The sequence below is a fragment of the Epinephelus moara genome, chromosome 14 (assembly GCF_006386435.1).
Source record: "Epinephelus moara isolate mb chromosome 14, YSFRI_EMoa_1.0, whole genome shotgun sequence".
Taxonomy (NCBI): Eukaryota; Metazoa; Chordata; class Actinopteri; order Perciformes; family Serranidae; genus Epinephelus; species Epinephelus moara.
Window position 1 is genome coordinate 17484501 of NC_065519.1, and position 72089 is coordinate 17556589.

Genomic DNA, 72089 nt, shown 5'->3' on the forward strand with positions numbered 1-72089 from the left:
CTGTAGGGGCTGTACCATCACTTCCAGGACCCTGAAGATAGTTCCCTAATGACATTGGCTGTGTGTTTGGGGTCATTGTCCTGCTGACACCTCCCTGAAGGTACTGCATGACGGATAAGTATCTGCCTGTATCTGTCAGCAATGAAGACACCATTAATTCTGACCAAATCCCCAACTCCATTTGCAGAAAGGCAGCCCCAAACTTGCAGGGAACCTCCACCATGCTTCACTGACACTCATTATTGTCCGCTCTCCAGCCTTCTGTTGCAGCCAGATATTTCAAATTGTGACTAATCAGTCCAGGGCACCTGCAGTTTTCATGCATAGCTGAGTAGCTTGACCTTGTTCCACATTGGAGGTATGGCTTTTCTTCCATGAACACCACTTCTGGTCTACTTATGTAAGTATTCTAAAAAAAAAATTAAAGCAAGGACAGTGTCTGCAGTCAAAGACTTTTCTTCCTGCTCCGGCCACACCCTCTATCCCCATCCATCCACAGCCACTAGATGGGGTCAACTCAGAAAACAGACATGGGTTGGAGTTTGCAAACAATAATTGTGGCTCCCACAAAAGGAAAAGCTGCATGTCCTAATATTTGAGAAGCTGGACCCATGAAATGTTTTTGCGTGAAACAAGACTTAATTCTAGTTTCTGCCACCTAAACAATCAACTAGTTGTTTTGCCTGAAAATGTCAAGAAACTGATAACTTAAAATATCAAATATGGTTGAGTAAACAGTGGCATGAGATTAAAATACTCAAGTAAAGTAAAGAAGTACCTCACATTTGTACTCAAGCACAGCCCTTGAGTAAATGTACTTAGTTATATTCCACCACTGTCGAAGGGCTGGAAGTTTTCCTTCTAGTAGAACGATCAATACCTTATCACACAGTTTATGACTGTACTCTGATACTGCAGTGTGTTAGCCTATTATACTGCAGTGTCAGGGTACATTGTTAGGACTCTCTTGTTTATGATTATCATTAAAGAAATAAGCAGTTAGGACAGATTTGGCGAGTGACATCAGTGTGATTTAACCCTGACAAAACACAGATTGACCACCAAATCTCAACACCAGTCGTGTTGCAAACCTTGTGCACCTTTCTGCAAACAGGCCTCTCACACAGCAGACATCTTGACTTGTCACAAAGGTAAAAGTGTTAATGATAACACTAACGATGGCGAAGTGTTCCAGGTGAGAGTGAGCCAGCTGATACGGTATCAGGAACCTGAAATCAAAGCAGCTAAATGGAATTCAGCCGTAGATATAGATCATATCACTCCTCTTCTCCAGCAGCTTCACTGACTTCCTGTTGAATATCACATCGATTTTAAGATTCTGCTTCTCACCTTTAAGCCCCTTCATACCTGTCTGAACTCCTTCATAGCTACACACCGTCCTGTACTCTTAGATCCTCTTCTGCAGTCCAACTCACATCACCATCTGCCCGCTTGACTACCATGGGTTCTGGAGCCTTCAGCCGTTCTACCCGTCACGACACTCGCAGTATTGACTCCCTTTCCAACTTTAAATCCTGTCTGAAAACACACCTTTTCAAGCTGGCATATTCGGTCTGATTTAATTGAGACACACATATTAGGGCCTGTTGCAACCAATCAAATACACCAGAACTAGGTTACATTATTAAGTTTATATGACACAACATTGCAATAAAATTTAAAGTGAAAAAACCTTTGCAGCATCAGTGAACTCTTTTGCTTTCATTAGATGGCAGTTTTATTAACAAGACAGGCTTCAGTTGGTTTACATGATGATGTCATGATGAGTTTGTACACACATACACACAAGAAACCACAGATGATAAAACCAAAATAACATATACGTACTGAATACTGTGGAAAGAATCTGCGTCATTAACACTGTAGAAATGCACTGCCACATGTGTAGACATGGAGAGTATCCAATATACACAGCCCTTCATTCATTTGAAAGTATTAAATTAAACTTAATTATGAAACAGTTATTGCTGGATTATCGTTCAGCTTGTAAAACACTGAGGGATCACCACATGTTAATTTTGCAACAGTAAGTGCGTACTTTCAGTTTTATTTCTTGATTTGTCTGTCATCATAAACTTCAAGGCATCAGGTTAAAAGGGGAACCAAATTATTTTAGCTAAAAACTAAATTCAGACATATGCTTCCAAAGGTAGATTACCTTTTTATACTCACAGTGCACATTTAAATAATTTATCAGTATGTCAATATGCAAGCATGATTCACTTTGATTCATCTTCACCTTTCTTTTCAAGGGTTTCATCATAACTGAACAGCTACAGTGATGCGTCACTCACCTACCTGGGTCTATGTACCATGTTACAGTAATCTATCCAGTGTACAGCTACTAATTAAGGCACGCTAAAAGCTAACTTGAAAATTAATAAATACATCACAATAAATTACAACATTTGCACCCGTTGTTTGGTCACGTCAGGAGAACAAACTTGTGGAGTGAAACCGCTTATGTATAAGAGAGTTAGAGGCAGATATTAAAGGTCAAAATGTTCATTGGCAAGTGTGCAGCTACATTATACAACTCTGAGGAGTGACATCACAGCCCTCAATGGAAGAACGGATCCCTGTATGTTCCCGCTAATGTGCGAAAGTTTGCTTAACAGTCGTGTAAGTGAGTCCTTAACATCGTAAAGCTGACGCAGAGTGAAGGCAGTGAGCTTCAAGGCACAACGCCGTCTCTGCTGTCATATTTAGCCCTCTTTGTGCGTCCGCTACAACGTCCAGCAGCTTCAGGTTTCCTCCCTTCAGTTTTGGAATGAATGCAGCTGACATCTTAAAAAAAGGAATGCTACTCGAGGTTTTTTTGTTTAGAGGTTTCAGAAAAGAAAGCGTGTAGAGAGGAGTGTAAGGCAGAGAAAGAGAACATTAAAAAGACCCAGTGGACCCTCCTACTGGGCTGGAGGTTGGTCTTGTGCATATGTGAAGAGCTGAACGTATTCATCTTGGCCTTTCAAGGTCCATGAATGTTCTTTACAGTTGAATGATGTAAAAGAGAAAAGTTAAAAATCAGTTTCAATCTTGCTTCAGGTCATGAAGGCCCCAAGATGCACCACTGGATGTGGAGTCGACTGATGGTTGATCCAGGTTGACTGGCACAGGAGCAGGAGCCACTCCATCGTTGTTGACCAGAGCGCCGTAGGAGAACGCACCGTTGGAGTCTGGCTGAATCACCGTGCCTTTGTCGTGAATGATTGGGACACCTGATGATGGAGAGGACAGGTAAGGAACTTTTGCTTTTTTTGCCCTCGATCCGAGTCATTTAATACTAAGAATCTGTTAATACTGAGTTCCGATCCAATACTTCTATTTTCTTAGATAATACAGCTGCACAGTGCACACTTCAAGGACATTAAAGTTATTAAAATCAATCCAGTGTAGGCCTATTTGCTTGACAACTAAAAAGCTCTGCAATGCATTAAGAAAAAAATCCTTACATCCAAGCTGTTTCTTAATGGTTATTTTTATTTATTTAAGAAAAAAAAAAGTATATCGGTCAAAAATAACAAACACTCCCTCAAATCTTTTTGTCCTTGTTGCTGCCTCGAGGAAGTGTCTCTGTCCCTTTAAGAGAGCAGCCCATTCTCCAGTGTTCATGCGTCAGTGCAGCTTGAATGAATGTTATTTCATTCAGTGTTTATTTTTTATTTTATCTTTTGCAAGATAAAACTCTATATGCTTTTTGCCTCTAGGGCTTTTGTTGCATTTGCAGTGTTGTGGTGAGTGTGGTTGTCGTCAGTTGTGCACTGCTGTCTAGCTCTACTCCGCCTGTGGATGAACACGCTCCATAAATGCACGAGACTTTCACACTGAGCGGAAATTAAACAAGCGCTAATAATAATGGAAAAATAGATAAACAGTCTCATACTGCATTTTACTGTCGGTTGTGTTTTGCCGCAGGCGGGGCTCAGCCCCTGCTCTTACACACAAAACAGAAGCTCAGCTGAGTGGAGGAGAGTAGAGAGTTGGAGACAGCTGCACACTGTGTCTCTGCATGAAAGCTTCGTGGGTAAAAGAAAACTGTGTGACAGCTGACGTTTAACAAAGGATTGGATCCTTTATGTAGCTCAATTTACCCAGTCCTGATCCGTTAAAAAATGTCTTGATCAGCCGCGATCCTGATCTTTGAGATCGAACTGGGACATCACTACTGATAAGCTATTTGAGGCTTTAGAACAGGGGCTGAGACACTAAGCAGATAGTATTCAAAATGTGTTTACTCTGACATTGTCTCGATTAAAAAAAAAAAAATACAGTGCATGTCTGACAGAGTAACATTTACAACCTACAAAACTCATAAGACCGAAGACCCTTAAAACTAAACTACCTTAACCCTAAAGTCTAAATGGTCCTGAGACATTTATTCCATCAGTCTAAACATTGGTTAAATAGGAATGATAGAATAGACAAACACACATGGCGAGTGGAGAATATAAATGGATTTGAGAGTAAAGTAGTTTAAAAGATATTAAAAGCTCTAACATATATTTGTAATAACCGCTGCCTGAAGCTCTTTTTGAAAACAGACTCAGATAATGAGATTTTTACAGTGTTATCCAGTTATACAGTGTTCGGTTTTCCACCCTTTATATGAAGCTTTCTCCTTGTCTTGTATGTATGTGAGGGAAAGTAAATCCCTCTAAAAAACTTAAACCCACCGTTAGACATATCCATGGTGACATACGGCTCAAAGGCCTGGATCCTTTTCCTGGTTTTGGTGATGAGAAACACTCCAAGGAAACAGAACGCAGATCTGTACAAAGCACAAAATAATCAGTCACAACCTTTACTTAAAAAAATTATGCAAAGCTCAACTGTTTTTTACAAGATATCAAAATCTCTGTTTTCTATGTTTATATGTGTTTGGTTGCAGCATTACAATGGCATTTTGACTTGTTGTAGGAAAAGCACAGACATACAGTAACTTAAATGTCCCAATAAGCCATGAAAATGACTATGTTCACATGCACATTAATATTCTACTATTACTCCAAATATGACAAAATATGAATTTGATACAGGCTTTTTTCCAAGTGTAGTGTTTTCCAATTAAGACATGTGGGATATGCTAATAATATTTAGGGTTTGAATAGCATTGTTTGGACATGTATACAATGTTAGTACAATATTAGTGGTATATTCATTTTTATTAGCCATATAGCTAAGGATGTAGCTTAGTAGGAATGTTCTCTTTTTCAGAATAAGTGCAAAAACTGGGATATTTTGTGCATGTAAACATAGTCAGCGTGACAGTGAGTCAGCCTGCACAATACCAGGATCCTAAAACTGAAGTAGCCAAATAAAACTCAGCCATCATTAATGTCCTTATATAGTGTGCTCCTCCTACTGCGACATGCCATGTCTTTTTCAGAAAGGCCCACGACAGACGATCACTCACCCCAACAAATACAGGCAGATGTGAAGCACGTCTTCTTTCTTAAACTCTAAGTAAAAAACAGCGCCTGAAAACCAGAGAAGGAGAAATCTTTGATGACACTTTAGGTGCGCAGCAGGAGCAAAGCAGAGGTTTCCAACTCTGAAAGCTACTTCTCAAACTGAAAATCAACAGCAAAGAATCACGTTACTCACCAGCTACCATGGCAAAGATGGTGGAGAGGATGTAGTTGAGACAAGCAATTAGAGAGGAGTCATACAGCTTACAAGCTTGGGAGAGAAATCTAAAAAAAAAAAAAAGGTAGACAGCAACCACTTAAAACATTTTGTTCACCTATAAAGAATAAGAAATTAAATCGCTTTTCAGTCTTTGACGTTGCTGTCACTCACCTGGCCTGGAAGATCACTGAAGCCACCATACACACAAACATGGCACTGAAGATCGGGTAGTCGAGCTGCATGTTGCCCTCGATGGTGAGAACCAGCATGCCTGACACCGCCTTCACTGTGATAACTGTGACGGAGCCTGTGCACCAAAGTAAAAAAAAAAAAAAAAAAAAAGATACTAACAAGATAACAGTGTAGGCAGATTTTGAATATGAAGAAAAAACTGGCAATGGCATCACAATTCAATGCATGAAATACATAAATAAAATAAAGTCATTTTCATGTTTTGCGATACAATTTTTTAAAAGTGGCGATGTATTCTACTAAACTTTGGCAGTATGACATTGACTGGCTTTAACATTAACGCCAAAGACTCACCCAGTAGAGCGACCAGCATCAGAATAACAACGAGGTAGTTAGCACTGCGCTGTTTATAGAAGTATAAAAGCAGGCAGAATGTGATGATCTCCAGGAGCTGTCAATAAAAGTAGTACCAACAACAAATACCAAATTAATGTCAAATAACCACAACAGGAAGTACTGCAGTTGTTGCCAGATCACAGGCAGTGACAAATATCTTTTCCTCATAACAACACAGGTGGAGGAGGCTGAGTTCAGTGCAAGTTTGTCGAACATCATGTGCACCAGAAGAGCAAAAGATTATAATGTATAATTAAATACAGCAACAGAAACATGAGATACGATACATCAGCCCTGCAGAAGATACCAGTTTAGTAATGTTTGGTTGTGGTTGAGACTGACATGATTTGATGGGTTCTTTTTTTAACTGCTGCAGCTTGTAGTGTAAAGGAAATGCCCCTACCCTTCCTAGTCGGCACCAGACATACTAGCTGATTAAACCCATTATAAGGATACCCAGAGGAAAAACAGGAGGAGTTTGGATCAGCATGCGAGACTAACCAGGAGCTCTGTTCATCAACGTCTCTCTCTTTTACACACACATGCAAGAACACGTCACCACAGACTGTATGGGTTGCAGCTGTTACAGTAGTGGGCCGATCACACGTCGCATTAAATCGACAAACACTTGCTGTAATTGGCTGTGAGCAAAGCCATACAAGTAGTCATTTTTTTCTGATCTGTACACAAAATGATGATCAATGAAGGTGTCTTTTGACTGGAGAGGCTCTGATATTACTTGATGCAGGGTTATTTTGTTCGATACCTCAGGTATCAAGTCCTGTAGTAGCCCTAATGATGCTGGACTACTTCTAACCACTGTCCCTCTTGGCTAAAGCAGCTGTCCTGTGTTTGGAATACTGTATTTATTTATGTATTTGGAGACGTTAACCCCTGTCCACATTTAACAATGACGCAATGTTTGTGACTGTTACACCAGCAAGCCAGGGAGTAGCTACCTATCCTCTCATTACCTCTGTGCGACATCTTTAAATGTTATATAAACATGGTGACTCTCAGACCTCGATTATAGATGACACATACTGGTAATTGGTATTCCACCTAATATGACTCACTTGTGCAGATACCTTTGTTTACTGCCTGCATTCCTGGTGTGTCAATTACAGCCACAATTACGGGAGATACAAAGACACGTACGCCAAACAGTGGAGAGATTAACCAGTGAAGAGGAACAGTGGTAACAAATAGACTTTCACCAACACTGAGTCAATGACGCAGCATACTGTCTTATCAAGCTGTTTAAAAGGCTTTGACAGCTAAAATAGAGCATGAGTCACCAAACCTGTACCACAGGGCTGTTGAATTGCTTTTAAAGGGGTTGTATTGACAGAACAGAAATGATGGGTGCAGCAAGTAAAGCAACTGTTGTATATGTGTCAGTTTAAAAGCAGAAACAAATTGAGTCAACTGTGTGTGGAGCCTTGTGCTTCAGAACTTACTCAGTAAATGAAAATGCCTTACCAGATACAAGAGAACAGGCCATCCTACAAGGTGCTTCACAATGTTCTCGGCTTTGAGCTTTTCATGAGAGTTTGGTCCAAATGCTACAAAGAGGTACGTTCCTCCTATGGTGAGGATACAGCCCAGGAAGGCCAGCCCATATTGCTCTGAAATAACACACAGAATAAAAATGACATGTGTTCAGTTTCAGGAAGCAGGAAATGATTTAGGACATTTGCTTTAATGTGATTTCGTGAGACACTACTGAACATAACAGCGAAACTCAAGATACATTTACAGTGTATCTATTTAAAGATTATTTTTGAGGGTTTTTATGCCTTTATTAGATAGGATAGGGAATGAATCTGGAATCCTTGTTGCTGCGGCAAGGACGGTGCCTTTGTACATGGGACACCCGACTTTTTTAGTTCTTACAAAATTAATTTGTCAACAAAATATGGCCTGTATATGAACAAAACTTTCTGACTGTGTTACTTCAGTCATAAACTGCAGCAGCTGAGCAGGCAGTGTGTAGTTTGTCAAGTTAAGCTGATTAAAAATCTGCATACATTTGCACAAATCCCATAACATTTGCATCTGAGTGTCTCCAGTTACACACACACACACACATGCTGAACTTACTTGCAAACTCCTTTGGCTTCGATTTCTCGCGCAGAAAAATGAGACCCAAAATTGCGCTTGCTGGGGGAAAAAAAGAGAAAGGCAAGACAATCATCACATCAATAGAGCATTTACTTCTAAAACAGTTTACAATGAAATGAAATGTCTGTTTAAAATCCAGAGATTGGGGAACAAATACTCACTGACGATAGACACAGCGTTCAGAGGTGCTACGAGAGCGAGGGGGGCGAAGGCATAGGACACAAAGTTGGCTCCCTCCCCAATACATGCCAGCACAAACCCGCACCACCAGGTCTTAGTGCGGTAGAAGGCACGCTGATCCTTGGTGTCCCCTAACGTCACATGGCTGTATTTCTGCGAGTGAAAGGCGTGCAGGTAACAGAAAGTGACATGAGTAAACACAAAGCCTACTGCAGTATACTCAGCTTAAACAAAGCAAACATACAGAGTAGGCAAAGCAAACAAACAAGGCCAAATGGTTTAGAAGTAGAGATACTGTAAATTAGAAGTACAGGCAAGACAGTGAATCAGTGACAATGATATCTGTATGTTATTCCATTCATTTCAGTTTCTATTGACAGCTGGTAATACAGTATGGCAGCCTGGCTTTAAAGGGAAGTGCTATGTTGACACAAAGCATTACAGGACATGATACACAGAGGTTAGAGACACAAAACCAGGCCACGTAGGAGACATATTAACTTTACTTTTAAAGCCGTGTACGCTTGGATGGCACAGCAGACATTAATATAAGCACATATTTCAGGAAGTTGTGTGTGTGTGTGTGTGTGTGTGTGTGTGTGTGTGTACCTGAACACTTAGAGAGATGCTGACAAGCACATTTCCAAAAATAGCGAGTAAAGTCCCAATGAGATTATCCTGAAGAAGAAAGACAGATATATTAATGTATTTAAGTTATGTTAAGTAAAATCAAACAAACCATACGGCAAACGTGTAGCTTTAGAGATACATCGGCATCTTAAACACAGTAACGTTACTGTTATCTTCACAGTTTTGCGACAATATAAAGTTTTAGACGTCAAAATACACATAAGACAGATAAATAAAAAAACCATACAGGTGTTTTAACATTTGCTGTGTAAACAAAAGTAAAAATAAAGTATTGACAGACGGTTAAAAACTACCGTATGTCAAGTGTCTCACCGTGTACGAGCCTCCGTCGGCTCTCCTGATAGCCAACATTTTCGCCCCCAGAGGCAATTTATAAATCATAAACAGTCGCTACACATTCAGTTACCAGATATTTCATCTCCTCGTCGCGACATTATTTGTTTAACACCATTTTTTCTGGTGTGTTTATCCTCTATTGTATTGAAGAAGACACCATCTTTGGGACGCGGAGCATCTCACTTCCGGGTTTGATTCCACCTGTCTCAGACTACGCTGTGACGTACGGCGGTGACGCTCCAATCACGTGACCGCGACAGTGACGAGTATTTATTTACACATAGATAATTCAGATAACAAAACGGTTTGTGTTTCTCTTTTTGTGAGACTGAAAAACGGACAAATTGCCACACAAATGTATTCCTAGAATTTACTACAGGGCAGCCTGTATTTGGACAGCACATCCTATCACTCATTTAGGCAAGTGTAAGCATATTTATTGCACAATTTATTTCATACTCTGATATAATTGAACATGCATATTTCTTTAAACTAAACTTTAAACTTTATTTAATATAAAGCTGTCTTTCCTCACTGTCACAAAGGTTCAACTATGAGTGCATGCAATTTTGGGCTTCCTCCCACAATTGTCCGTAGGTGTGAATGTGAGTGTGAATGGTTGTCTGTCTCTATGTGTCAGCCCTGTGATAGTCTGGTGACCTGTCCAGGGTGTACCCTGCCTCTTGCCCAGTGTCTGCTGGGATAGGCTCCAGCCCCCCTGCGACCCTTAACAGGGTAAGCGGTTACAGAAAATGAATGAATGAATAGACATAAGTACATATAACGTACAACAGATGTCACCATATTATGAATTGCAATGGGATGCAGTGTTCAGAGTCCAATGCAACTTAATTTAAAAAAAACAACTGCTGATGGGAGAAAAGACCTCAGATATCTGTTTGATTTTTTCCCTCCTGTTTGATCGCAGGAGATGGAACTCTACATGAATGAGGGTGATGAGGGCCTGCCAGGATGGCCTTTGACCTCTGGGTAGCTCTAACCTGGTTTAAGTTTAAGTTTAACCATAAATAATATAATATTTCCCAGCCTGTTTTTATTAGCCATGCTAAGGTTGCCAAACCAGCAGATCATGGCAAATATTAAAACTGTCTCAATAAAAGAGGAGTAGAACATTTTTAAAAGCAGTGTGTCCACATTAAACCCCTCCACCTCCTCAAGAATAATAATCTCCGATTGGCCTTTTTGCAAATGGAGTCAGTGTTGGCATTGAAACCCAGTTTGTCATCCAGTATGATGCCCAGCAGCTGTCTTGTATTGTATTGTATTGTGTTGAAGGCTTTCGGCAAAAGTCAATAAGCATCACTTTTGTTTTAAAGACGTTGAGGTGCAAGGTGCAAATTTCTTGTATGACGAATGTTGTACACGTCTTTGCTATTGGTTTTTATAAGATTTTCTTTTTTTTTTCTTTTTTTTTTGGAGAAAAAAAAAAGAGAATCGGGATGCACCCCATCTGAGGGGAGCAAGATGATCATTTAAAACAAACAAACAATCAAATAAAATAAAACTAAAGTCTTCCCCAGTGGTTTTCAAATGGTGCAAATACAGGTGATAACCACACGTTATTACTGAAATATTTAACTGGGCCTATACAAAAAGTTATGAATGAATTTTTAAATGACTGTATCAGCATGTTGTGCGCACCCTTTTCCTAACAAAGAGAAGAGAAAATATCATTTAATTTAATTTAATTCAATTCAGTTCAATTCAATTCAATTCAATTCAGTTCAATTTAATTCAATTTAATTCAATTCAATTTGATCAAATTGAATTTAATTTAATCAAATTGAATTAAATTAAATTATTTATTAAATTTTAAATGACTGTATCAGCATGTTGTGCACACCCTTTTCCTAACAAAGAGAAGAGAAGAGAAGAGAAAATATCATTTAATTTAATTTTATTCAATTCAGTTCAGTTCAATTCAATTCAATTCAATTCAATTCAATTTAATTCAATTTAATTCAATTCAATTTGATAAAATTGAATTTAATTTAATCAAATTGAATTAAATTATTTATTAAATTTTAAATGACTGTATCAGCATGTTGTGCACACCCTTTTCCTAACAAAGAGGCAAACTCTGCCTAAAAAATATAATTTAATTTAATTTAATTTAATATAATTCAATTTTATCAAATTGAATTAAATTAAATTAAATTAAATTAAATCAAATTGAATTAAATTTAATTTTTAGGCAGAGTTTGCCTGTTTTTTGCTCCCCTTAATTTAATTTTAAAAAACCTTCACAGTGAACCTATTTGTTGCAAGTGGCAATTATAAGTGTGTGACACATCATATTATCTTACATTATCTTACATTATTTCCTGTTTAAATGGATGTGTTATTGGTGCTTTGATGTGATTTTAAAACGTTTAAAATGGATTCTTGAATCATTTGGTTAATAAGTATTTCATGAGTAATAGTTGGTTGTCAATTGTTATTTGATATTAGTGAATACAAACAAACATTCATGTCGTGATAAGAGTGAGAACACATGTTATAAAGGCTATTGTGCACAGATACAAATACAGGTGTGCCTCATGACTTTAGCCTGCACTCTGCAGTACCACTTCACGACAAGCTGTGCCCTGGAGCTGGGCCCTGGAGCTGGCACTGAGACAGTCAGTGATATTGATCCAAGAGCATTTACCGCTGAGGAAGAGGATATTGATCACTTTAATGAGTTCTCAAATGACAGTAAATTCTCTCATTTAAAGCACTGCCTGGCGTCATTAGCCAGACACCCAGGACTCATCCAAACCTAATTACATATGTTTTAAAGTCTTAATATCCATTACATCCAGACTACATGTCGGTGACACACAGGGCATTTCCTCACATCTTTAAAAGATCTTTATCTGACTGTATGAATAAAAGGAATAATAATGTATCAATAGCATCATATGATAATCCTGACTAACACTGATGGCATGTGTTGTGTCCTCTTTGTGTCACTGCAGCAGTGAAGGAGGGACACGGCAGCACAGTACGTCAGCAGCAGTGTTTCTATAACAGGAGCTGTGGAAAAAACAAAGGTAGGTCAATGAAGGGTGTGAGCGGCGAAGGGTGCAGGGTGTTTTTTTTCTTTCATATTTCTTATACAGAGAGAAATCATGGGGCCAACTGATGAGTCATTGCTTCCATGCGAAATATTGGCAAGAAATATGGCAAAGTGCAGAAGCTGTGGTGACACCAGTGAGAAGTGGTTCAAGGTTTCCATGTGTCACTGCTGTCTAATAGGCACGACTGAACCTAAACTAAAGCTGGCAACAAAAAAAAACATGTTTATGACAGTAGTCAAGCCTCAGATGTTAACTTGACTTCTGAATTGGAGGCAAAACGACAAAATGAGCTCTTCAATTTTTAACCCAAACTCTGAAATAACACTCTCGCCCCACATTTCATTTGCTAACCAGCAGAGGGAGTGAAACACCACAGCTGGGAGGACACTGTCAGTTTGTCCCATTGTGCTCAAATCGAAAGCCAACACATTCTCCGTTGTTGTTTGATGTTTGATTGGCATTTAAATTTCACTTCTTGCCTGCAACGATTTGACACAGTGAATACCTGAATGCTTCACATGAAAGTGAAATGAGGCATTAGGTATGTTTTTTTGGCAAGCTGCTCCAGGTGTGCATGTTTTACAGGTGGATTGCAGTTAGATTTTGCATGTATAATACACGTTATACAGATCTATAATTCATAAGTGCATGACAGAGCTGGTTTAATTATATAGAAGTGTGCTTATGTGAATTAAGGCAAGGCATGGATAGCATTTTTCAATGACACAAAGTGCTTTCTGTGCGACATAAAAAGCACAAGGCAATGTGAAAAGATGCTCCTGATTTTCAAAGAGTAAAATAAAAAAATACAAGTAAGTTAGCATGGAATAAAATAGGCTGAACAGTGGGATACAAATGACAGAACACCTACAGTGTAGTGCAAGATGTGATTTCATGGAAGGCAGGTGCAAACTGAAAAGTCTTAAACTCTACTAGAGCAGATCTCAAGTTTGTTCCAAGCACATGATGCATAAAAACATCCCTGTGTTTAATCTTGACTCTGTGACACAAAGCAGATGTGTCCCAGATGATCCGAGAGATCTGGATGTTTCATAACGGAGCAGCAGCTCAGACATGTGCTTTGTCCCTAAACCATTAAGTGCCTTATAAAGCAACAGCACAAGTCGACTCTTTGCGGCACAGGAAGCCAGTGTGTCATCAAAACATCCCCCTGTTAAAACTTTAATGTCCTTCACAACTTGTCGGAATGAGACGTGGTGTTGTTGGCTGCAGATATTTATCGCACAGACACTGATTACAGTTCATAGATGTTTGGTTTGAGCAGCGGAAGGGAAGGGAGGGGAGAAGGGGGGGTTAAATAGAGGCAGCGAACAGGTGCTTCTTCCTCAGGGTGTTAACAGGTGTGTGTGCAGGTATGCAGGTGAATGTGTTTTTCCACTGCATTGCCTCACATAATGTACAGATCATGCTATTCAAGGTGAATACACCTCTCAATTATCTTCATTATGAAAGCGTGGAGAACATGATGACAGCAGACAAAGAAATGATTCATTAACGCCGCGCGCATGAGGCTATAAATTTTAATTCGTAGTTTGTTTTCAGTTGACACAAAACTTGAGAAATTGGTTTCAGTTTTAACACTCGCACATCCGTTTGTTTTTCTTGTGTTTTCTCTTTCTGTTTATTACATTTAGTTGTTTCAGTTTAATTAGTTAAGCTGTAATTAAGCAGTTCGGTTTAATTGCAGAGTGATTACACACATACATGTGACAAATAAATCTATAATCATCTTCTACAGCAGTCAGATTATACAAAACAGAGCTGAATAAAACACGAGATAGATAGCTGCAGTTTTTGGGGGTAATTTTGGTGTTGCATATTGTTGCTTTTATGACATTTAGCATGGTTTTATGTAAGTGTATGATGCATGGTATATCTGAATATGAATGTATGAGTGCATGTGTGTGTATAGATATGTATAGTTTTTATATTTATATAATTTAAAATCATGTACAGATACATTAATACTTTTCTTGATTTAAATTCTGCATCTATCCAGCTGTTAATTGTGAGCATGGATGTAAGAAAAATTCAAACTCAAATTAAAAAAAAATCTTAAAATATATAAAAGAAAAATTAAGTGATACTTTGGGGAAAAAAATGAAAGTAAAAAAAATCAAAATAATATTCTAAGTACAACATGTTGAAAACAACGTTGAAAACAAAAGAACAGAAAAATAGATAAATAAAAATAAAAAAATCCCAGTGAAGTAATACAGTCAGGCTAATTGTGCACACACACACACACACACACACACACACACAACACTTCACTTCAGAATAATTTCTAATGTTTATTAAAAAAAGAAGAAACTTGTTTATGATGGATTCAATGCAATGCAGTGATTGATTGCTTCATTACAATCATTTGCAATTAGGAACATCAAAAGCCTCTGTCATGTTTTCTCTAATGTCATCGACAGACAAACATCATCACAGAAACATCAAGAAAACACATTTAATGTGCTTTTATGTCATTAAATATGCAAATGCTCCACAATTATCATGCCCTCACACTGCTGCCATCACACAATTATGACTATTTATCACGCCTCATGATGCTAACGGTCGACTGTTGGGAGATTTTTAATCATAAGTTGCGGGAGTGTTGTTATTGTCTTGAGTTCCTGTCGGGTCAGAAGTCGTGGTGAGTGAAGGTGTGTCCCTTCCTCAGGGCATCCGGTCATCCTGCATAGTAGACAGACCTGTTCACTACCACCTGTGTGTGTGTGTGTGTGTGTGTGTGTGTGTGCCTGGGAGGCCCTGAGGATAAATGAATGGATGAGGCTGATGTGTAGATGAATGTGTGGATAAATCAGTGGAAGAAGCACATTTGACAGTAAGAGCTGACACAATTTTAGCAGGGGAGCAATCGAAAAAGAACCTGTGATAGATTAAACATGATAAAGCGTCCTCTATGGTGGCCCAGTGCGCAAGAAAATAAGATAAAGTGCCCTACGTGTCATGTGCAGCTGATGCAGATTTCTTTTTTGCCCCTGCCCCTCAGAAAGCCTGAGTCTGACACCATCTTGTTTTGACATATCAATGGCCCAAACCCAATCATGTGTCATTTTACAGTTATATATAACGATGTAGAGCAGCAAATCCCAGAGGTGGCACCAAGTTTTCTTTGCACTCAAATTTAAACTTTGCATTTTGAGTCCTAAACAAGTCATAATGTGCTCTTGAAAAAAAAAGTACTGCCATTTAAACAACAGAGTCCATACTGTAAAGAGAAACTATTTGTTTTAACTTAAAAAAGTGAGTGTCCAGGCTGCCTTAAAATTTTAAGTTGACTGAATTTGAAAAAACAAGTTGAGGTAATTTGTAATGATTCTTTGATTTTTCTTTTTAAGTTCAGTTTTTTTAAGTTAAAACAAATTGTTTATTTTTACAGAGCATAATATATCCATAAAAAAAAGAATATTTTTAGCTGCAGTTCTTTTTTTGTTGTTGACCACTGCACAGTTGTGTAGGCAAATGAAATTATCTTTGGTATAATTTTTTCCAGCTGGTAATGTAACTTCTGCAGCTTGACTGGATGCTGTCGGATTGGTTCTGGGAAGTTAAATGTCAGCTTGCTGTGAATGAACCATGTTGACAATTTTTTTCCCCCAAGTTTTCAATTTTAATAGCAGTACCTGACAAACAAACAAAAAAAACCACATGACAGCAGCAGAGATAGAAATCAACACATCACGGACCTTACAGTATCAGAGGGCAGCAGCATTGCAGAAAGGCATTCACATTACATGGGCAATCACTGTATAAAGATCACAGAGCCTAGATAAGAATCACAGTTCAGGGGGTACATAACTAATTCAGAGAAGCAAAATATAAAGGAGAGAGATTCAGACATTCACAGGGGAACTCAAAGGGTGCCAATGTGTGTGCCATGTCCCCTATGTACTAGGTCTGCGGTGCTATTTGGAGGGTAATTCAGGAAAAGTGCCCACAGCTTATCAAATCTCTCTCGTGCACCTTTAAAACTGAGCTCAGTTGCTCCATTGGCAAAACTTTAAAGATTTCTCCATGCCACTGGTAGTGTTAACATTTGTTGATTCAGGAAATGAAGTGAAATAACCTGACTTGTGGCACACTTTGTAGATAACATGCCTTTTAATCTTTGGGCTTGGGGGAAGGTGTCAAGTATTTTCAAGTCAAAAGACTTAAGTCCAAGTGAGCTCACGAGTCATTGGTGTAAAAGTCCAAGTCAGGTTGCAAGGTTGGCAGTTTTTGTTGTTGTTGTTTTTTTATTTAGTCTAAAATCGTCAAATTTGTGACTCGATTCCAAGTCACGTGACTTGAGTCCACACCTTTGGTAAATCCCTCTTTTTTTCCCGTACTGGTGCAAAATGAACACAGTGGTGATTTTACAGGTACAAAACAAACAAAAAAATGTGTATATACACAAACACCAGGACAGAAAAAGAAAATAGGGTGACATATAGAACTTGACTGGGTATAAATGTAAAAGACAAACCGAATAAGGATAATTCTAAAGAAAGAAATACTAGAAATGATAATAATACACATGAATATTGAAAAATAAAATGTCCTCATAAAATCCTCACATGAGAGATTGAAAGCAGCAAATGTTTGGCAAAAATCCCTGATAGCTCGTTATTTTTTTGTCAATGAATGAAGTAATATTTGATTAATCTACTGTTATCTTGACTAATCAATGAATTATTATTCATTTGAGAAGTTGGGACTAGTGAATTTGCTTTAAAAAAAGTTGTAAAATCAAAATTGTAGCTGCTAAAACTTCTGTTGAATTCCTGAATCATTTAACTCACTAATTGATTCAGCTGCAAGCAATATGAGCCACCTTCCCTCTGTGTCTGTTGCAAAGCAGAGGTCATAGAGAGAACAGGTCACAGCTTCAGGTCACAAAGAAGTTTCCATTGACATCTTTTGAATTTCTTAAACTTTTACACCTCTGGCGCCAAGTTGAAGTGCTTTAGTGCCCTCTAATTTACAACAGACTGGGAGCTTTTACAGCTGATGCATAACTTACATTTCTCACCTTCAACTCTTTTTGTTGAATCACAAAAAGGTTTTTCTCGACGCCCTACTGTAAAAGACAATATATTTCAGAACTTGTCTCTCTTTAACAAAATATTCTTTGGGTCCTGTCTCTCCCACCAGTCGCTTGTGATGCGTGGGCGCCGTCCACCATCTCCAGAGGAATGCACGAACGTTAGCGACAAGCATGGCAGTGTGTGTTTAATAACTGCCAGGCCAGTTTTAGAAACCAAACAGACCAGCATGCATTTGTAATGACTGAAGAATGCGAGTACGTTAGGTAGGAACAGGGAATGAAGGGGATGTATTCATTATCATATGGCACCATGCAACAGGAAGTACTCTCTCCAGTGAGGTGATACTCCTACCCGTGGCGTGCAGGAATGTTAACACGTTATGAAGTGGTGGTGGAAGAGCCGGATTTTCCTAAATCCTCTGCGAGTCCAGGCTTGTCGGGAACATTTCTGGCGATGGCGACTCCTGAGTGACAGTGACAACATTATGAATAAAGGCTGAATTGAATATTTGCGTATAATTGAGCACAGCTTGTAACTGGTGACTGTGGGCGTAATGCGGATTGTGGTAACAAATCAACTTGCTATTGTGGTTTTTGGGCATCCCTCCAGAACTCTGGTTTCGATGGCATTGTGTGCTCTTCTTCACCAGCAGCCAAACAGGATGAAGGGAATTGTGCGACAAAAGACACACTCACAATCTGTTTTTAGTCGCAGTAATAACACGGATATCACGAACAGGTAAAATTAAATATCCAACAATGAGAAAAGGTTTCTTTATTGTTATCGCTGTTTGCTTTGATGAATATCTGGTGTCCAAACGCTGGGAAGCAAATTGAATTATTGTAAAATTTCACCAGAGGAATCACACTGTGAGCGTAATTCTTTGACGAGGAGCATCTCACACACAATTTCTTTAACTCGTTTAAAATATTTCTGTGTTATTATCACCCTCTTTCAAACCAGCACACAGCCTCTTCATGAAAACTATCAACTAACTAACTGAATCAGCCCAAACTCTGTCGAATATTCAAACAAATTGGTGATAAAAGCATGCGCCAGAACATGTGACTGTTAAGATAATGATTACAATGACCGCACTGTGTCCATCTTACCTCCCGTTGGCCCTTTGCATGCCCAGCTCAGCCGTTTGTTGTTGTCAGTGTCATACCTGGCTATTATGTGTGAGAGAAGAATTACAGTGTGCTAATGTCTGTAATTATGGATCTCTTTTGCATGAACGCAGACGAAAGGTCACAAAGGCTGTAAAAGGACGCTTTTTCCTCGGCTCCATTAAAGAGCGTGTCAGATGGAGTGGAATTCATGAATAGGCTAATTAGGATACGAATATAGATCATATATGGCAAGATGAGGCAAGAAAATTGTACTGTTTTACACACACACACACACACACACACACCTTATTTCTTATTTTAAGTCAAATTTAAGATTTTATTTTCATTTCAGATATACAAAAAACAAGCTAATTATTCCCTCATAGTAAATTTATAATTATCCTTATTTTTTCGAAAATTACGTACTATATGAGAAAAATATTTTTCTAATATTGTCATTCTCCATTCTCCAATTTTCAATTGAGCACAGCGTTAGTTCAGACAGGACACAATGTCAAGCTCAGCTCACATCCCAGCTACATCAGCTGATCTCAAACAGCCAATCAACTGATGGAGCAGCTGATTGATGGAAGAGAGTCAGCTGATAGATCACATGATGACTGTCTATGCAACCAGTTGGTAAATGTCATTCAGGACGCCCTATTTAAACTGCTCTGGCCTGCCTACTGTTGCTGCTTCCTCTGCAAGCTGCTTTGCAACCCGCCTCCACCCCAGCTCCTCCTTTTCATGCTGTGTCTGACTTATCAGTGTCATTTCTGTTTCTCATTGATGCTGCTCTGTTCTGATTCCGGGGGGGTCTTTACTGCTGCTCTCCCTGCCATAGGCTTTCCATGTAGGCACATGGAAGGGCAGGGAGGTTTGTCCTCTCTGCCTCAGGCTTTCCACGTAGGCGTGAGGAAAGGCAGAGAGGCCCCAGAACAGAGCCATGCCGCCAAATGTAATCCAGACTGAAGTAGTCTTTTGTTGTCCTTATCCCTCTCCAAAGCCCTCTGAGGCAAACCTGTGATTTCTGGCTGTATAAATAAAATTGAAGGACAAGGCGTTATTTTTAATACTATGCAGGATTTTCCTTAAAACATATGAGCTCATTCACAAGTAATTTCTCTCAATCATCACTTAAAGCCCACTATAAGTGTGTGGTGGTGAGAGATGAGAACGGGACTTTATACAAAGGTACAAAGATTTATTAAACAGTGCGTAGGCTCCACACTAAAAATGCATGTACTGACAAAAGCCGAAAATGGTGTGCGCCAAAAGATATTGGACCTTTTCTACAGTTAGGCTTCCACCTCACCTGTAGTTTCTAAACTACAAAATGTCCATAGGCATGGGTCAAAGTTTCTCCCATCAAGTCTGTTTTTAAAGATTACAATTTTCACGTGAGAAGTGGCATATATGCCTCTTTCAGGCCTCCTTTTGTGTGTATGCAGTGTTTATAAATGAGACCCCAGGTGCCAGACTGTAAGCAGAGCACGTATCCAAGAGATAGCTACAAAAATCGCAGACACAGCAGCCAAAACAGGCAAATATACACACTCTAGGATTTTGCAAGCTGTTTTTGGGATTGTTGCAGCCTAAAATGTCTGATTTTACAGCAGCTTTTCTGAAACATTGAGGGGTTTTTTTGCAATGAAAATTGCAGGCTCAGGTAAAAATTGCTGTCATGGATTTGGAGTTTATTGTTGTTAGCATTCAGTTACTTAAACTTAATTTTTATATAACTCACCTGTTTACATTTTATTAAGGCTTACAGTTATGGATAATTAAGGGCAGGCCTCTTTGAGTGACAGGCTGTCTGTGGCTAGTGCCCTCGGCTTCTCAGATCCACCCCTTGCTCCTCTACAGCGCTAGTCTCTCATCCAAATATGATCACCTCTGGCTCCAAAAAACACAAGATGGCAACAGCCAAAATTCCAAACTTGAGGTTTCAAAAGTCCACAAACCAGTGGGTGATGTCATGGTATCCACATCCACTATTTTAACAGTCAGTTTCCAAACAGTAGCAAACAGTTCCTGCATATAGCATACCTTTAATAGCCACATCATCAATGACATCAAATTGTAATAAATCTTGAATCATCTGACACAAAACTGTGAGCTGTCTTGAGTAATTTGTGCATCAGATTATCAGTTCTTTCATGACATATTGAAGTATTTCTGTCAAAGGAAGAATTGACAGCATATTTGTGTCATGACTCATTATTATGACTCAGTGGAAGCTGCACGACCTGAAACAATCTCTTGACAGTCTTGAACCAGAGTCATAATCCTTCATGAAACGTCATGACAACACATTCTCTGATTCTAGTGGCACATGCAGTGACACATGATTGAGCAACATTTAAACTGACAATTTTCCCCTCTGTTTCTATTGAGCGTAAAATCTTACACATGACACATATAGGTCACAAATGTGAAACTACAGTACTGCTATTACACATTTGGTTTAAGTATTGTTGGACAGTAAAGTTAAACAATGTGACTCTTCATGCAGTTGACCCAAACCCCGGATACAAAGCTCTGACACAATGACATATAGAGAGACAGTGTTGTGAGAACCCACATTCAACACTGCTCACAGTTTGTGGCCTTTTCCTTTTTCTCACCCGCAGTTGTGAGAAGAGTAAGATAACACTTTGTCAACTCTTGACCCTGACGCACTGTATACGTTACACATCTCAGAGTGCGTGTGGGTGTGTGTGAGACAAGGTGACTCTTTTTTCCCCGATCTTTGGTTCTCGACTGTAGACTTTTTGTATTACAATAAGAAATGACTTTAATTTCTGTCGCACTCAGTGGGTGCACATGATTAAGTTAACTGATTTAGTTCAGTGTGCAATTATATGTTTAGTGTTAGGCTGTTTCTCTGGCACATTTGCAATTATTAGACCAGCAGAGAGGCAACATTAAAACTCTGCTTGATACATTAGTCATAGTAATCCAATAATATAACACTGTGAAAAGAGTCATTCTGCATATTTTCACTTTTCCTTTAGTGCGGGATTTTTACTTGCAAAAGAATATTTTCACTCTGTCACTGCTACTTTTATCTTATCTTACTATATAATNGCTTATATTAGATTTTCCGCCATTTTGAATTTTTGAAAACCACTTGGAATCAATCTCTTCCTAGGAAGTTTGACCGATCTGCATGAAACTCGGTGAACATAATCTAGGGACCAATATTTAAAGTTCCCTCTTGGCAAAAGTTGGAAAACGTACTTAAACTGAGCTTCTATAAGGCAATGAATACTGAGGAGGGCATGGCTCATCACATAAAGGTGTAGAACATCTCAAGGGTTTCACCGATCACCACGCAACTTTGTAGGCATATNTCCCTCTTGGCAAAAGTTGGAAAACTTACTAAAACTGAGCTTCTATAAGGCAATGAATACTGAGGAGGGCGTGGCTCATCACATAAAGGTGTAGAACATTTCAAGGGTTTCACCGATCACCACGCAACTTTGTAGGCATATGACCACACATAATCTGAGGGGACCCCTCCATTATTGACCCCATCAAACAAAATGGGGGCGCTAGAAAGCTAATTTCTTACCTAGGCCTAACCGCCATATTGATTTTTACTAAACTTGGTAGATATGTAGAACAGGACGCCTCAAGGTGACTGGATAAATTTAATTCTAATTGGCAACTGGGTGGCGCTATAACAACAGAAAAATGCTTAAAAATGGCTAAAATGCGACCGATCGCTGTGGCTCCCCCTGTGGCCCAATGTTTTTGGGGGGTTTTCTAATTTTTGGTATGACTAAGTCATGGTATGGTATGCTGTACTCATTGGGTATGGACTAGTTTAACTAAATGATCTAAATAACTCTCCCAACATTCCAACAAGACGGCGCAGTGGTGCACAGTGTGTAATATGTGTTTCCTCAACTGTTCTGAGGCATGAGCTTTGCACAGGGTTGCAGGATTGTGTGTGTGTGTTGGATTGGTGGCTCTTGGTGGGTTTTTTTTACATTGTGGTGATGAGTGTGCAACTATCTTCCTTCACAAATGTGCTTTCATCGAGGTCAGCACCTCTCCAACATTGGAGTGTGTTCCTCCTCTCCCATATCCCCATAGGACTGGTGGTTTTTGTCTTCTTCTTTGGTGCAGTAGTAAAGTAAAGAGCAGCATGGAGGACTTGCACAAATAGAGATTCAGGCTAGTGTCTGGATTTTAAATATTTCTGTTTGGTGTTTTGCAGGGTTGTAGCTCCAGACAGAAAACATGCAGAAGTCCATATCACATTTTCCTCAGTGCAAAATGAGGCATGCATGATGAGACACCCTGCATGTGGGTTACTCTACTCCTACTCAATCATGCAGGGCTTGATTGAACACACATGAAGCCAATTGCCAGCAGGTCAAGTCATTACAAACACCACTGTGAGACTGACCTTACAGATGCAGCCTGCATTCTTCCTAACTGCCTGGCATTGCAGTGTGACACATGGGCGTCTTGCTTAACTTAATCCTCTCTGCCTCTCTCCAAGCCTAAATAAACTGGCTTTTTTGGAAGTGAGGGTTTGTCTATTTGTGTGTGTGTGTGTGTGTGTGTGTGTGTGTGTGTGTCAGAGAGCACTCTTGTCTGTCTGAAACCTGAGCAGAGAAAGACGAGCAAAACGAACAAAAGCCTGTGTTTAATTTTCTTTTTTCTTTTTTTTTTCTCCCTCTCCGTCTGTTGTCTTTGGTTGTTCTTCATATTTTCAGCACCCTGCAATCACGGCATCTTGTTAGCTTTGGATTCAGGTTAGACTTGTTGCAGGAGACGACAACTCCCTCCCTCCCTTCCTCCGTCCTTCTTCTCCTCCTCCCCCCCCCCCCCTCCTCTACTTTCTGTGTCCTCCACCCTCCTCATCTCCTCCTCACATCTTCTCCACTCCTCCATTCACACTTCTGCCTCGATTTGCGTTTTTCTTTTTAAACGGGTGACAAGCTGCATTTGTCTCGAAGGCATGACCATCTCTCCCGGCCTCGTCTATTCATTCTGTCCTTCCCTTTCTCCCTCCTCCCCTCCTCTCCTCCCCCCTTTGCACCAGCAGGTGAATTCTCTTTCAGGAGGGACTGTAGTCTTACAATAATAGGTGCATGTCTGACGGATATGACTCAAAAAGACAGTTTAAAGATTGTGAAATACCCCAACTATTGACCCTTGTCTAATTGAAACAATATTTAATTTAAGCTGTTCATCTCTGCGTGCAATGTTCCCATTAATATATTGTTGATGACTAAACATTCAGCAATGTTAGAGTGAAAGTAGCAGTGTGAGACCGTGCCTTTTTCAGTCTGTTAAATAATTAAGTGTTCAGATACCCAACAGCTACCTTTCTGCATCTGAACTTTTCACTTCTGTTAAATATTCTACCTTGAGCCCTGTTCTGCTTTTTGACTGGACTGAATGTTTCAGAAAATGTTGTTTATGTGATCATTTCATATTCAAATACAATCCCAAATCTTCAAATCCATTTAAACATACTTAGAAGATGGTGTTTCCAGCTGTCTGTTGCTGCTGCAAATAACTTCAGTTTGCTTGATCCCTAAAAATGTACTGACAGGTCTCAGTATTTGTGAGTGTTTCTGTTGTTGTTGGTACACTTCCTGCTCTAGCTGTCGCATCACTCATAATATCTGTCATTTCCTTCTTTGAGCAGTTGACACTTTCCATGGAGTAATTTATCCGGTTTGCGGCAATAATTGCAATGTAAATGTCCAATCAATATGACATGCAGCTTTTTTACAGATTAAATATCATAATGGTGGAAAGTCTGTTGAAATATATCATTATATCATTATCCATTTCAAAGATAATTTCTACTCTTTTGAAGCCTAAACAACGGAGAACACCCAGCTCAGTGTGTGATGCCAAACAGATGGAAGAGAGAAAGTATCTTCACACTTGGGCTTGAGCTTGTTGCATCAAACACAGAGTCAAAATAACCATATTGTAGTTTGGATTAATAAGCCGGCGGCACGGTGCTTCAGTGGTTAGCATTAGGGCCTCACAGCAAGAGGGTTCCTGGTTTGAACCCGGGGTAAGGGAGCCCCTCCATGCAGAGTTTGCATGTTCTATGGGTACTCCAGCTTCCTCCTACAATCCAAGACATCTATAGGTAACCTGGTGACTCTTAATTGCCCGTAGGTGTGAGTGTGAACGCGAATGGTTGTCTGTCTCTAAAGCCCCTTTTACACTGCCAGATTTTTCGCAAATGTTGGGCCGTTTTGCCAGCAAGCTGTGGGCGTTTAGACACACAGAGCCGGATTGGCGAGTTGATCCGAGGCGCCCAATTTTCCGCCTCGTAGGGTAGTCATATTGGCGGAACCCTTTTGGTTTTAAAAGAACGAGGCGGCCTTCCGCAACAGGAGGGGTTGTTGAAGACTTGTGGGAGGAGCTGTTGATGACGCCGCATGTGCGACCCACTGGCGGTGGATAAACAGGAAACAGCTGATTAGCGAGCAGCTAGTAGCAAGAGGGAAACACAAACCTGACAGACACTGTAAAGATGAGCAACTGGGGAGACAAGGAATTGCGCGCCCTCCTTGTCCTCGCAAACGAAGAGGCCATTAACCGTCAGATGACGGGGACGGTGAAGAACGGGCCGACTTACGAGAGAATCGCCGAAGGACTGACCAGCCGCGGCTTCCCTCCCACGTCACTGTTTACGTCACACGCTGAGCTACACGTTTTGTTACTTGCTCACGCCCCCCATTGCCCCGAAAAAGGCGCATTCTGTATAAACAAAAGTAGGTAGGCGGCATTTTGCCGCACTCCCCGATTTTGTTTTTATACCGCCAATGCTGAAAAAGACTGATTGGGCTTTCCTGCAAATTTGCACAATTCCTGTTTAAAAAGGGCTTATGTGTCAGCCCTGTGATAGTCTGTACCCCACCTCTCGCCCAATGTCAGCTTGGATAGACTCCAGACCCCCACGACCCTGAACAGGTTAAAGCTGTTACAGAAAAATGAATTAATAACCCAACAGTAGCAAAAAAATAACACTAACACTGGGTCCAAACAACAATAGGTGTAGATTTCAGGGGGGAAGCAGAGGACACGTCCTCTTCGATATTTCGACCGTGTGCACTTGTCAACCTCAATAACAACATGACAGTAGCAGAGGAGTTTTATTCTGACAAAATTAAAGACATTTACACCGTAAACTGATGCATAACAATTCACCAGAATGCAGAAAATTCAGTGTTTGATACTCGAATTTTCTATCAGACGACCCTCAAACACCCCCCTTTCATAGGTATCCCCCCCAGATGTTGAAACAAGACCTACACCCTTGCAAACAACCCATTTGTATTGGATAACCCAGCATCAGTGCCATATTGGCTGTAACTGGTTGGATATTTAGTATGCAAGAATTCTATTGCACAAACTTTCAAAATCTTTAGAAGCAATATCTATTTGAGTTATAGCTTTACATAAAAATAATTAAAAAAGGTTAAAAAAAAATCAATTTTAGACTCTAAAGATGTGAACTTTTGACTTAAGAAAGAAAATCCCTGTAATGAGCCTCTATTGGATCATATAACAGACAAACAGATTAATTTATCTCCATGGCAGCAGACTTGTGGACCAAGCCTAAAGGTCACAGGGATCGTGCGCCAACACAGTACGTCAATCTTCCTTGTTCCCTGTTCTGCCATGGGGCGCACCCTGCGGCCGCGCTTGCGCAGGGCACGTTGTGATTGTTCCAGAGGATTGAGGAGAAAAGGAGTGCGTGGTTCCTCTAAAACTCCGACAGGCCGAGACATGTAGAGCGAAACTGGGTGCGAGGCGAAGAAAGGAAAAGGGAGGGAGAGATAGAGAAATAGATTATGGGGAAGTATCGCAGGTGAACATGGAAATTTTCTTCTTCCCTGTAATCAGAGGAGGAATGTAGTGGGTGAAAGTCAATGTAAACTTTATTCAGACGGTGTATTTAGCTACTTTTTTTTCTTTTTTCGGATTATGAAATATGGAGAGGAACATTTACAGAAGCAATGCTTCACATTAAGTGTTAATATTTACACCCATATTTTTAGTTTGTGTTGCAAATTACAGCTCTAGACTGAATAAAACTGATATTAAAAAGAAGGGAATGATGCCTGAAGAGAGACAGTGAACAAGTGTATGACAGCTTATATATAAAATAGGTAATGTGTGTACAGGGAGGGCAGGACTGCAAAAAAAATGAGTTTCTGTTTGAGGGTTTGAACCCAGGGCGAGGTGGTCTGAACATGTTCACTGCTTTATTTGGGATGATGAAGCAACAGGCCCTGGAAAGCTCTCCTCCTCCACTATCCCACGGGAATATCACCACTCATCCATAGAGGAAGAGGGACAGAGAGGGATGATGGGTGGACTGGGAAAAGAAGGAAGAGGAGGAGGGAAGGAAAGGGGTGATGGGAGGGTGGAGGAGGGAGCGAGATGTTTATCGTGAGGGAAAGGAAAGGTGGAGAAGAGTTGCCTGCTTCGTTTAAGAGTGATAATTGATCGAACCTGCACACATGCCTGATTGGGTGTCATCTCCATGCATCTCCATGCTGCTGCCCTCATCTTCTACAGTTTCCACTTGACTTTGACCCGCCAGTGAACATCCATGCCTGTATATACACTCTGACACTGCATGGTACACACAACTACAGGCGCACACCCAAAAAAGAAAAAATCTGACTCATACAAACAATTGAAACCCTGAGGAACATCTTGTCTTTTAATTGCATCAGAGTCTTGTTCTGTGGAAGATAAAGCAGATTGGTGCGACGCCAGAAACAATACTGCGTCTCTTTGTGGAGAATATGAGCTGTACTGTATCTGCTGTGAACCCGCAGCACCTGCGTGTAGTGTTACTGCCTGCAGGAAATTTTTGCCAGAATATCTTTCTCCGCTTTCCTCCGGGGTGTCGATGGCCTGAGGCTACGGGGACGGAGTGAGCTCACCTGGCAGATATTTATTCTGCGTTAAAGTGACAAACGCTGTGATGTTTGATGCTTTGCTGATTCTTGGTGATCAAATTCCCCTCTCTTTCATAAAGTCGCTCAAGCTGGCAGAGATATAGACCAAGAAGTTATAGCACAGCGCAGGCAACTCTGCATGGGCATATATGCAATATCTATTTTATTAACAGCATAGCTAACTTTCTGTCACATGGCTTGTGTGTTAGTGCACAATAATGACTATTTTAGCAATATTTAATTTCTATTGCTGCTCTGCATGTCTGAATGTAGTGCTAATCTGTGTGTTGGTGCTTCGTTGCTGCTGCTATTGCTTGTTGCTTTGCATGGCTTCTGCTCTACCTTGACAATTTCTAATTGCTGTAGTTAATGCTGTCTTTATGTCTTCATGCTGTCTTTGTCCTGTGAATTTGATCCTTTTATTGGTTTCAAAACACCTTGCCATAGGACTGCAGTTGAAAATTAGCCAGCTGGCTAACACTGATTAGTGTGCATTGTCCCTATGAATAAAATAAATCTAAATCTAGTCTGAGAGCCCATTTCTCCCACAGCCCATTATCCCAAAAACAAATGCCTATTGCTCTGAAGTCCCGTTTCTCCGAAAATACACACTCTCTGCAGTTAGACAACCCAATCGCCAGGAGAAAAAAAAATGCATTGTATGTTTCTGTACACATGGATACGTTCGTTTGTCAGTAACACTGTGGTGAAGGTGTGGTTAGGTTTAGGCACAAAATCCACTTAGTTATGTTTAGAAAAAGATCATGTTTTGGCTTGAAACACCCATGTTTGGTGGCACAGAAGTCGCTATAAAAGCAGGTTGATGAAAAAACACCTGAGTCTGGTGGCTCAACCACTGCTGGGAAGCTGAACCTAACTGCAGGGAGGACTTTGGAGTAATCTCGGTTTGTTTTGGGGACAATGGGCTGTTGGAGAAATGGGCTTTGGGTCCAATTTTGGGCCACTGGAACAATGGCATGGTGCGCTTTTACTTGGTGGGGTACTGTCACGTCCTGAGTCTCTGCTGGCTCTACTGGTCCACACAAGAAATTGTATGGCACATAAGCCGTTGTAAAATCACAAATTGTTGTTTCTACGCTTTTTATTTTCAAATAAATTAAACAATTAAGATTTAGCATGTTAATTTGTGAGCTTTACAGGTGCTGTTAGGTGGATTTTGTTCCCTTTGGACAGAGCCAGTTTCCCATCTTTATGCTAAGCTAAGCTAACCAGCTGCTTACTATAGCTGCATATAATGTACATACACGAAAGTGGTATCAACTTTCTCATCTAAAGCTCTGTTTGCATGAGATTGGTATCACCTGGGGACCTCTAGTAATTTGTAATAATTGTGGAGGTTGTCTGTGATCTTTATCCCGTGCGAATCTGCCATGTCCATAATGTGACCTATCATATTTCACCAAACACAGAGGTCGTGTGATGATATTAGTCCCAAGCAAGTCAGCATCTCGTGATGAGGGGTTCATTTTCTTTTTAATTTATTCATTTAATTTTCATTTTTACAAGGTTTTTTTATTTTCTCTGTGCGTTTCTTCTGCCTCTTTCCCAGTCATGCAACCTGCTTTGGCAATTACAAATGAAATTTATGACTGAATTTTGGATGCAAATTCTGGAGGCTCATTTCGCAACCCAACCTTCAGACCCATTTGCAGAAAAAGCAAACACAAATCCATCAGATGAACAAACTTTCAAAAGATGATGAGATTGATGACTTGTGACAATGTGTGGCAGAATCAGTTCTGTTTGTTTAACCCACATTTAAATGAAAAACCAGAATTACCGCCCTGCAGTTATACACCTGCGTGCACCAGTCACGTTGCACTTACAGTTTACATCCATGTCTGTTAAAACATGGAAGCTTCACACACATCTTCCCCCCCAGCAGCACAGATGATCTATACAATCAGCACAGCACAGAGATTAATGGAAGTAATGGCCAGAAAAGTGTTTTATGCAGAGCATCATGGTGTCACAGTGAAGTTTGTGTGTGATTTTATCATAAATAGTTCTTGAGTTATAGCCAAAAACATGTTTTGTGTTTTGTCACACTGACCTTTGAACATCTAATCAGTTTATTGCTGAATCCAAGTGGATGTTTGTGCCAAATCTGAAGAAATTCCTTCAAGGTGTTCTTGAGACATCGCGTTCACAAGAGTTAGACAGACAAAGTTACAGTCACCTATACCTTTTGACCTATGATTGCCAAAATCTACTCAGTTCATCGTTTTTGCCAAATTTGCTAGAGCGTTCATGAGATATTGCGTTCAGGAGAATGAAACAGATACAAGGTCATACTGACCTCGACCATAGACCACCAAAATCTAATGAGTTCATCGCTGAGTCCAAGGGGAAAATTGTGCCAAATTTGAAGAAATTCACTCAAGGCATTCTTGAGATTTTGCGTTCACGAGAACCTGACAGGTTGACATTCGTATGTACTTACGTATGTATACGTATTGATGGACAGACAGATGGACAACCCGAAAACATACAGTAATGCCTCCATTCACGGCTGTTACCAGTGCAGAGGCATAAAAATGAGGTCAACCCTGTACATTACAGCTGGTGGTGCTGTGTAGTGTTTCTTTGCTGTGTAGAGTTGAGTTACAAGTAACTGTATGCATCATATCTGAGGGATAATTTAAGTATATTTTTTATCATGTGGGACTGCTCTGAATGAAATGGGGTAATTTCTGAGAGTGTTTTCACACCTGCCCTGTTTGGTTTGGTTCAATTGAGCTCAAGTTCGTTTGCCCCCTCAGCGTGGTTCGTTTGGGCAGGTGGGAACACAACAATCGCACTCGGGTGTGCACCAAAACATCTGGGCCGAGACCTTCTTGAAGAGGTGGTCTCAGTCCGGTGTTCCAACCTGGATCTGAACCAACTGCAGTCACATGACACATTGTTTGGGTTAAACATGAGCATGTTACAGTCCTGGAGGATTATTAATGTGCACCTCCTCCTGTACTGCCTTAATATGCACATTCAGCACATCCAATGCATCAAAACATTGTTTTCTAGTTGGAGCCGCGCCTCGTTTTCAAACTGTATGGTTTGACTAAAATGAACAATGACAGCAATATAGTCCACGATGAGCAGCGCTAAAATCAACCTGCGTAGTTGTCCCTCCATTGTGACATTAGAAAGTGTCACATTTATCCTGCAAGTGTACTCTTCTTCAACGTTTTGTTTACTTCCTGGATTTTTCCCACATGGAAATTCTGTGCAAATCAAGAGCAGCTTTCTCGCACAAGGCATTTGATCTGGTCCGCTTGTAAATGCTGCTGTGAGAACACGAACCAACTCTAGGCAATATGCACCTTTGGAACAAAATTAGTCCCTGATTCGGACCAAAGCAAGACAAGTCTAGGTCTGAAAGCACCCTAAATCACTGAGGGTCCCTGGAAATATTGATCCCATGTGATTAGGGCATGGAAGCAGTTAAGCAAATTGTACAAAATTTTCTGCTGATTATTCTTTTAATGGGCCAAAACTTGCTAAACCCTTGATAAAGCCTTTTAACTATTCGACCAGCTTTCTGAGCTGCCCTAAGTTTCGTACACAACAACTAGACAGTAAGGTTATAAATGTCACCCGTGAAGCATGCTATTACTTGGGAATGTTTTGAGAATTCCCATCAGCTCAGGTCAGAGTGCAATTATGCGCATTTCTTTGTAGTTGTTACTGCAGATAAGAGTGCAGTCCTCCAGAAGCTAAAAAGAAGTGAAGTTGTATCTGCCTGGAGCCTGAGGGGTCCAGCATGAAACCTGATATGGAGATGAGCCCAATACCTGCTCTCTGCTTGGGTGGGACCACAATCAGTGGCCTTAACACCATAAAGTGTGTGCGTTTGTGTGTGTGTGCATGCATTTAGTTTCACTTTTTTTTTTAAAAAAATCCTGATATTTAAACACCCTAACCCTAATTTTCACTCCACTACAGTGTGTGTGTTTTTGTTTCATCTTATCTCCGAACCCTGACATAATGGATGTTGGATCTCACATGTTAACCTGCCGCAGTGTTCGTTAAATATGTAAACACACTCACACAGCTCTAAGATTTCAATTTACCTATTTGAATATCAAATATCAGTCTCCATTACTAAATCAATATTGTATCAGAGATGATGTTTCTTTAAATCTCGGCACTCCTTGAGTTTCTTGGCGGATGTTTCCCTCTGACTGGCATTGCCTCATTAATTTGTCTGTCAGTTGATACGGCAGGTCAGAGAGAATGCAGCCTGTGTGACAGCCGAGATTATCATCTGTCTGTATCTACCATTTTTGTTTGTGTATGTCTGTTGCTGTGCATGCACGTATGCTCGCAGACTTTATGTTTGTATGTAAGAGACGGAAAGTTTGCATGCTTAATTATGTGTGTGAGTGTGTCATTCCACTGTGTTTGTTATCATACCAGTTGTGTTCATACCAATCCTCCAAAAACAAAAGCGCAGTCTGAGACAGAAATGAATGAGGAATGACAGACTATAAATACCAACAGGCTTTCCTCTACCTTAAACAAACGGTTCATCTCTGAGTGTTTGGATTGGCCCGTACATACCAAACTTACTGTAGAGAAAACACCCCAGTTTGAAAGGACAGCGGGTACTGATGCACAAGTAATAGAGAATTAATGAAAGCTTGTGAAATGTCCTCTGAGTTCTGTCTTTTTCTGTCTTTTTTCCGTTTTCAAAGAAGAAATCTTCAAAAGACCTTGTGAACTTTACTTTTAATCCACCTGAGTCACTCCGTTGAACTTTGCGTCGTCCTTGGTGAGAATTCAAATTATTTCACAGAGGCTAAAATGTTTGCAGTTGCTCAGAGGCTCCTTTCAGAAAGAAGATTAAAAAGCACAGGCTTCATACATTTCTGGACAAAATACCCTAATGCATTTCTGCAGGCATCAATCTTTTCTTGAAAAGTTGTGCAACCTGGGAATGCTTTCGCACGTGTTACATAAGAAGCTACGGTAATTTTAGGCAAGCTAAGAACTTATGTCAGAGTTTTATTAAGTTTGGGTAACTCAAAGTTTGGGATTTTGGCTAACCTTTATTTAAAGATGTGCAAATGTTATTATATTCACACCTGGATTATCATTTAAAGGTCCAGCATGTAGGATTTAGGGGATATATTAAGAGCAATGGAATATAATATAAAAAGTACATTTTCTTTCGTGTATAATCACCTGAAAATAAGAATTGTGTTTTCAGTGGAAATGTGTCTGTCCTCATCCTCCTCGACCTCAGTGCCGCATTTGACACTATCGATTGCAATTTTTTCCTGAACCATCTCGAGGAATGGGCTGGCTTATCTGGTACAGTTCTAAACTGGTTTCACTCTTATATTTCTGAAAGGAAATTTCATGTCAGATGTGGGAACACATATTGTAAACAATTAATGTTGACTATGGTGTGACCCAAGGCAGTGTCCTAGGACCTTTGCTGTTTCCAGTTTACATTTTAACTTTGGGATTCATCATCCGTCAGTTTGACGTGTGTTTCCACAGTTATGCTGATGACAGAGCTGTATGTATCTGTGAAGCCAGAACTAAATGACGATGAGACTGAGATCCTCCTAGTTGGTCCAAAAAATGAGAGAGATCTGGTTCTTACTAAACTGGGTCATCGGAGTCCATCATGTTGCACCATGTTTCTACAGTGGCCCAGAATGGACAAACCAAACCCTGGCTCTAGATAAGACCATTCGCATTTTCATGTCAGCCACCATAGTAGCAGCCACTCCTCAACGAGCTGAACAGTGTTGGAAAATCACAGATTTTTTTAACATTAAACTGCTTTATTCAGTGTTTTTACTGGTTTTAATCACCTGTTTCATTTGATCTGGAGAGGAAGAGACCTCCGCAGATGATTCAGCTCCCTGTAAAAACCTCTTGACCAATGAGCACTGAAGGAATCCTAAAGAGAAAAGTTTCAGCTGGTTGCAATCTGCAGTCCTCATCATCAGATTCCACTAAATCCAACACACTGCTCCTTTAAAGGCAATATATATCTGGTATGCTATCCCTTACACCCTATGTGCTACTTTGCTTTAATGTCAGACACATACAGTAATTGTTTATAGTCAGTTTCCCTTCATACAGTCCTTTAATTTTCATGCACGAGGCATGCATGTGTCTTTATAACATCATGCTCATTTAATGAGAATGCAGGAATATACTCCTTATTTCGTTCCTGTAAAATCCCCTCATTACCTCTTTGTAAACACATTTGCCCTTAAGCAACGCTCAGAAAAATGCATTGAGCAACCCAACCACCATATTCTCCTCCGCAGCTCCCCATTGCCCCAGGTGTGGAGTGTCCTAACCTCTAATAGCCAGCATGCAAGTGTCAAAGTGCTGAAACTTTGAAGTGGCTGCAGAGCTCCAAAACTCTGTCGTTCCCTCCTGTTATCTCCCCGTTTTCTCTCCTGTCCTACCCTTACTAACATTACCATCAGTTTGCTTTTTTTTTCTTATTCTCACTGACACCTCCTCGCCTCTCAGTTCTACCTTCTTGCCCTATTCGTACACCCCAAACCCCCCTCCTCTCCTCTCCCCAGCCCTGATCCCTCACCCAGGGCAATGTGGAGTTTCTGGGAGTGGCTGCCGCTGGCTGCTGTCAGGATTATTAAAAAGGAGTGGGGCTGAAGAGGGGGGGGGGGGGGGGGTAGAGAGCCTGTCCAGACTGTTGGAGCCTCTCTAGTCCAGGCCAAACAAAGTGACAGCAGGATTCTGCTAAAGAGGTCTCACCATTCAGCGCAGTGTATCACAGCTCCGAGGAGGTCAGAGCTCCTGGCAGAGGTCAACGAATCATGCAAACACTCACATCGGTAAACCAGCTGCACACAGAGCCCCGAGACAAAAACAGTGGGCTGATGTCAGTGTCAAACACAGATGCACACACACTCTTAAGAAGATAGCTCCTCACAGAAATGGTCTCAATGGCATCCTTTAGTTTAGCAAACCACAGCCTGGGATGCTAAAGACTTATCTGAGCATGATGTCGCTTGACTGAATAAAAATTAAAGGCATAGGTTCTGTTTCAGCATTGTATATACATGTATAAAACACAGGGTTTGGTGGTCCTCTGTCGGACACTTGAATACCTGCATTCTGGTGAATTTTTAAACAACATTTTTTTGCATTTGGTGTTAACATCTTTAATTTTTTCAAAATAAAAGTCCTCTGCAACTGTCATGTTTTTACTAGGACTGAGAAAGCATGTGTTCTAAATATTGAGGGTGACGTCCCCCCTCCATTTCCCCTGAAATCTACGACCATGATCTAGATGATACCAAATAGTATCACAACAAAAAGCTGTAAACAGCAATGAACGTATTTAGATCATTATTTAAGTGAAAATACCCATACCTTGATGTTAAAATGTCCTGCACAAGCAAAACTCCTGCACTGAAAGCCTTAATTAAGCAAAAAATACACAAATATTATTCCCCAAAAATTAACTTTAAGAATCAAAAATGACAATAATCTTCATGGAGAATGGCCCCTTTTAGTGTTATTGATGTTACAGGACTATTATTGTGACTATTTGCACGCCTTCCTCTCTTCACGCCTGGATTACTGCAACAGCCTCTTCTCCTACCTGAATCAAAAATCTTTTAATTGACTCCAGACTGTACAGAATTCAACTGCCAAGAGACGTGATCACATCACTCCAGTTTTAGCCTCTTTACACTGGCTCCCAGTCTGTCTTAGAATAGATTTTAAGATTTTACTGATAATGTCTAAGGCTTTTCATGGTCTCTCTCCAAGCTATATCTCTGGCCTATTAGTGCCGTACACACCAGGCCGTACTTTGAGGTCCTCAGGCAGAGGTCTTTTGTCTGTTCCAGAGGCCCGGCTGACAATTAAAGGGGACAGAGCGTTTGCTGTCAGGGCCCGAGGCTCTGGAACGGTCTGCCTGGGGAAATCAGGTCCAGTTACCATGTAGATGATACCAAATACCTGCAACACACAGAAGTAACTGATACTAAGAGATATTGTTTGATATTATTTAGAAGCATAGTGATTTTCTAAACCACTCCATCTGTGTGTGCTTGTTTCAAGGCTATAATCACGTCCAGCAAGTCGACTTTGAAAAGTGTTTGCCAACAAAATGTTCAGATGTACAGTAGATTTGGTCTATAACTAACTTCTGTGCATGCCAAATGCAATTTCAAAATAAAAGCCCTGCAGTGCTGCCAATGCTCACTATGGCAGTTCAGTGTAAAAAATGTATGTCTGGCCTCACAACAAACAAACTTTTTTTTTTTTAAATTTAATGTAATTTTCAAGGCAGTCTAACTGATATATGTCATGTAAAACCCGTAGTTATGTCATCTTTAGTTACAATATAAATTTTCACAATTATGCAGATGACACACAACTTAATGTGCCTCTAACTAGTAGTGACATCTCTCTCATGTTATGGCATGTCTCTCCGATATTAAATGCTGGATGTCATAAAACATTCTCCAGCTCAATGAGTCCAAATGAGATTCTTGTTTTTTGGACAAACCTGACCTCTAATTTAAAAAATGAACCTTGGGAACCTGCCCTCTAACATAAAGCACTCTGCCCGTTACACTGGCTACCTGTTAAGCATAGAATTGATTTTTAACTTTAACTAATTACTTTAAAAGCCCTACATGGCCTTGCTCCGCTGCCTGCGCTCCTCAGGCAGGACCCTCCTAACTGTTCCTGTAGCTTGCCTCATTATAAAAGGAAACCGGACAGCCCCACAGCTGTGAAACTCCTTACCCTGAGGAACTTAGGTTAGCAAACTCAGTGTCTTTGTTTAAACTCTCCTCAAAACATGATTTCAAGGAAGGCTTTTTTACAGTAAATTTGTTGTGTGTCTAATTTTTATCCTTATTTTTTTTTAAATCAATTTTATTCTTAATTTATTTTTATTACACACACTGATTTATCTGGTCGTAGCCTATGTTCAGTGTTTTTATTGCTGTTTATATTTTATTTGTCTCATAAAACACTTTGTAACTGTTTTGAAAAGTGCTATTTAAATAAAGTTGTTTCTTCTTCTTATTATTATTAAAATGAAATCCATTTAAAATTTAGATATTTTAATGATATTTTAATTTTTCAGTTTTATTTATTTATTTTTTTGCATTACTAGAAAAGAATAAAAACTATTCGAATGAGGAAGTATGATTTGTGGAAAATAAAAGTAGTTCAGGAAGAAGTTGTGCTAATGAAAAAGGAAAAGCACTGCAATTAAAGGAAACCTGTCAGAGCTTTACGGTAACAGGTGCACCGCTCACTGGTTTACCAATCTGAGGAGCGGACAGAGAGCAACATGCCCCGGGCTCCTTATATCTCTGTCAACCCTCAGCACACATTCCTCCATGACAAACAGGCATTGGAGCACACGCAGAGGAAAGAGACAGAGATGGAGAGATATGTGTGCTGTGTAGGAGTTGATGAGAAAGATCAGCCGCAGGTCAAAAGAGAAACGAATAAGCTTCCGTTTTGATTTGTTTTCATCATCTCGTGTGACTTATTCACTGCGGTTTGAGAGTTTAGATTTGCATGATCTTTATGTGCAGGGTTTAAGTCATGAGGGTTAGTGGTCAAACAGAGGTAAGGGAAAGGAGGAGCAGGAAAAGTAGGTGAAAGGAAGAGTCAACGGGAGACAGGAAAAAGAGAAAAGGAGATAGAGTGGGAGGTGATGAGAGGGCTCCTTCTCAGCAGCAGTCGTGCATAGAGCCAGCGCTGATCTCTGTTTGTATGCGACCATGCATGGCTGCGTGCTCACATGCACATGCACACAAACAGTCACACAACAGACCAAAGCGCCAGGACACTTGAGTCTTGGTTTCTCGCTCCAAGGGGGCCAGTTTCAAGGCATGAAAGGAAGTCGTTTGAACATCTTGTGACATCCATCCATCTTCCGTTTCCACACACCGTTCCCACCTTGTCAGATTGGGTCAGAGATCTCTATGAGGACGCTTATACAATTTAGAATGTTTAAGAGAAGATTTTTAAGATATGTGTGTTAGATACTTACACAGGGTAGAGATAGAGTTTGTCTAAATATACATGTTCTTTCCTTACAGTGACTGTACATGTGCATTAGGGAATAAGGAAATTTCCCCTGTTGCAACCTCACCTTACTCATACTCCTGCAGACACAGTTTCGATATCTGGGATTACTTAAAACATTAAATATGTCATATAATGATATTTTAGGAAGCCATGTCCTCATTTTGTCAGCATGGCTCTGTGCTCTGCAAGCTCGAGACACTTTTTTAAGAGGCAAAAAAATTCCTGATAATTTCCTCGGAACTTTCCTGGAAAGCTTTAGAAGAGAAAGTAGAAATATTTTGCTTTTTAAAAGCCTCTTGTGGACAGATGTTGCAAATTAGCATTTTGCTACAAACACACTAGAGACACCAATTCACGTAGTTTCCAATCTTTTTGAAGGTTATTCCAAGTAAGATGAGGAGAGCACATAAAGCTTCCTTTCCCAGCTCAGTCCAAACACTAAGAACAGACAGCAAAACTAAATCTTGAGTCCCAGACTATAGCCACAGTAAGACCTCTGTTCAATCAAAATACAAATGTACAAAGTGAACTAAGAAATATGTGATTTTAAAGCAATTATAGAAAATATAGTACCTTGAATCCCTCCAGTGTGCTCTCGGTCTAGAGGGATTAAAGGTACTATATTTCCAGGAGGAGCTAGAAAGCGTTGCTGGAGAGAGGGACGTCTGGGGTGCTTTGCTTCCTGCTGCCGATAAGTGGATGAAAATGGATGGTTAGTACCTTTATCGGAAGAGCTGCTTCATTTAAACCCATGTAAATATTAATTTAATGTTCAATGATGATTGGACACTCTTACTCTCCATATACGTAGAATTTTTTCCTTTTTTTCCTGCATGTTAACTTGACCTGCTGTGCTCTAGGTAAAAGACTATCCATGTTAAACTACTGGAAGCTCACTGGAAGCTGACTGATTAAACAGTGTCCTTATACTATAATAAGTACCAAATTAAATAGTTTATTTTAGAAAACTACTTTGAAATTCTTAGGTTATAATGTGGTGATTACACCCTAATTTCAAATTTTTAAAATCCTCAAACGTCTCACCTTCACAATTAAATTGATATCTCTTATATTTTCTATTTTTTTAGAATTATTGTGTGACTAAACATATATTTAGGAAGTAAGTCGGCTGAGGAGCGCTACGTCACATATGTAGGTAACACAAACAGGTGCTCTTTGGAGCCAAGGATATTTGTGACCCAAAAAAAAGGAAGGACATATTAGACTTTTAATTTGCTATAATTACTCATAACCAAAAAAGAAAAAGAAAAAAACAAGGCACACTGCTTTGCAAAAGTTAAAAAGCCTTTAAATTAAGAGCATGGTACCATGTAAAATTAAAGGTTTTAGCAATTGCTGCTTGCACCTCACTGCAAATTTAAGAGCTTTTTTAGACCTAAAACTATATTAAAATTAGTTTCAGAGGACGTCTTCTAGGATTTGTCCTGTGTTTGAAGTGCAGAGAGAGAAACAGAGACTGAAGTGAGAATGGAAGTGTTGATCATTTTGATATGTTAATCTCGCAGCACTAATGAGGGACAGATAGAGAAAATATAAGAAAGACAGGGTGAGAGAGGAAGAAACCACAGGCAAGAGAAACCGTTCACACCCTCAACGAGCTGATGACAAGTGTAGGAGAGGATGACCCACGTCAGGTTACATCTCTGTTCACTTCTCTTCTCCCCCTTTTCAAAACTCAGTGTTTCACATTTGTCTGAATGAGATATTTGGTGAAGCATATGTGCACAAATTGACATAAGGGGTGCATGGAAACAAAAAGACTTCAGTCAGCCGCATTCGGAGAGTCCAGTGCACAAAGATGGAGCTTTAATTACATATCAATCGTGAAGATGCACTTTAGGACATATACAGAGGAGTAATCAAGGTGTGCCGTACACAGAAAATCACCCTGCTTTCTTTTACTCTTCTGATTTAATGCCAACTTGCCTCTGGGCCTTTGCGTCTGTGTGTGTGTTACATTTACGAGGGTGTGTGTGAGTGTGTGGGCAAGCTGCACAGCACGCACCCTTGTGTGTTACCACGCCAGATTCCCTCAGGTGCCAGCCGCAAGAAGTGCTCGCACACACACGAATGAACAGATAAACAGGCCCGTGCAATTACACCCACACATTACTCTGTGTGTGTGTGTGCGTCTCTGTTTGTGTTTGTGTGTTTGTGTAAGTGTGCATTAGTGTGTGGGTGGAAGATAGTATCCCTGAGTGACATGAGGACCTTACGAGCTTCACTGCTTTTGGATTCCTGTTAGCAACGAGTTGTGAGATTTGGCTGTACGTGCTGAGAGGTGTGTGTGTGTGTGTGTGTGTGTGTGTGTGTGTGTGTGTGGGTGTGTGTGTGTGTTTACCTGTGAAGTCATTGTGAAAGTGAACATTTCATCTTGAAGTGTGCACCGTAAAATCCGCCTCCACTCATTACTGAGACTTGTTTTATGATTGACATGTTGCATATTGTACTTTTAACTGCACAACATTTTTTAGACGTCTATTGTAACTTTATGGATTTAATGTTTTTACAGTAAAATCATTTTACAAAATTGTTGTTGTAGATCAAAATGTGCAAAACCATATTAAAGTAGTTAAGAATTGCTCCACTTGGACTTAGTGCAACATTAAATTACAACTTACTGCGCATTTAAATGCACCAGTAACAATAATTACTAAATGATATAGTACATTATGACAATATAAACTTTTGATAATACCTCTGTACTTTTGCTTAAGTATAATTCCGAATGCAGGACTTTTGTTTGTAATGGAGGATTTTAAATTGTGGTGTCGCTACTTTTATTTCAGCTTATGCACTTCTGTCACCACTAGTAAATTAATACAGGTCAGCTGGACTGGGATAAACTGGGTGGGGATTTGCGATAAAAAATAAAATCTAAAAATAATTTAAAAAATGTTTATTAATTAAAATGATTTATTCAGCAGGATATTTGTTGTTTATTTTTAATGCTAAAATTAAATAAAATTGTGTATTTGTGCACATACTAACTGTATTTTGCTGTGTTACTGTGTAAAATTAAATATACTGATAAAAAAGCAGCTTTTTAATGCAGTTAAAGGACTTGACAGTGGCTGCATAATTCTAAATTCTTTTTACAAAAATTCAAAATATTTATAGAAATGTATTTAAAGTAATTTAAAACAAAAATAAATAATTATTAAATTTATTTTATTTCCCGTTTAAATCCTAAGTGTACAACATTTTTAGTTCTTGTAATTTTCCACTTTATTTTGGTTGTAAAACCTTCATGTGTTAAACAAGCTTCCCTTAAGCCCACCTCTTCACAGTATCCATTTTTGCATCTCTGATCCTTGGGAAATAAAGAAACCAAAACCTGAGTATGACATGGAAATCCAGGGGGAGAGTGAAAAATGATACTGACAAAGCATTACCATGTTAAAGCTGAGTTCGAGAGTCATTACCAAACCTTTAACACCTCTGGGATCCCCAATCTCACTCTTTTATCCGCCGCCATAATGAGATTCATAACGCTCCTGCCTGGGATTGTCTTGCAAAGTGCTCTCCTGGCTGCACACACTCACACACATGCGAGCCGGTTTCTCTCCAGCCTGGGAAGAGTTAATGATCCTACACCTGTCCTATCAGACACCTGTTTCGCTCCTCCCAGCCAATCAGAGCAGAGCAGGTTCACACCGCTTGCTGAAATAAATCTGGGCCCCCGTTCAGAGGGAATCACAACACTTGACTCATCTGTGTGTCACTGCTCTTCTCTGCCAGACTGATAGACTCACTGACTCGGAGAGAGGGAAGCTCATAAAAACAGCGAAAGAGTTGAAATTAAAGGAACCTATCCCGGCTGACTTGGATTGGAGACATGACCAAAGAGACTGAGTAAGTTCTCAGAGGATATATTTTTTAAATGGCTGCTAAAAATATGTGTTTTATTGGTGTTTTTTAAACAAACTTTGCTTTTTATCCGTAACATAAAACATGTTGATACAGACTTTGTGTAAAACAGTAAATAGCTTATGGTGGGTTTCTGTCTGGAGGGAAAGAAACCCCCCTTCTTCCTATTTGCAATGAGACCCCCATGTGAAAGATCCCAGTTTTAAGGACGGGGTGTTTTGCAGAGGAAATTGATACGGATACTTTTAACACACACACAGCTTTAAGTCTGAGGTTTTAGTGGGTCTGTTTCGGCTTGTGTTGTCACTCACCTAGGGGGCCACAGAGCACAAAAGGACCGGGAAATAAGAATCTCCTCTTGAGGTGTTGGACACAGACAGAGGGCAATGACAGCATGTAATGCATTGAATTACATAATGGCGAAACCCTAGACACGAGCTCCCCCCTGACCCAACCTCTGTGTCTGTGTAAAAACATCTGCACTCGACTGGTTTTAGGGGGAAATGGAGAGTAACTAATGGAGCTGTGGTGTGTTTGCTGAGGCTGCTGGGTGTGAGAGGGAAGGAGACAGGTGCACCTCAGAGCAGGTGTATGAGTTTAGCTTTAGTGTTTGTAATGTCGCAGAAACATCAAGGACATTTGGTGTTTGAATGTGCAGTATTTCATGCTTTGGTTTTCCAGGTGAGGCGTTAAAATGCTCAGCTATCTGTCATTAAGAGAGTGAGAAATCGCTGGATTCCTCCTAAAGCTGGGGTTCTCCTGTGGTCGTGAACACCTGTGGTCTCTCCCTCCTGTCAGCACATTTAATTAGCTGTGTATCCAGAGTAAACTGCAGCTATTTGTTCATTAGCTACTTCAGACAAACTCCAAAGGAGGCTTATCCACATAGGCGGGATACTTACAATCCCAATGTCACTGCGAGTCTCTCCAAACAAATCCAATCCTCACAATCCCCCTTATTTTTTTTTTTTACAATTGACATGGGAACCCAAAGCTTACCTCTTGTGGGCGTCTGTTTGCTTAGTAAGAAAATCTTGTCATCTCTTTTGAGGTCTATGCAAATAAGAGAGTTTGTACAGGATTCAAGAATGTAGTTCTCGGTCCTGTCACAGTTCCAGAAACCACAAGATGAGTGCGTGTGTGTGTGTTTGGGGGAAGTAGTGGAGGAAGATGGGGGGGTGTTGGTGGGTGGCCCTCGGCTCTTTAAACATTTTTGACACCACTGCTTTTGAGGGATGTTACTCAGCTCTGCGGTTTTGCAATCGAAACCGTCCGTGCTCGGGGGCAAGCATGTGCAGTGCCCCGGGGCTCAGGCGCTGCTGTTATACTCTCACTCTCACTCTGCCAAACCCTGTGTGTAAAAGAAGCATTTTAATTACTTTATTTCATTTATTTAACCCTTGGATCAAAAGATTAATCTACATTTTCACCATTTTTGTCCATGTACAGTATATTTCGATCACTCTAAACTCTGCTCCTCTCTCTGCAGGACTCTGGGACTGGTCTTTCAGAGCGAGAACTTCAACTATAACCGTTACAATAACTACGTCATGGACTCCTGGTCCTACCTGGACAGCCCTGTCCCCGAGCAGAACCACCCCAAACCCAGACTCCACCCAGGAGACGACCTGACAGCCTTAACCATGCTTTATGAACAGTGCAAGGTAGATAACGTAGCATCAGTAATAACTTTTAAACTGTTTAAACCTCTCTCAAACGTTCTCACTTTGACCAGTGTTTTAATATCTATTTTCTCGTACATTTCCAGAACCAGAAAGAGCAGAAGATTACTAGCTGCAACCGCACCAACAACATCTGCAAAACAGAGAGGTAAGTTGAATTTATGCGTGTTTATATTACTTCCTGTTTATCAGGAAGTGTTAACTATAAATCAAGTGTCCCCCTATAATGCCCATCCTTTGTTGTCACTGAGTTAAGAGCATTAGAGAGTGTTAGGACAGAAAGAGAAAGGCAGGGCTCTGGGAGGCCATGAACAGGTGAGTAGGTAATCCCCAAGTCAAACACAGTCAGAGGGTTTATTGTCTTCCTCTCCCATCTTTCCATCCATCTATCCTCTCTCTATCATCATCCCTGCCTTTCTTAAAGAGTTTCACAACAGGCGGACAGACGGTTGTTTTTCCTTCCCATTCCTCCTCCTTGTTAGAGTGGGTGAGAAATGACCATTGTCGGGGCGCAGTGTTGTCCCCTCAAACATTTTGAGCAGAGAAACTCAAACACAGAGAAGAAAAAAAGGCGGATTAAGAGACAAACAGTACCCACCCAGACTGTCTTCCCATGAGTTCACCTCGCAGTAGCTGTGTGCTGACTGTTGTACGTTTGCACAAGGCCATCTGCGGTGCTCCTGTAATGTTAACACACGCTGCAGGTAGTCACTTTACGGTTGTTTCCTTGTTCTCTTGGCACCTGGGCGGAGTATTACAGAGTCATGCTGATGTCGCAAAAGTGGCTTTCCTGTTGTGATTAATCTCCAACTTCCTCACCCATTTTTTCCCCTCCCCCCTACAGGACGCCAAGCAATGAGCTTGCTGCGCTGGAGGCGTCCGCCAACGTCATGAGGATCCTCTCTGAGAGCGTTCCCGTAAGCCATCCAGCCCAAGAGGTTCTGGGATCCAAGCCGAGCACCTCCCTGCCAATTTCTGTGCCCACCACCTCAGACACCTACGCCACCCTGACCAGTGTGGTGGCGGACACTTACGACAAACAGGAGCTCAACATCATCTTTGACTCCCTGCTGCAGAAGTGGCCTGAGCCCGGTGCTTTCCCTGACCCCAGCACTGAGGTGTGTTTAGCATCATTATTCAAAAGCAGCTCCTCCAGGCCTCTTCCTCTTTCCTCTCACTAATAAATGCCCTTCTGTGGATTTCAGACTCTTCCCTACAGCGATCCCTTCCCCGAGGAGCAGCCCAGCCCTGTCTACTCAGGCTCCTACACCGGCTCCCCACAAGAGAGATTCAGGAGTGAGTTTCAGTTTTCCCTGGGAGCTCCTGTGGCTTCTCCTTACAAGTCCAGCGAGCTGCCCATGGTCTACCTGAACAAGGGCCAGTTCTACCCCATCACTCTCCAGGGAGTGGACAGCAGTGCCTGCCTCGGTGTCACTAAAGTCAAGGTGAGTCACGGTGACACATCATCAGGAAAGGAACAAGCATTTTTTGTGCCAGTAATGTTTCTCCAGAGGTGTTTTTGTTTTTTCGGTGTGTAAGTTACGTAAAAATATTGGTGGCTTTTGTTTTTAGTGGCATCCTTCCCTTCGGGCTTTTTGTTCACGGGCCCATGAGTACATAAATTCCGTGCGTGCCACCAAACAAACCCTTCCCAAATATCTGTCCCTCCCTTGGAGCCAGCTCCTCTGTGACTAATGCTCTGCTGACACCCTGCACACTGGGGTGGCACCATTAAAATGACAGTGTCCTGCCCTGTATAATTTATTCCTACGGTGGTGTAATGAGGCCAGAGTGCAGCGGAGCTCAGCTCTAAAGCAGGGTAGAAAAAAAAGAGGAGTGGGGAGGAGGTGTGGTGTGGTTTTAAAACACAGGCGACAAACCTTTTCTTTGTCAGAGGAATCAGAGGATAAGAATAAACACAAACACACACCCGCTCACTGCAAATACCTGGTGACAATGTGGGCAGAAAAGAGGGATTTGGAGTGATAAATTAAACCTAACCTCAGTTTGATAAGCCAACCTAATCATCTGCTTCTCTGTCACCTTTCTTTCCCCACTTCAGACGGTCGTGATGGCTGTGTTCGAGAACGACAAGAGCCCAGAAATGCAGCTCCGCTTTTGGAATCACTGGCACGCACGTCAGCCAACCGCCAAGCAGAGGGTCATTGACATCGGTATGTTTGTCACACATGAAAAATACGCATGCAAAGTGACACCTGCGTGCAGACACGTACACCGAGGACACTAAATGAAAGATTTCCTCACTTTTCTGTCAGGTGTTACATAAGAGAATCGACTCATCATTCTTATCTGATTAGAAACCTGAAAAAAAGGCAGAAAAGACAATTCAATTTTCTTTTTTTCTCTCGCAGCGGACTACAAAGAAGTCTTCAGCGGCATTAGCAACATAGAGGAGGTGGCCTTCAACGCTCTCTCCTTTGTTTGGAACCCCAGTGAAGAGGCCAAGGTAAACACACACACACACACAAACACACACACACAAACACGCATAGATGTTTTTATATAACCTGGCTCTGCGAGGCCAGTTCTCCGAAGAGGGAAGGAATGCGACAGGTGGAAGATTTAGAAGAAAAGAGAGGAAAGGTAGAATAGGGAGGTGGAGAGAAGAAGGAGTGGCTGAGGAGGGAGGGGAGGAATCCCAGAAATGTGTTTGGCCCTGAGGCTCCTGTCACCACAGCGGACAAGGGCCACGGTGGCTTATTCGTGCTTCTCCGTGGCCCAAAGGCGCTGGGGCGGGGCCACCAAACCTGCTGCAGGTGGAGAGGAGCAGGAAGAAGGGGAATTATACGCAGAAAATGTGAGGATATAGAGGCTTAAGACTGTGATTTAATGATTTAAAAAAGCAAAAATGAGTAAGGCAGAGTGTCATTATGTCTCTACACATGTACATTTAATGCAAGACATGGAGACAGGATGTCAACATGATGTACTTAAAATGCCTGCTCCTATTCCCACAGGTGTACATTGGCATCAACTCCCTGAGCACAGACTTCTCCGCTCAGAAGGGAGTGAAGGGCCTGCCTCTAAACCTACAGATCGACACTTACGACTTCAGCTCGGGAACCAACCAGCTCCTACACAGAGCCGCTTGCCAGGTCAAGATTTTCTGCGATAAGGTACGTCACTTAATTTGCCTTTTCTTACACACACATTCCAAAAAAATCTATGTGGAGTCATTTTTGTAACCATGTGATTGCATATCCTCAGGGTGCAGAGAGGAAGATGCGTGACGAGGAGAGGAAGAGAAGCAAGAGGAGGGGAAAGGCTGATGCTAACAGTGAGTGTTGTAAACAGATGATCGTTTCGTGGTCTGATATACAAACGCAGAGTGTATTCTAACTTCCTGCTTTTGTTTCCAGCCAACAAATCTTTAGTGAGCAGCTCCATGGGCAGCGACAGCACCTTCTTTCAAACCCTGGATGACCACGTCACCCAGCCGGTCCTCTTTATCCCAGAAACACACATCAACAGCTTACAGCGCATGGTAGGTCCCCCCTTTAACTAAATCCTCTCCTACTGCGTTGAATGACTCATGCTCCCGACCCCTGTATCCCTGCAGGCACTAGCACAGGCACGAGAGGCGCAGGGAAAAAACTGTGGGAAAGTATGTAGTGGGAAAAGTAGGCTGGGAAAAGGGGAGGGGATGGTGCCAGGGAAAGTGAGGCGAAACACAGACATGATATTGGATGAGCTAATTGGAGTCGAAACCAGGCACAGGTACAAGCCGCTACAGCTGCTGACAGTGAGATTACGTTATGGGGGCTTACACACAAAAACACACACACACACACCTGGTGCAACAGACACCTGACATACAGTATGCACCACCCTCATATTTTCTGTTTCTCTCACACACACTGACACATACACACTTTGTGAGGCGAGAGTGCTGTTCAGACAGGCCAGTTTTCCCACACCATAGAGTCTATAGGGATGTGTATGAGAGTGTGTGTGTGTCTGTGCAAGCAGAGGAAATGAGACACTGGAGGACGTCTCTGCATTTAGATTTCATGTAGACAGTCACTCTGAATAATCTGTCTGTTATGAATGGCTAAGGCAGTAAACATCTTTGATTGGCCAGCACGATAATGCGTAAGATGGTCTCCTATCTGTGTCTTTCCATCAGTGTCCATGCTTACGTGGCTCTGTGAGACGTTATGGGAAACACAGTCCTTAAGTGATGATAACATTCCTTTTTTTGGACGTATTACACACAGACAGTGGTGGGAAAGGTGACTTTAAGCAATGCTTTTTTATCAGCAGAGTGCTTTCTAATCAGATCTCTGGTCTCTTTGTCTATCTAGGCCCCTCCCATGGACGAGACTGACAGGTAAGCGTAGTAAACATAAGGCAACATTAACAGCATACAACTGAATTTCGAACAACTTTCCGAATTAACACCTGGTGCAAGTCTAATGCGAACGTCTGCTCTGCTTTTCTAGGAGTTCTATGAAGAGATTGTATCCAGACAGAGACCAGAACAGCTCTCCACCCAGCAAGCTAGCCCGCAGAGAAGACCCACAAAGAGGTAAAAGTCGTATATTTAAAAATCAATAACGAGATAATGAGCTTTCCTCGTCTTTCGTGCTAAATGTTTGACTCCTTTTATCACTTTCCAATAGTTCTTCTGTACGTAAGGACACCCGCTGAAGAGGTCTTTGATGCACTCATGCTCAACGCGCCAACGCTGTCAGGCCTACGGGAAGCTGTAAGTAAAAAACTTCAAACGCATTCCTGAATTATCTGACCTGATTACAGAGGTTGCGATAAAGAGCTCCACCTCGTCTCTGTTCACGCTCACATAGCGCAAACTTTTCCGTACGCTATCTCTCAAGTGTATCAAGTTTCTTTCAGCGGCAGATAATGCTAACCGTCATCTCGTATTCCTTCCCGTCCTCAGGTTTCAGAAAAGTACGGTGTGCAAAAAGACACCATTGGGAAGATCTACAAAAAATGCAAACGAGGGTGAGTATCTTATTATCTCTATGGTATTGTGTCTAAGTTGGATTAAAGTAGTCAGTGGTTTTAATCTTTTCGCTTTTTAAGGAAGCTCATGTCGACAGACTGGGTAGGTAGGTTGTTTGGCTCGGCCTCCTGGAATGTGTTAATTGCAGCTCGTCCAAAAAAGAAAGACAGGTGACTGAGGGAGGATGAAAAGATTTCAAAAGTCCTGCAGATGAGTCATGGGCAATTGTTGTATTTATGTTTTCATAACCTCATCGGAACACCAGGAAGTTTTACAGTGTTGAAAGAGATTTCTGGTGTGGTAAAGTTGAAGCCTTCCAGTTACTCGCTGGAGGTTGTCCATTAAGTCGTGGTATGTTTTTTGTCATGACAATGTTACGTGTCACATTGAGATAGGTGAAGTGAGTTCGTAAGAGTTGAGGGTGCTTTGAGTTAACTAAAAAATGGACTTTGATGTGTTTAATTTCCTTAAAAGTACTTGGAAAAAAGGTGGTACCTTCTCTTACGATAGTTAGATCTACTATCGTCTCTTTCAGCAGGATTTTTAACTAATGCATCAACACACTCGGCAGCTGTCAAATTGATAATAGTCTGGGTCACCTCCTGTAAAATAACAGAGCAGATCAGAGGCCCTTTCTTGAGATGTAAATAAGACCTCCTGACAGAGACTGAAACACCTTTGGGTGATTTTCCTGCTGCGTGCTGCTGGCAGCTATCACTTCAGGGGGGGAGCAGCTAAGCTAACAGGTTGGGTGACATTCTCCCCGCAGTTCCCTCCCTCCTCTTCTTGCTTGTGTCTTCAATCAGCCATGTCCCTGCAGGCAGAATGCATGAGCCGCTGGTTAGTCGAGTCATTAAAGCCTTAAAGACTTTAAGGATAGTGTTAGTGTTGGGGAGGAGAAAGACAGTGACCTGATTTACTACCCCTACCGACGCAGGAGGTTTACCGCCACCAGGTTTTTTACGCCCTGAGAAGCTTCCTTCAAATAAATGACATGTTGCTTACACGAACACATACTTGGCGGAAAGTAGGGCACGGCACGTCTTCAAGCCGATTTGCACGTCCTAGTTTTGAAGATGTTTTTATTTATATACAGGAAGGCAATCCAGGCACTCCAAAAGATATAGCAGTGAGAAAAGAAATACTGAAAGGCCTCTATTGGAGTGGCTAAATCCTTAAGAGCCAACATGATTCAGCCACTGTAGGTCTTCGTTTTTGAAGATCCGATGAGTTAGCCACTATATCCTGTTGTTTTCGATGAATACACGAACTAAGGTTTTAATCCACATTTGATTGCACAGATCAACCTGTCATTGTCCTCACGATCACTGAGGTTAACCTTGCATTTCTTGATTGTCTTTTCTTCAGGATTTTCGTCAACATGGACGACAACATCATCGAACACTACACCAACCAGTCGGCCTTCCTCATCGAGATGTCCGAGGTCGTCGGCGGTCAGTTCCAGGTCACCCTCATCGAAGTATGAGAGCTGGCGTCCCATCAGCCGCCTGCTCCACTGAAGGATGTAACAGATCCCAGCTGCCAGTTTAAACCATCTCTAATAGCACTGCCCAGTCAAAGACAATGTAAGCTGTGGACCAATGATTGAACTGGGCCGAAGAGACCTTGACAGTTTTTTCCAGTTAAAAACGAGGTTGTGAATACCACTCGCGCTATGATTTTGTTATTTGAATCTAATATTTTAACGTAAGAGCAATTAAGCCTGTATATATATTGTACATAGATTTTAATATGACAGTGTTTTATGAACTCGCCATGTGCATGTTGCAATCCATGTTACACAAACTAGCAATGTATTTCAAGTGTGTGTACAGGCAGTATGTTTTAAGCATTTTCAGAGGTTGCTATCCTTGCTGCTTTTAATGTATTCATCATTTCTTCTACAAGAGTCAATGGTGCGTTTCCTCACCCACAACCTGCTCACCGCCGCAAGTATCTTCCTGTAGGTTCCTGTTAGTTTCACGACTAAAATGGCCCAGACGCCGGGTTTAATTCAGAACCTAAAGTCAGACATTTCCACCCGTAAAACCACGCAAGACTTAGTATTGGCCATCATTTAGTCCAAAGTTGTGGACATTTCCTGCCTGTATGGTATAACCACAGTTTTCCTGGAAACAGTTCAAACCCCGCCCCAAAACCCTGACGCCTGCCAGAGGACTTTCAGAGTGTGCATGTGTACGTGTGTGTGTAAAAAGTTTCAGGATTTGTTTTTTTTTTTTCCTTGCGCATCATTTCAAAACAAGCATGTATCCTTGTAATATTTCATTATTATACCACGGCAAATCTGGTTGTATTCGTCACATCTTGCCTCTTTTGTACAAAAATAAAGAAAATGCATAATAAGGTGTTGTGGTTATGTCTCTGTTATTACGCACACAGATCTGATTGAAAGGCACAGCGAGGATCAATTATCACCGGGACAAACAAAAGATAAGGACGAGAGATGCTTCCTGTTTGTGTGTGTGCAGCTACAATTATCTTCTCTTTCACGGCTTTTGACGTGAAGTGCATATTGAAAATGTACAAACAGCTGGTTGCTCTATCGGCTCTCTATAGATCAAACAAAAGCGTGAATCCCATCTGCATCAGAGAGGTTTGGTCTTATGTTCTGTACATGTGTCAGTGTGTATGTGAGGTTAATGAGAGTCAGACATAGATGGAAATACAAACAAAAACAAATCACACTTTGGTTTTCAAGCAGCTCTGAGAGCTCCAAAATAGGCATCACACACATGTTGGCATATTCAGAAAAGCTCTCCCTATTTGGTGACATTGACAGGGGAAAGCTGGGAGGCACTCCTGTCCTAGATATAACGCAGACATCCTTCAGCAAGTCAAAGAGAGAGGCACACATGCACAGAAAGTGAGACAGAGAGGCAGACTGTCGGGGAGGCAGAAAGAAAGGCAAGCAGACAGAAAAAAAAAGAAGGGGGACAGACACAAGGACAAACAGAGACAATTAGGAGGCAGAGACGGATGGGGACGCTGCTGAAGCAAGGATGAATGAGCAGGAAGAGAGCGCAGGAATAATGAAGAGGTGGTTGCACCATCTGCTGCCCGGGAGAGAAACATGTTAGCCTTTCAGACAAGAGCAGGGAGGCAGCCAGCGATCTGCAGTGAGATACCAACAACCCCTCCTGAATGGTAAGTGATTGTGACTCCACAGATTGCGTCTTAGTGTGTGTGTGTGTGTGTGTGTGTGTGTGTGTGTTTGTAGCATGAGAGAAACTGTTAGGGCTATTAATAACCCTACAGTATGTTCATCATTTTCAATTCATCACAAGCCTCTCCAGTGTTGTGCCTCTCTCTGCAGATGTTTCCATAACATCCCTCCTGCCATCTCCGCATCACAACAGATCTCAGCATCTGCTCAAGTCACTGCGTTTAAATGATCATTGAGAAAAAAAACAAAGCTCAGTGATAACAAGTGTTACCGTAACAGAGAAGCTGTCCATGTCCTGACAGCTGGGTCAGGTCCCCGATCCTCATGTGTGTCATCAGCCTTCCTTCCCGTCATAAAGTCAGAACATACCAGCAGCAGAGCAGGAATTAATGCCACGTTTCTAATTGCAATGTTGGCACCACATCAATCTGGATGCAGATGACATTTAATGGCAGGTATGTGTTTATGAAAATTACACTCCACTCACTTCGAGTTATGCAGCATCAACATGTATTCTCGTGACACATTTTCACTTTATTAAATCTTTAGTATTCTATATTCTATTCTTGTATATTCAGGCACAGGGCAGTGAATCTTAATTGTCTTTGATCTTTTCTAAATTAAATTTCCAATTACCCTAAAAGGTGATTGATCAGTCTAAATGTCATCCACCCTCCAGTGACATTTCCAGAGGTGAAATGTCCTGCCATTAATTAGATCAAATTTACAGATATGATTCATGTAGGCTGAGCATCCTCTCCATAAAATGATTTATGATTGTTTACGGTATGTCTTGCAAATGTGTTACACATGTGCTTTTAAAGTATAAAAATAAATGTGAATTCAGCACAGGGTTTGTGCCAGCACTGTTATTTTTGCGACTCTTTTATTAAGGTTTTTTTGGTTGTTGCTAAAAACAAGTGACCTTAGTTGCCATTTAATTTAATTTAATTTAATTTAATTTAATTTAATTTATTTAATTTAATTTAATTTAATTTAACCTAATTTTAGTTCATTTTATTTTATTTTATTTTATTTTATTTTTTCGTACATAGTAGGCACATGCTTTGGTGTAAAATATTCCAGTCATTACAACTCAGCAGTTTATAACCCTACCCATCAGTGGGTAAAAGGTAATGCTCATTACATTACTCAAAGCGTAACCATATTTGATAGGGATAATTATTTTATATAAAGTTATTTAGTTACCTTTTACATTTAAGTTTTAATGTTTAATTCCTTATTTTCTTATTTATTGCAAGTAGGAGGTGCTTGTTTTTGGATTAAATTAAAATCACAGAAAACTCAGAGAGAGTTATTTGTCTCGTATATAGTAATAAAATGAGAGCAGAGCTGTTGTTGAACTGTTTGTCATGGCCATTTGAGTACAAAAAAAGGAAGGTAATTGTTGTTAGTTGTTATGGTGACAACACATGTCAGTGGAGGCATTAAGTGCGTCAAACTCACTAGTCTGATAATGCCGTTTTGGACTATTCTCACACCTGGTTTTCTTATTAAACAGAAAAATACAACCCTGCACCAATCCGAGTTTGCTGGCTCTACATGCTGTTTATCCCCACGGTCTCTCTGTGCCTCTCAGCTGTGTGCTGAGCAGTGACTCTCATTCCTTCTTTGGAGGCAGCTACAGTGCATCATGAAATAATGGCATCAAAATGAACACAGAAAAAACAGTTACAGTGATATCTTTTTTAAAGTAATGGATTGCTTATCTGCAAATGTAACACTACCTCTCCACTGCTTGTTACGTCGTCCGAATGTAAACCTAATGACTTACAGAGAAAGATATTTGCCAAAGTATTATTTAAACTGCCTCTCTATGATTAAATTAATTTTGTTATTACAATCAGATGAGCCAAAGTAATTTGTACTAGGTGACAAATTACTAGGTGTTTTTTTGAAGAATGTCCTTCCTTTGTTTAAGTAACATTGGTTGTACTTAAGCCTTGCCGTTTGCCATTGTTTTGTTATTGTATGTAATGTTTGTTCTCCATACCATGTGATATAGTTGGTTCTCGGTTGGAAAATTCAACTGGAACACTCCTTGAAGTTGGATTTCCTACTCGGGAGGTTGGAGGAACCACACCAACAGACCTCAAAATCCAACATGGCTGCTCTGCACATTAAAGGCAGTGAAAGCTGTAATAATATACTGTTTGTCAACACTTTTGTCTTACTTTGTCTCACTAAAACAGTTGACACAAAAAAACCTGTCCAGCTTCTATCTGTGGACATGTTGCCACAGTGTTTGTAAGCTCAAAATGCAGTAAAATGTTTTGTTATCAACTGGTATTGCTAACAATAGATAACTTGGCTAAAACTGCTATTGCTAACAATGGCTAAATTGGCTAGAACTGGAATTGCTAACAATGGCTAAATTGGCTAGAACTGGTATTGCTAACAATGTCTAAGTTGGCCAGAACTGGAATTGCTAACAATGGCTACGTTGGCTAGAACTGGAATTGCTAACAATGACTAAGTTGGCTAGAACTGGTATTGCTAACAATGTCTAAGTTGGCCAGAACTGGAATTGCTAACAATGGCTATGTTGGCTAGAACTGGAATTGCTAACAATGTCTAAATTGGCTAGAAGTGGTATTGCTAACAATGGCTAAGTTGGCTAGAACTGGAATTGCTAACAATGGCTAAGTTGGCTAGAACTGGTATTGCTAACAGTGTCTAAGTTGGCCAGAACTGGAATTGCTAACAATGGTTATGTTGGCTAGAACTGGAATTGCTAACAATGGCTACGTTGGCTAGAACTGGAATCGCTAACAATGTCTAAATTGGCTAGAACTGGTATTGCTAACAATGTCTAAATAGGCTAGAACTGGTATTGCTAACAATGTCTAAGGTGGCTAGAACTGGTATTGCTAACCTTGTCTAAATGGGCTAGAACTGGAATTGCTAACAATGTCTAAGTTGGCTAGAACTGGAATTGCTAACAATGGCTAAGGTGGCTAGAACTGGTATTGCTAACAATGTCTAAATTGGCTAGAACTGGAATTGCTAACAATGTCTAAATTGGCTAGAACTGGTATTGCTAACAATGTCTAAGGTGGCTAGAACTGGTATTGCTAACCTTGTCTAAATGGGCTAGAACTGGAATTGCTAACAATGTCTAAGGTGGCTAGAACTGGAATTGCTAACAATGTCTAAGGTGGCTAGAAATGGTATTGCTAACATTGTCTAAATGGGCTAGAACTGGAATTGCTAACAATGTCTAAGTTGGCTAGAACGGGTATTGCTAAAAATGTCTAAGTTGCCTAGAACTGGTATTACTAGCAACTAGGGCTGGGCAATATGACGATGTTATATATTATTGTTGAGATATAAGACTACATATCGTCTTAGATTTTGGATATCATTGTATCGTGATATGGCATAAATGGTGCCCCACCCCCCCACCCCCCCACACACACACACACACACAACGCCCTAGCATTAATGAATTGCTTTTGAAGAGGTTTAAAAAATATCGAGATATATATCGAGTATCGAGATATAGCTGAAAAATATAATTTTCAGGACATATTGCCCAGCCCTACTAACATCTTGGTTTTCTGATTTGCTGCACTGGAACGCGATCAACTCAGATGTGACGTCATTCCGAGCTCCGACCTCTGATTTCTGAGATACATTTAACACAGCATTAGCCTGCTATAATTGTTGCAGTAGTAGTTAGTACACATAAAAATGGCCGCCGCTCTGATCATCCATCTAAGATGATTTAATGGGAATGTCCATTCTACGCTCATTTTATTTCTGTGGTACAAATTTCATCATCCCAGTGGGGTTTTGGTTTCTAAAAAAAGTTGGTTAAGAAATTTGCACTATAAAGTGTGCTGACTGTAACATCTGTACTTCCTGCTGAGGAAAATTAAACAAGATTGATTCTCCTCATTAAGGACACCACTGATTGTGGCTGCCTGTGTGTTTGTGTGTGTGTGCATGAGTCACACGCATCTTCAAGTTGTTTTGCCTCCGTCCCAGGGGGCATTGTTTCTTCCTCTCCTCCTCCGGACTGAGACACCGTAGATGGACTCACTCTGCATTCAGACACTGGCCCAACGTAATTACTAACCCGACTGAATTCTTCCAAGGTCATAGCTGGCCATCAACTGTCAGGCTTTGAGAAAACAACAACACACCCTCCTACACACCCACACACACTGAACAGAATTCAGCTATGCCAACATTTGTATACCGAAGGCAATCAGGTCTTGTATATAGATGGGTCTAATAAAGCCACACACACACACACACACACACACACACTGTCACGTTGAGACTGGCCAGGTTATCGTATCCTAGCAACAGAGACAGGCATCGACCGTTCAGTCTTTTCCTGTCCAGCGCCGGAGCATTGAAGCCAGACCTCCTTCTGCTTTCTCCGGCTGCTGGAGCGGCTTGTCGTCTCTGCTCTGCTTCACACCTCTGTTGTTTCTCATATCGCCGTCTCTCTGCTCCATCACTCGGACCTGACGAGCACTGCAACCACAACACTCTCTGACTGAATCTTTCTCTTTCACTCAGACAGACACAATGGAGAGCCTGCAGCTAAAAGGGAGGAGACTTTCAATGGAGAGGTAATGGACGAACTTGTCTTTATTAAGCGATGGAACTTTCATTGTGCATTTGCTAATGGCTGACTTAAACCTATATTGAGGGGAAATTTTAAGTTCTTTGTTTATTTAAAGACACAGATTGGCAGTGTCTAGTGAACACTGAGAAACAACAGTATCTCATTATCGTTGTAATCTTGTCTCATCCTCTCTGAACAGATCCACGCTGCTCTGAAGGGTCCCACAGTAATTACAAGCAGCAGCATCTTTGTTTTGCTCTCAGTGGAAATCACTTTGAGGACAGGTACGGTGCAGCTGGTATGTTTTAGTTTGACTAATTACTTAATCATCTTGAGAGCTTTGGTAAAGAATCAAGGTGGCGCCCCGTATAATGCACACTCCAGCCTCCATGGTGATGGGGATTGTCTTCGCCCCTTTGGGACTGGTGCTCGTCTTCACTGCCGCCATCACCCCTCAGTGGAGAGAAGGACAGGCAAGTCTGGGCATGGCAGTGTCGGGGTCGCTCCTTCGGTCGGGAGTGAAAGGTCAGGGCACAGGGGTCAGGTCTGGGTCGGTGGAGTCGCTGCTCTTACTGCGCTCCGACGGACTTTGGGAGAGCTGCCTCCAGGTGGAGCACTCGGAGCTGAAGCAGTGCTGGCCCGTGGCAGGTCCTTATCAGAGAGACCCGAGGGTTCGCCTGGCACAAGGTTTGATCCTGACCTCGTTGTTCCTGTGCGGCACTGGCATCGTTCTAGCGTGCATCGGGGTGCGGTGTTGGACGGATATACCTCTGAGAGGTGTAGCAGCCACAGGTGGACTCCTGGTGATGATTGGCGGGCTGCTGAGCCTGACTGCCCTCGGGGTGTACACACACAACCTTGCAAGACTGGGGTTGGCAGATCCGAGTCAGGGGATCAATAACCCCAGGTTCCCTCAGCTGACCCTGCGTGCAGCCGGCTCGCTCTACTTTGGGTGGCTGGGATCATGTTTACAGGTGCTGGGAGGAGGTGCTCTGCTGTTGAGCTTCAAACGACCAAGATACCCGACGTGCCCTTCCTGCCCTCATCTGCCTGTCTGCCCTGCATATCCTTCATGCCCAGAGATCACCAACAAGCCAGACACTGATGTGTATGAAGTCAGCTGTTAGAATGTGACACTTAAAATCCTTAAAGGAACAGTTCAACCCAAAATCTTCAATATATTTTCTCTTACCTGTAGTGCCATTTATCAGTCTAGATTGTTTTAGTGTGAGTTGCTAAGTGTTGGAGATATCAGCCGTAGAGATATCTGCCTTCTCTCCAATATAATTAAAATCAATTTCACTTGGTTTGTAGTGCTCAAAGGACCAAAAAAAAAATTAGGGCTGTCAAGATTAACGCGTTATTAACGAGTTTTATGACATGCGATTAATACATGTACGCTCTGTAATTATGACCCTCGGGCCACCCTGTAGTTTGGGAAATCAGGAAGTGATGCAGCAGTAACGTTGTGGATGGCAAGCAGAAACAAACCTCCGTGAGCAGATATGGATAAAGAGGTTTTTTTTAAATGGCAAGTTCAGCTTCAAAGCTTCAAATGGTTCTTTCAGCAAGACCAAAGTTATTTGCATGTACAGTCGATACGAACTAAGTTACTGCAGGAGTACATTGAGGTGCTTAAAGAAAACAGGCAATGTTTAGTTAAGCTCTACAAGTGTTAAGTCGGACACTACATTGTGTTAGTATTACTATGAAATGTTACATTCAGGTCAGTACATCCATCTGTTGTTGCGTGTTGGGCTTGAGTTTGCCATGGTGGCCCGGTCTCACTCCAAAGTCGTCGAAATCCGGCGCTTGAGCAGTGACTTGCAGCATCAGACACGGACTCAAAAACCTGTCCTTTAGCATCCTTTGCATCAGAAACCAACGAAAAAGGCCTCCTTTAACGTCGACGTGACAAGCGGCTGGTTGCCATTAAAGTTTAACAGCGCCCGACAATGTCAAGGGGAAACGCTGCGGGACAAGGATGAAAGTTCAGGCGACAAAAGTCCAAGTGGGGCGGGCGGGACAGGGGGTGGATGGGTCCAACAAACATCGACTTTCACCCGAGAGAGCAGTGTTTTCCTAAACCCATCCACGTGCGTTTGTTGTTGAAGGAAAAAAACATCAATTTGCGGTATTGTACCGATGTAGTGCGGTTATTTCCTGTGAAAAAAGAAGTGTATCTTGAAAGAAGACAATGCATGTAACAGGCAAAACTTGACACGGTGTCCCAGAACGTCAACAACCAATGCACCCAGAATATCTCAAGAGTGCACGTCGTACATGAACGTGGAAAGTCCATGACCAAAACATCAATATGTGATGGGATTAGAGTATTAAAAACTATAAAAAATATCCCTTTAAGGTACATTTAAAACAGATAACAAAATGTGCGATTAATTTGTGATTAATTGTGAGTTAACTGTGGACAATCATGCTATTATTGTTGATTAAATATTTAAATCGATTGCCCTAAAAAAAATACTTTTGAGCACCCGAGCAGCAGAGTGCCATCTAGTTCCATTATATCAGAGAGAAGGCACACATCTCTACGGCCCATATCTCCAACACTTGGCAACGCACAGCAAAACAATCTAGATTTAAAAACAGCACTACAGGTACACTCTAAAAATGATCTATGCGGTTAGTAGATAACACTTAAAATTAAGATGTTTTTTGGCATTTAAAAAATGAGTTTGTTTCATTAATTTCAGACAGTAGATAACTTATTTTAAGAAGTCGGTCAAAATCAAAAACAGTTTTGACATTTTTTGAGTAGGATGTAATTAAAATAAACAAGTTGGAATATCTTAAATAAACTACTTTGGCCAATAAATGTCAACACAACTTTTGGATAAATATTAAGTTGGCCCAACGTAATTAATGTTTTTTCAAGGTCAAAGCAAATCATGTTGGTTGTACATGATTAGATAGAGTTGGAACTACCAATTTTTTTACTTTAGTTTTTTACGTTAAACCAGTCGATCAATTTTAGACTATGTATGATGTATTTTTGATTTTGGGGTGAACCCTCTTTTTAAATACAAAATGAGTACAGAAACAAATAAACAAATCGGGACACGTGTGCACTTCTGAAAGTCACTTCCAGCTCATCAGCTGATAAATCTGCCATCTAATAAAATGAGGGGAACTGCCCATTGGTTCGACAGCCCATTGGTTCGACATCCCATTGTTCCGACCATATTAAACTCATTGTTCTGAAGTCCGTTCCGAAATCATCATGATGCCCTGTGGTTAAGGTCTGGTTAGGTTTAGGCACAAAAACCACTTGGTTAGGGTCAGGAAAAGATCATGGTGTGGGTTAAAATGAAAAAGAAAGTGACAAACACATAAGCCGTGAGCCTGCTCCGCCTCAAGCCGGTCGTGGCGCACCATACGCCCGCCACGAGCCGTTCAGCACCGCGGACAGTCGGACTAATGGGATGTCGAACCAATGGGCTGTCGAACCAATGACATGGACCCAAAATGAGTCAGTTCATAAATGACTGTGACCCGCAGGATGCTACCACTACCTGATGAATGGACTGTAATATCAGGTGTGAACATGATGGATGTAATCACCTCTTGACATAGACAGAAACATAATTTTGGGGTGTAAAACTCAAAGCGATGACTCATAGAGTACAAACATCGTCACAGAAGATCGTCATGGTTGAAAAGAGCTCAAGTTCCCGCTGCCTTTAAATGCAACATGTAGTGAAACATGACTGAAGTATCTCTTTGTGCTGCCTTTGACATTGTAGCCATGCCTTTGTACTGTTAGCAAGAAGCGTGACATTTTTTTGTGTCCGAACAAAACTGTGAAACGTAAAAAAAAATTTGTGATAAATGATGAGTTGCTTAGATAATGTTAGGGCTCAGTACAGTTGAAGGAGCTTGTTTTAGATTACCACTGTACATTTTTAAACCCTGGATTTCATCTGTAAATTGGTGAGAATGCTGTTTTCATTGCAAATATGGTTCTCTGGAGCAGAGACAGCAATCAATTTTGATTTTCAATTTTCAAACAATTTTCTGCTGAAGTACTTGCAGTCTGCTTTCAATATTTTTTTTTTTCCGATTCAGGCACTGCAAGCAATCAAAAAGACCAATTTTGGAAGTCAGCTCACAGTAAACACAATATAAATACTCTGCCAGTTTCTCAGCCTGCCAGGATTAAATCTTTGTATGATATTTCACTGAAGAGCCTTCATCTGATGAATGTGAGTTGAAAACACAAACAGTGAGACAAGTGTTTGAGGAGGAGGATGTACAACAGGGTGTTGTTTGTTCTCTGTAAATTATTCCTTGGTGTTTACAGTGTGTTCATACTCTGTGGTGCATTCTGCATTGAATAAAACGTTTCAACAAGACATCGCTGAGTGCTGCATCTTACGTGCCGTCAAGAGTGAAAGCAGATTAAGGTAAATTTCAATAGGAAAAAAAACCCTGTCTCCACACAACGCTGAGATCATGTCAGCCAATGCACAGTGGTCAAGGTCCCCTTCAGTGTATTAGCAGAAAGAACCTCGTTATGTGAACAGATCACGACCTGATGAGACAATGAAACAACTCACTTCTTTCCATCAGTTGCAAACAGCGTCACCCAGAGAGTGACTAACGGTAAGTGAAATATTCAGCTGCCACTGGGAGTTCAGTGAAGTGAATTTGGAACAAATGTGAGTCACTTATGACACGGCTGAAAAAACAAAGGACAGTTAATGTGAGCAGCGAGTGGAGTTTTATACTGAAATTAATGGAAGTCTGGAAAATGGATTATCTCAAACGATAAATTGGAATATGACGGTTTACTTTGTGCTTAAATAGGTCAAGTTTGAATTTGAGTGTGTTTTTGTATTTGAATAATTTGTGTGTGTATCCCCTCATACCTGCACCAATACACACTGCGCTGTCACACTATATAGTGCATTCAGAATATGCAGCTTGATGCTAAAATCATTGCAATTCATTGTCGTCCTTTATCATTTTGTATTTCCCACACTACCTATTTGTCCTTATCATGAAGAAAAGTGTTGGACAAAAGTCGCCATTCTCTTTCATTATGCTTTCAGTTCCAAATGCCTGTTCAGAAACTGGAAAAAGGGCATTTATGTATTCTGTACCCTCGACATGAATTTGTTCCTTAAGATGCCAATGTTTTTAATCACCCTGGTTACCAAGCGACTTCTTTTAAATGTGAGCTCCTTTTGCTTTACTTCCCGTTCATTGGTCTCTTTTTGTGTATTTTGTGTTTTCTGTCTGTAGCTTTGTGTTTTTATTTATGCTGCTGCCTATCTCGGCCAGGTCCACCGGTGTAGATATGGACAGTGCAGGTCTGTGAGGGGGCCTGTGAGGTGGAGGGGCCCTTGTGAATGATTCAGATTGCCACCTTGGAACCACACCTGTATTTAAAAAAAGAACTTGCATTAAATTTAAACTGGTGCCATTTGCTATAGGCAAATGCAAACTCATCTTTGTTATGATTTTCTTTTCTTTTCTATAACAAATTCTATGCTTATTCTACATAAGCTATAAAAAATATGAATAAACAAAAAAAACAAACAAACATTCTATTAAATTAATAATTTCTTATTTCCTTTGATATTTGTGTCATATACAGGTATGCAATGATTGTTGGGTAGCATGTATGTTGATGTTGCCTTATGTCAAGTCTCTATTTGATCATGTGACATGACGATACAATACAGTAGCTAGTTTAGGCACCAAATCTGTCAAGACATCTACAAGCCCAGTGAGCAGTCATGCTTTTTCCATAGCAAAGTGGCAGTAAGAAAGGAAAAGAGAGAAACAAACAGGAGGAGAAAGAAGCAAAGCTCCCTAACTTAGTGCCTTATAACTAGTAACCAGTGTGCACAAGGGTCCGTCACAATAGCGTGCACTAGGGCCCGTGGTAACTATCTTATGCCACTGGCTAGGCCTCCCCTGAAAACAAGATTCCTAATCTCAGCTGGACTCTCCTTGTTAAATAAAGGTTGGATAAATAAGTACAGATCAATCCACCCTTACTGCTCCATAATGGCAAAGCTAAAACAGCATTTCTTTAAATTTCATTTTTGCAAATTAAAGACACCTGAAATTGAGCCCAGGTGCCTCCTGTTTCTCCTGCTCGTCTTTGAGATCTTTCTACACCTTGAGTGGAGCCCAGCTGTGGTAAATTCAGTTGATTGGACATGATTGGACAGGGCACACACACACACACCTGTCTACACACATGTAAGGCCTCAAAGCTGACAATGCACGTCAGAAGCTGATGGAGCTGCCTTCAAAGCTCAGAGACAGGATTACGCTGAGACCTAAAGACCGGTCACACAAACACACTTTTTGAAGGTCTTGAGCTTGGGATCAACCACATTTTACTCAGCCTTGTTTTGGTTTCAGACAAAGAGGACTGTGGTTTTATTTCAAGACCACAGCTGTGGGGAAATCATTAAATTGCCTGTGCAAAAAAGGAGTGTTGAATAAAGAAGAATATGTTGATTTAAACTCCTCAGTCGTCATCCTGAGCTTTGACCCCAACAGGAACTTCACAACACATCTCAGTGATGATCACGCTCCCTTTTTTATTATGCCTATCAATATTACAGTGAAAAGGTGCAGAGCCACCTCTGACATCGTAGCACTTGAGGAGTCTTCACTTGTCTCGCTGCATTCACGGCAGCCTTGGGCAAAAAGGAACATGGAGCCAGAGCTGTCACACAGCTCCACTGTAGGGTTCATGTGCACAAGTCTATATATGTGTGTCTTTAAGTACAGAGTGTTCTCCACAGGGGGAAGAAAGCGAAAAATACCACAAAAAAAAAGCATCACCTTGACCAACAAGGGGCTGCAGCAGTGTTTCTGAAGCAAAGTCTCTGTGCAAAATATTTCCACTGTATACCTTTTTATTAAGGTAATGTCCATGAACAAATACATACAGTATTTATAGTAAAACTGTATTTACATATCACATTAAAACAGGCATTATTTATATTACAAATCCTCATTGAATTCTAAGAAAGGTTTCTATCATTAGCCTTAGAATCCCATAAATACAAAGTGAACTCACTGACACTTGGCAAATTGTTCTTGTCTCTTTTGTAAACTTGTCATATTTGTGTGTGTGTGAGCAAATCTAGGTCTAAATCTGCACTGATGCATTTCACCGACATACTTGATTAAAGTGCTGATTCAATGGCAATTTTGACTAACCCTAATGTCAGCAGAGGACACGGGGAAATGCACCGCTCTCACACCGTCACACGGCAAATGTGTCACATTTGCCTGATTCTAGTAAACAGGGCAACTTTGCAGTGACGTGACTGCGTCTCAAATGTAGAAGTAGTTCTCTGCAGCCTCTCCGCTCTCCACCATTTCGCTCAGCTGCTCGTTTATCGAATCCTGCAGCGACCCCAGGGAGAGTTCTAACACTGGGCTGGTGCTCGGGGAGCCCTGCGGGATCTCCAGGAGAACATCAGATGGCTCCGCGTCCACTAGCTGCTCCCCGTCGCTCAGGCTCAGTCTGTGTGCGCCTTCCGTCTCTGAGGTGGCTGTTTCCGTAGCGACTGTTTCCAGGGCAACCTCCTCAGTGGGAGTGTCCTGGACTGCTGCGTCGTCCGCTGCTTTGGAAGCCTTGAGTGCGGCCAGTCTCTCGATTTCTTGAACTAGTTCCTCGTTTTGCTCCTTCCACTGACGGTACTTTGAAGTTGTGAGATCAGAGTCCTCTAAGATCTTGTTGATCTGCAGCAGCTCCACCTCTTTGGCCTGTGGGGTGAGATGGGTGTCAGTGACCACGCAGATGTACTTATATATCAAACTTGCTGATTCTGACTGTGGCTACAAGGCAGTTATTTAACATCAGTTCATTCTTATGTCCATGACCTCCAGTCAAAAGCAAAGGGAGTTACAGTGATTTCTAACTGACCAGTGTAACTTTGTCTATTAACAACTTAAAGGGACAGTTCATCCTGAAATCAAAAATACACATATTTCCTCTTACCTGTGGTCCTATTTATCAGACTAGATTGTTTTGGTGTGAGTTGCAGAGTGTTGGAGATACCTGCCGTAGAGATGTCTGCCTTCTCTCTAATATAATGGTACTACACAGCACCTGGTTTGTGGAGCTCAAGCGCCAAAAAAATACATTTGAAATGCTCAACAGCAATGTGTCTTTCCAGAGATCATGACCCAGTTAGTCAAGATAATCAACAGACCTTGTTGTGAGCAGTTTCATGTCGGAACTATTTTTTGTATACCAATCTACACCTACTGACTGTATTATTGCACAGAAGGAAGGGTGCATCTACTGCTGGCTCACCTAGCACCACTGAGCTAGCTAACAGTACAGCTCAGACGAGGACGACAACACATTCTCACTCCGACCTCGTCACATATCGACGTTTGGTCTTGGACTTTCCACGTCCACATGCGACATGCAAGGTACCCTGGGAGTGTTGGTTGTTGATGTTCGGGGACACCTTGTCAAGTTCTGCCTGTTACATGCATTGTCTTTTTTCAAGATACACTTCCGTTTTCACAAGAAGTGTACAGTTTGCATACAGTCTCTTTCAAAATAAATGCACTACATCAGTACAACACTGCAAATTGTCATTTTTTTCCCTTCAGCAACAAACGCATGTGGTTGGGTTTCAGAAAAAAGAACAGGGTTGGGCTTTAGCATCTTACAAGATGCGAACACTGCTCTCCCGGGTGAAGGTCTGTGTTTATTGGACCCATCCACAACTCACTCCTGCCTGCCCCACTTAGACTTTTGCCACTTTAATTTTCATTCTTGTCCCGCCAACTTTCCCCCTGATGCCGCCAAGTGCCGTTACACTATAACAGCAACCGGCTACGAATCATGCTGACGTTAAAGGACAGCTTTTTTCGTTGGTGTCTGACGCTGCAAGTCACTGACCAAGTGCCAAGTTTTGACAACTTCGGAGTGAGACCAGGTTGAGGACGATGCCATTAATGTTTACATCTCATGCTGTCACAAGCCTCTTGTCCATGAGTAGATGCACGCTTCCGTCTGCGCAGTAATGCGGTTGCTAGGTATAGTTGGGTTAAAAAAATAGTTCCTACGTGAAACTGCTCACAACAAGGTCTGTGGATTATCTTGAGTAACTGGGTCATGATTTCTGGTAAGAGAAATTGCTGTTGAGTTTTTCAAATGTATTTCTTGGCGCTTTGAGCACCACAAGCTGAGTGCCATCTAGTTCCATTATATTCAAGAGAAGGCAGACATCTCTGCGGCTGATATCTCCAACACTCAGTAAGTCACACTAAAACAATCTAGACTGATATACAGCACTACAGGTAAGAGGGGAAATTTAGCAGACCTGTTTCAGTGTATCAGTGATTTTGATTCTTCTCACCTTGAGAGTGCTCTGCAGCGCCCGCAGCGTGTGCGCTTTCTCATTGATGACTGGGTTCTTGTTGCGTCGAATGAATGATTTCCTGAAGTGGTCGTGTGTAAATGGCTGCTCCTGGCCCATCAGAGAAACCCCTCCTTCCTTTATGTTGTTTAACATCATGCCCATCTCATCCACTTGTCCTCCTTCTCACAGAGAAGAAGATACACACAGGGAAGAGCGAATAAAGAGACAAAAATCATGGAATTAGACACAAATAGAGAAGCAGGGTTTGGCTGACAACATTATGTGTTGATGGGTTGATGAGACAAAACATCCACAGGGTGAACAGGGAGGAAGAAAACAGCATGTCTTGAAGGAAATTAATTTTTTACTCACAGTATTATTAAAACATCTATCAGAGGGACTTTGAGTAAAGAAATTATTAATGGACAGAATAAGGACGGAGCTGAGGCAGTCACACAGCACATACCTGTTCCTTTGCTGCCCCCTGTCGCAGGACTCGATAATGGCACCTTCGTCTTCGCCTTGGGGCGAGGCAGAGTGTGGGACTGCACTTTCTGAGCCACAGAATGAGACACAATAATCAGAACCATACTCCAAATGATGTGTGGTTATTGTTTATGCATGTGTAAAACTCTAAAGGCTGCACCGACCTTGTTTCTCCTGCGGGGCGAAGGTGATCCCTCGCTCTCTGATTCGGTCTCACTGTAACACTCTGTCAGTGAACACAGGTGTTAAATTAATATCAATATTACACATCATATCACAGCAGGCTCACAATTATTCACACATACAACTTTTCTGATCATTTTCAACTGGCTTGCAGGTCTGAAATCACATAAAAAAACTGCAGGTAACCATGGCAACAGCAATTATGTTTGTCCTATTTTGCCAGAAAACTCTGCCTGGTGAAACTGTCATATCCATAAATTAAAAGGACTGCAATGCTGACAAAAACACAGACATTTATTGATTTTTTTGTCCTATAAATAACCATGATATGACTGAGGTGTCCTGATGTTGGACATAATGGACTTAAAGGAGGAAACATCCCAATCTAGCCCATTATTTAGGTACAACAGGACACCTTATCATGCATTCTTAGTTGGTCAAGTTAAGTCAATTTTAATTTCAAGTCATGTAGAAATAACAATATGTGCACTAAAGGTATTGCAAGACATCTTGGTGGAGTGAAACCACTACATGCATATTTAAGTGCATGACTTTTGATGATTAGAAGTACAAATATAAGCAAAGGTTATAATAATTTACATAGATACCTCTTGAGATTCAAAATCTCTTTTTCAAGAGCGTCCAAAATACAGAATAAAAATACAGAATAAAAATGTAAAGCTCTGAAACAAGCAATATAAAACACAAATTAAGATTACTACAAAGGAAAGCCAAAAAGTATGTTAATATACACTAGAAATGAACTAAAAAAATGCAAAAAAGGGCAACTATGATAACAAAGACCAGCTATGACACACCGTGACATTGGTATATAGAAGTACGTGTACAAAAATCCTGCAACAGTGCTTTGAAATTGCCCAGAGGAACCAAAGAATGCAGCTTTAAGTCCTTCTGCAGAAGATTCCACATATGAGAAGCTGTGTACATGAATGCTTGCTTGCCAAACTTTGTACGCACCCTTGGTACAGACAATAAATACATAGCCATTATATAAAGAGAATGTTTCCTCACCTTCTTCACTGTCTAAGTCTGTGCTGAACTTCTTGTGCTTCTGTATGGCTGTAATCAGACTGTTAATCCACCTGTAGAAAAAACAAACAAGCTACATCAACACAGATAAAGCAAATACAATTTCTCTTTCAGTAATCTTTAAGTTACACAGCTTTAAATTTCAACAAAAGTGATCATTCCTTCATACAGAACAAAAACAGGATCCTCTAAAGCCACCTGTAGGGGGCAGTGCAGACCAGCATCTGTTACAGGATGATATGACATCTCTGTTGAGCTCAGCGGCAGCAAAAAATGAATGAATGAAGACATCATGTCTTGTAGCCGAAGCTCCTAGTCCACATTTAGAGAGATGCATTTTAAAGCGGATCATTTATGTAAGAAATGTGGTGCTGGAGGCTAATCTGCATTATTAAACCACCTCAGCTCATCTGTTTAGGCTCTGGAGAAGAGAAAGAAAAGAGGAAAGGCTCCTCAGGTTGTCATCCATCCAACTTACTTGCCCATGTCACTGACATTGTCGGCAGCGAAGAAGAGGTTCTGAAATCGCTGGTGGCACATTTTAAACACGCTTGTAGGGAGGAAGAACAGAGAGAGAAGAAACATGAGTCTAACTGCAGAGAGATTGAAACACATAAGTCATCAATGTGCACACATAGACATGATTCTCATTCTCCAGCTCTTTTGTCATTCATAAATTCAGATTCAGATACAACGGGTGCTTTTTATTTTAAAGGGAAACTTCTGTATTTTTTAACCTGGACCCTATTTCTCATGTTTAGGTATCTATGTGACAACTGAAGCTCAAGACAATACTCTTCATGCTCAGGATGTAAGTTTCTTTCTCACCCTGCAATTCACTCCTTGCACGTATGCTCACTCACTATATCTAGGTGTCATTGTCTCGGTCTGTCAAGTGAGTCATCATTTGATTCACAATCAGCCAATAGCACAGCGACACACCTTCTCTGTCAATGGTCATCTCACTGCTCCTTATTTTAATATGATTCTTTCTCTGACATCGTTCTTTCTTGCTGCTGTCGTTCGCACCCTCCACCTCCCCATCGCCACTCAGGCCTTGTTTACACGGATACCGATACAAATAAGAACAGATTTTTATTCATCCCGTATAAAAAAAAATTCCGGGTTTACAGGATCAGTTGTGAAAACGATATGCCTGTTTACACAAAAACGCAAAAACTTTTTGCTGCAGTTAGCATGCCAGGCCAGTAGGTGGCGATACGCGAAATACCAAACACCATAGAAGAACGTTCTGCGCATGCACAGTGATTTGTTTTCCTCTTGGCGCTAGTGATAAAAACAATGATAAACTACATTTTAACCTTGTGTAGCATAGTTAGCCGCTATTCACTTACTAATATTGGGCACAGCAGACATCTTTGATGTAGCGGTGATGTTGATGCAGCAGTGCTAAGTATATTTGTAAGCTCATAAGTACTCCCAAAAGTGCTAACAAAACGTCAACAACCCGGCATATATCCACCATTGTTGTCGTGGCTCCCGGGCGCCTAATGGGCATGCGTGAACTGGGTTGCAACGTCATCGTTTTCCAAAATCTCCATCTATCCTGTTTACACGTCTCCATAGACACAGATATTGTTAAAAACTTTCACTTTGGAAGCCGTTTTTGAAAATCTCCGTTTTTGTCGAGAAAAACGCCGGTTACGTGTAAATGATAGGTGCAAACGCAAAGATAAATACCCGTTTTCAGAAATATACAGAGCCGTATAAACAGGCCCTCAGTCTTTACAGATTCATCAGCCTCATAAGCCTCAGCAGCCTCAGAGTCAGCAGCCACCACAACCATCGGTGTCTGGACTTCATGGGGGGGGATTTATCCTGCTGCCGCTCAGATGTCCCTCGATCACGAAGTATCTCCTTCTGGTGTCCGAGCACCAAAGACTTCTGTTAATATCATCTTAACTTCATTCTTCTGTCTCTCCTGATTGAAATAAGTATGTGGCAAAATTATGGAAAGGACCCTGGAGAGAAATGAAAGGTTTCTTAACCTTTGACTGGTCTGTTTGTTATAGTTACCAAGTCTCACTCAAGGAGAAATCTTGTTCTGAAATCTTGCGAGAGGTGACTTATTGTAGGAAAAACAACGGTGGAAGTATAGAGAAGTCACTCTTTGGAGAGCAGAAAACACAGCTGACCTGCTCAGTGAAAGGTAAGGGAAAACGTTTCATTTCTCCAGAGGGGCTTTTCTGTAATGTTGTCAGACACTCCTCATAACAATCTGTCTGTCAGCGCCAAAAACAAGCACTTTTAATAGAACATAAATTGACAGTTCACAATTGCCCGTAGGGATCACATTACAGTCTGTTTCCATGCTGCAGCTGCCTCTGTCAATACTGAAAAAGTAATTTAAAAATTGCCGTCTCCACAAGTCACTTAGATACAGAAAATGGGGAACTATAAAAATTCAAAAGTTTCCCTTTAGGAGTTATTTTAAAAATAGAGAAAAATGGTTTTGTTTTGCAGATTCCTGCATCATGTATATCACGTAAGCCATGTTGCATAAAGTCAAAACAGAGCATCCACTGTGCGCAGGGACAGTAAAGGTTCTGTTTCACACTACCCAGTGGCGTCAAAAAGATTAAAATTCTTTATGAGTGCAGCACCCTGTCTTTGATAATACCAAGACACTAAAAAAACCCTCACATATTCCTGGATAAAGAGCATTTTAATGTGACCCATCACTGAGTTCATACTTACTATTTTCTCTTGTGCTCTCCGGCACTCTCGATGTTGTAGCTGGATATATTCACAAAACCTTCTGCCTTCTCATCCTGCAGAAAAAAAACACATACACACACATGATCAATTTTATTTTCAGGTAAAGAAAACATGGTACCACTTCAGAGATGAACTTTTCTCCTAGTTTTATTCCCACCTGTTGGCTTGTGTACCAGTATAGGGAAGGCCCCTTGAGGATGAACCAGAAGCGCTGCCACTTCTGGGTGAGGAAGACGCTGCTGTCCTTTCTCTTCTTCCACAGCCAGCCATCACAGTCAGGTCGACCCAACTCGCGGCAGGACACGCGGCGCCGACTCATAGCCGTCGTCGATCCTGGAGGGACCAAAGGAGGGAAGAAGACGAGCAGAAAGCCATCAACAAGACATCAATGAACACATTTTTTAAAGAATAAACACTTGAACTTTTACATATTATTCTAGTTTCTTCCTAGCATGGTACCACATTTGGGAAATTAACCCTTGGGAAACATCTTCTAGAAACATGTTTATTCCCTATACTGCTTTTAACTGGGACTTAAATTGCTCTTGTTCTAATCTTGAATTTCAACGAACAAACTCTTACCTTTTGTAGAGGTTTTCTTTGTGTCCTTATTGCTCTGAAAAGACAAACCCATAGAATTTATTCTGTGTTTCATTCAAATTTAAACATTACCTATATGTTTTTAAATGTCCGGTAGTAAAAGTTTGCCTCTCTCACCATGTGTCCCACCATCTCAGGGCAGGAGCTGACGCTGGCTCTTTGCTGGTCAATCCCCTGAGGTGAGGGACTTCTGAAAGTCCCAAATCCCAGGGATGGAGACGGACTTCTGGGTGAGGGAGACCGGTCTTTTCTTAGTCCTGGGGACAGTCTTGAAGGGTCCAAACTCTCAAACTCCCCTGAGAAACACACACGGATGTATGAGCTATTTAACCTGACTTTATAATATCAAACTGAATTTGTGTCAGCCGTCGGTGATCTACATTAAATATTCTCACTCTATCAAGATGACAAATCTCCTCATTGTGCACAGTACCTTTAACCCATTCAGAACCCAATTATGTTCCAAACAAACACACACATGAAATATTGTAATAGTCTAAATTGGTGGCCAGAAGGAGGCTTAGCCATGTACTGTCATGAATTCAACGTAACACCAGGTGAGTAACTGATGTACAAATGTGTACAGTGGTTATTATTCTTTCATGTCTCTTTAATAAAGAGCTGCTGTCTTTGCAAAACCATCTTGGCTTTATGTCCCATCCAATATCCTGCCTCCAACAGTGGAAACAAGATGCTCTCTAGCAGAAGCCCCGAGCTCCCTCTGTGTTTCTCACCTGAGACTGACAGCCGTGACAGCCCCCCCTGTTGGCTTTGATATGAAGTGAGAGTCAGACTCCCCTCCCGCTCCCTGTCAGAGGCCAACTCTGACTCCTCCTGTCCCATAGGCTGCTGCTGTACCTCTGGCCCGTGAACAGCTTTCCTGCAGTGGAAAAACACACAGACCAATTAACATCTCACTGATGGTGCATTCAGGTGCGTCTGAGAGGCTACCATGCCTGATATTAAAGATACTAATATGAGGTGAAACATAATGAACAACCTGTGTTGTCTTTTAAAAACATAAATATAACTCCTGACTGTTCGCCAGTGAAGTTTCTACTTGTTTTTCTTTACACTGGAGTTTTAGTTTATCAGGATGTGACAGGATTATTTACAACCTTAATGCACCATCCACGCCTACTCCCTCCATTTGTCTGAGTACGCCTGCTCTCCATCAGCTCTCACTGTCTCCTTTGGCCTCTCCATCATTCTTTTTCCTCCCTTCTCCCATTTTTTTCTTATTCTCTCCCCCTTGTTCGTGTCTTTCTTCATCTCTCCATACCCCCCTCATCTATTCATCTTTTGGCTCATCTCTTCATATGCTCTCACTTCCAGTCAGCCGTGGGTTGTGGGTGTGCACGGTGGAATTTATGGCATTTGCAGTGTGACCTCATCGCAAACCTACCGGGTCCTGGCAGATTAATGAGTTCAAAAGGGTTTGTGGGAGGTTGTGCTCTGCTGAGTAAATCACT

At 41.2% G+C, this 72089-nt stretch overlaps 4 protein-coding genes across 4 annotated transcripts in view; 2 read left to right on the forward strand and 2 right to left on the reverse strand.

Annotated features, from left to right (window-relative positions):
- Positions 1-1714: 1714 nt before the first annotated feature.
- nipal3 (NIPA like domain containing 3) lies at positions 1715-9734 on the reverse strand. The gene is made up of 11 exons (XM_050062613.1): positions 9502-9734; positions 9148-9216; positions 8520-8691; positions 8338-8397; positions 7717-7862; positions 6193-6289; positions 5818-5953; positions 5623-5711; positions 5432-5495; positions 4692-4786; positions 1715-3236 (listed from the first exon to the last, which is right to left on the reverse strand). The coding sequence occupies exons 1-11, from the start codon at positions 9568-9570 to the stop codon at positions 3049-3051; spliced, it is 1185 nt and encodes a 394-aa protein (XP_049918570.1). The 5' UTR covers positions 9571-9734; the 3' UTR covers positions 1715-3048.
- A 31826-nt stretch (positions 9735-41560) lies between these two features.
- On the forward strand, positions 41561-49990 carry grhl3 (grainyhead-like transcription factor 3). Its single transcript, XM_050062612.1, has 15 exons — positions 41561-41711; positions 43216-43390; positions 43495-43556; positions 44253-44526; positions 44614-44853; positions 45471-45582; positions 45781-45875; positions 46387-46545; positions 46637-46706; positions 46789-46913; positions 47734-47759; positions 47872-47957; positions 48052-48137; positions 48330-48394; positions 49764-49990. Exons 1-15 carry the CDS (start codon positions 41695-41697, stop codon positions 49879-49881), a joined length of 1710 nt encoding a protein of 569 aa, XP_049918569.1. The 5' UTR covers positions 41561-41694; the 3' UTR covers positions 49882-49990.
- Positions 49991-51318: 1328 nt separating this feature from the next.
- Positions 51319-58073, forward strand: cldn23l (claudin 23-like). The gene is made up of 3 exons (XM_050062614.1): positions 51319-51560; positions 56134-56186; positions 56382-58073. The coding sequence occupies exon 3, from the start codon at positions 56554-56556 to the stop codon at positions 57307-57309; it is 756 nt and encodes a 251-aa protein (XP_049918571.1). The 5' UTR covers positions 51319-51560; positions 56134-56186; positions 56382-56553; the 3' UTR covers positions 57310-58073.
- Positions 58074-62745: 4672 nt separating this feature from the next.
- Positions 62746-72089, reverse strand: part of cnksr1 (connector enhancer of kinase suppressor of Ras 1) — a 44991-nt gene continuing 35647 nt past the window's right edge. Inside the window, exons 11-21 of the mRNA XM_050062608.1 lie at positions 71352-71497; positions 70735-70913; positions 70600-70633; positions 70175-70350; positions 69997-70070; positions 67757-67828; positions 67261-67331; positions 66210-66271; positions 66026-66113; positions 65557-65738; positions 62746-63943 (exon numbers count right to left, since the gene is read on the reverse strand). Of these exons, the coding sequence (XP_049918565.1) occupies positions 63509-63943; positions 65557-65738; positions 66026-66113; positions 66210-66271; positions 67261-67331; positions 67757-67828; positions 69997-70070; positions 70175-70350; positions 70600-70633; positions 70735-70913; positions 71352-71497 (1519 nt within the window). The 3' untranslated portion in view covers positions 62746-63508. The remainder of the gene's footprint in view (positions 63944-65556; positions 65739-66025; positions 66114-66209; positions 66272-67260; positions 67332-67756; positions 67829-69996; positions 70071-70174; positions 70351-70599; positions 70634-70734; positions 70914-71351; positions 71498-72089) is intronic.

Bases quoted from the DNA above. Each gene is read 5' to 3' on its own strand.
- nipal3 (XM_050062613.1), bottom strand. From the start codon at position 9,570: ATGATTTATAAATTGCCTCTGGGGGCGAAAATGTTGGCTATCAGGAGA. The intron at 6,290-7,716 runs GTAAGGCATTTT...TTTTATTGACAG, and splicing joins GGCCTGTTCTCTTGTATCTG to CTCCTGGAGATCATCACATT. The intron at 5,496-5,622 runs GTGAGTAACGTG...TCTGGTTTTCAG, and splicing joins CATCTTTGCCATGGTAGCTG to GCGCTGTTTTTTACTTAGAG.
- grhl3 (XM_050062612.1), top strand. The intron at 46,546-46,636 runs GTACGTCACTTA...GCATATCCTCAG, and splicing joins TCAAGATTTTCTGCGATAAG to GGTGCAGAGAGGAAGATGCG. The intron at 46,707-46,788 runs GTGAGTGTTGTA...TTTTGTTTCCAG, and splicing joins GGGAAAGGCTGATGCTAACA to CCAACAAATCTTTAGTGAGC.
- cldn23l (XM_050062614.1), top strand. From the start codon at position 56,554: ATGCACACTCCAGCCTCCATGGTGATGGGGATTGTCTTCGCCCCTTTG.